The sequence below is a fragment of the Triticum dicoccoides genome, chromosome 4B (assembly GCF_002162155.2).
Source record: "Triticum dicoccoides isolate Atlit2015 ecotype Zavitan chromosome 4B, WEW_v2.0, whole genome shotgun sequence".
NCBI lineage: Eukaryota > Viridiplantae > Streptophyta > Magnoliopsida > Poales > Poaceae > Triticum > Triticum dicoccoides.
In genome coordinates, this window is record NC_041387.1 from 265,143,186 (window position 1) to 265,210,304 (window position 67,119).

At 47.4% G+C, this 67,119-nt stretch overlaps 1 non-coding gene and 1 pseudogene across 1 annotated transcript; both read right to left on the reverse strand.

The window, feature by feature from the left end:
• Positions 1-46,234: 46,234 nt before the first annotated feature.
• Positions 46,235-46,326, reverse strand: LOC119296485 (annotated as a pseudogene).
• Positions 46,327-46,596: 270 nt separating this feature from the next.
• On the reverse strand, positions 46,597-46,691 carry LOC119296484. Its single transcript, XR_005145249.1, has one exon. It is a non-coding gene; the product is annotated as a small nucleolar RNA Z103 (small nucleolar RNA).
• Positions 46,692-67,119: the final 20,428 nt, after the last annotated feature.

A 67,119-nucleotide genomic window follows, 5' to 3' on the forward strand; every position in this document is an offset into this window, starting at 1 on the left:
CGGACGTCCGTAGGCTGTCGGTCGTCCGTAGTTTTGGCTCGGGTGCTTGTCGCCTGGTTGTCCGGGTCGTCTCGGACTTCCATAGATTTGGTTCAGGTGGCCAGGTACCGGACGTCCGGAGGGCTCGGTCGTCCGTGTCCTGGGACTCGTTAGACGTCCGGACTTGGTCGGTCGTCCGACGCCTGTAGCTTCCGCGGCAGCTCTTCTTGTCCATCATGCTTGGGGTCCTCGACGTCTTGGCTCGTGTATGTAGCTATTCCGTGGCTCGCTTCCAGGCACCTGATCACACACAGAGTTTCTGAATGAGGTAGTAGCCATGTCTCGCGAGTAGGAAGAGGGAGTTCGGAGAGGAGTGAGTTCACCTTATCTTCAATAGCCTTAGCTCGGGCTCGTGTCATGGGTCCAAGTGGTGTTGAGGGAGATGTAGGCACGTCCATTGGGATGAGCGAGGGATGCTCCGCATCAGAAACCCATGTTTATTAAATTAACAAAAGTACGATGGGATTTGTTAAAATTCACAACAAAGATGACACTTACGCGGTGGAAGTAGGAGCAATGCGGACTGTGTCCTCGGATGCCCGCTTAATTGTTAGATCAAGACCATCCCTCGGCATGACCTTTGAGGGGCCGAGGAGGTTTTCTAAAGCTTCCATCGCCAATCCTTGTTGGATGGAATTAAAGTGCGCGAAGCAATGGCATCGATTGATCATTTGTGTGAAGAAGCAGGAGGGGCGCTTACCATGGAGGAAGGCAGAAGGCCTAGTCTATCAAGAAGAAGCTCCACCTCGGAACCGTTGTAATGACCCGAGACCGATACTTCAGATGCCTTCTAGTTATTATGTTTTTGTCGTGTGCATTATTTGTTTGTTGCATTCATCATGTCATCATTTGCATTGCATCGGCACTCCGTTGTCGTCATGTTTTTAAAACTTGCATCGGCTCGTACTTGCCGCTTCTTCATTATGTATGTTGACCTCCCCTTGGATCAACCAGACCGCTCTTTTCTCTCTCCTCTCCGAGCCCATCAAACCCCCTCGTCTCTGTGGCCCTTTGTCAAACCCCGCGCACGCGTCCGAAAACTGTCCCAAACCCAACCCGGGCAGTCGTGACCAATGGGTCCGGATCATCTCCAAACATCCCTAAAATATCTTCGGTTTCTTGTTTGGACTCCCTAGCCTATTTTTGTAGAGCACCCAATTACGAACGGAGGGACGAGATAGCCCCTAACCTAATCCCACTACCCTACATAATCGGAGCAACCCTAGAATCGAGGACGTCTGTCCCATCCACCCCAAGCCGCCGTAGCCACTCTTCCTATCTCTTCTTCCTCGGGATCCATCCCGCATCCACCTCGCTTCTGCCGCCCATCAACCACGCCGCGCCCCGATCCAAAAATCTTCTCGGCCTCCATCCGCTCACTACTTCCACCAACGAAAACTAGCACCAAAGCTTCCCCTCGATACTGCCACCACATGGTCGCCTTGCGGCCGCACTTGAGTGCCTCCACCCACGAGCCCCCTCTCTGCATCCCGTCCCCGGCGCCACCGCGACCAAGCATCTCCTTCTCGAGCTCCTCACGGGCGACCCCGCCGCTGGCAAGCACGGCTGGGACCGGCCTTGTTCCGCTCCTCTCCTCCCCGTGATTTTCTCCATTTCTCACATCTCTCTCTATTTCTATCGGTCTCTCTATCATAGGAGCTCCAGCGCCATGGCGACAGCAGGAAGCCACGTCGCCGTGGTCATCTGCGACCTCAGGTCGCCTCTGCTTCGTCCTCGTCGCCCGCTTGTGCTCTGGTGAGCCCTACAGTTGCTTCCCTTCCCTTGCTGTTTTCTCTCTCTCTCTCTCTCTCTCTCTCTCTCTCTCGCCTCTTCTCTCAATTTTCCGTGCCTTGGTCTTGTAGCTCCGTTCGTCGATGTCTCCGCCAGATCCGGCGAGGTCTGCATCCAAGCCTCATCCCAGTCGTCGCCTTCTTCTTCAGCTCCGCCGCCGAACCCCGCCATGTCCATCACTCCATGGCTTCCCTGCCAAGAGCAGAGCCACCTCCTCTGCTCGAGCACCGCATGACCCCGCTGCTATGTCTTGAGCTTGCATTGGTTTTCCTTGAAGAGGAAAGGGTGATGCAGCAAAGTAGCATAAGTATTTCCTTCAGACTTTTAGAACCAAGGTATCAATCCAGTAGGAGGCTCCTCAGAAGTCCCACGCACCTACACAAACAAACAAGAACCTCGCAACCAACGCAATAAAGGGGTTGTCAATCCCTTCACGGCCACTTGGGGAAGTGAGATCTGACAGAGATAATATGATAAGATAAATATTTTTGGTATTTTTATGATATAGATTGGAAAAGTAAAGATGCAAATAAAAGTAGATTGAAAGCTTATATGATAAAATATAGACCCGGGGGCCATAGGTTTCACTAGTGGCTTCTCTCAAGATAGCATAAGCATTACGGTGGGTCAACAAATTACTGTCGGGCAAGTGATAGAAAAGTGAATAATTATGAGATTATCTAGGCATGATCATGTATATAGGCATCACGTCTGTGACAAGTAGACCGACTCCTGCCTGCATCTACAACTATTACTCCACACATTGACCGGTATCTAGCATGCATCTAGAGTATTAAGTTCATAAAGAACAGAGTAACGCATTAAGAAAGATGACATGATGTAGAGGGATAAACTCATGCAATATGATATAAACCCCATATTTTTATCCTTGATGGCAACAATACAATACGTGCCTTGCTACCCCTGCTGTCACTGGGAAAGGACACTGCAAGATTGAACCCACAGCTAAGCACTTCACCCATTGCAAGAAAGATCAATCTAATAGGCCAAACCAAACTGATAATTCAAAGAGACTTGCAAAGATAACTTTATCACACATAAAATAATTCAGAGGAGATTAAAATATATCTCATAGATAAACTTGATCATAAACCCACAATTCATCGGATCTCGACATACACACCGCAAAAAGAGTTACATCGAATGGATCTCCAAGAAGATCAAGGAGACCTTTGTATTGAGATTCAAATAGAGAGAAGAAGCCATCTAGCTAATAACTACGGACCCGAAGGTATGTGGTAAACTACTCACAACTCATCGTAAGGGCCTTGGAGATGATGTAGAGGCCCTCCGTGGTCGAACCCCCCCTCCGGCGGAGCACCGGCGAAGGCTCCAAGATGGGATCTCACGGATACAGAAGGTTACGACGATGGAAATAGTTTTTCGTGGTGCTCCTCGATGGTTTCAGGGTACCTGGGTATATATAGGAGGAAGAAGTAGGTCGGTGGACGCTCGAGGGGCCCACAAGGGTGGGGGGCGCGCCCACCTGTAGGGGGCGCGTCAGGCACCCTCGTGGCTGCCTTCTCTGTTGCTTGATGTCCACTCCAAGTCCCCTGGATCAGGTTTGTTCCAAAAAGATGGCTCCAAAAGGTTTCATTCTGTTTGGACTCCGTTTGATATTCCTTTTCTTCGAAACACTAAAATAGGCAAAAAAACAGCAACTCGGGCTAGGCCTCCGGTTAGTAGGTTAGTCCCAAAAATGATATAAAAGTGTAAAGTAAAGCCCATAAACATCCAAAATGGGTAATATAATAGCATGGAACAATAAAAAATTATAGATATGTTGGATACGTATCAAGCATCCCAAGCTTAATTCATGCTCGTCCTCGAGTAGTTAAATGATAAAAACAGAAATTTTGATGTGGAATGCTACCTAACAAAATTCTCAATGTAATTTTCTTTATTGTGGCATGAATGTTCAGATCCAAATGATTCAAAATAAAAGTTCATATTGACATAAGAAATAGTAATACTTCAAGCATACTAACTAAGCAATCATGTCTTCTCAAAATAACATGGCTAAAGAAAGTTATCTCTACAAAATCATATAGTCTGGCTGTTACTCTATCTTCATCACACAAAGTATTTAATGATGCACAACCCCGATGACAAGCCAAGCAATTGTTTCATACTTTAATAATCTCAAACTTTTTCAACTTTCACGCAATACATGAGCGTGAGCCATGGACATAGCACTATATGTGGAATAGAATGGTGGTTGTGTTGAAGACAAAAAGGAGAAGATAGTCTCACATCAACTAGGCATATCAACGGGATGTGGAAATGCCCATTAATAGATATCAATGTGAGTGAGTAGGGATTGCCATGCAACGGATGCACTAGAGCTATGAATGTATGAAAGCTCAATAAAAGAAACTAAGTGGGTGTGCATCCAACTCGCATGCTCACGAAGACCTAGGGCATTTTGAGGAAGCCCATCATTGGAATATACAAGCCAAGTTCTATAATGAAAAATTCCCACTAGTATATGAAAGTGACAACATAGGAGACTCTCTATCATGAAGAGCATGGTGCTACTTTGAAGCACAAGTGTGGTAAAAAGGATAGTAGCATTGTCCCTTCTCTCTTTTTCTCTCATTTTTTTTTCATTTAGCCTTTCTCTTTTTTTTGGCCTCCTTTTTTTTGGTGGGCTCTTTGGCCTCTTTTTTTTTATAAAGTGTGAAGTCTCATCCCGACTTGTGGGGGAATCATAGTCTCGATCGTCCTTTCCTCACTTGGGACAATGCTCTAATGATGAAGATCATCACACTTTTATTTAATTACAACTCAAGATTACAACTCGATACTTAGAACAAGATATGACTCTATATGAATGCCTCCGGCGGTGTACCAGGATATGCAATGAATCAAGAGTGACATGTATGAAAAATTATAAAGGTGGCTTTGCCACAAATACGATGTCAACTACATGATCATGCAAAGAGCAATATGACAATAATGACGAGTGTCATATAAACGGAACGGTGGAAAGTTGCATGGCAATATATCTCGGAATGGCTATGGAAATGCCGTAATAGGTAGGTATGGTGGCTGTTTTGAGGAAGGTATATGGTGGGTGTATGGTACCGGCGAAAGTTGCACGACACAAGAGAGAGGCTAGCAATGGTGGATGGGTGAGAGTGCATATAATCCATGGACTCAACATTAGTCATGAAGAACTCATATACTTATTGCAAAAATCTACAAGCCATTGAAAACAAAGTACTACGTGCATGCTCCTAGGGGGATAGATTGGTAGGAAAAGACCATCGCTCGTCCCCGACCGCCACTCATAAGGAAGACTATCAATAAATAAAATCGTGCTCCAACTTCATCACAAAGCGGTTCACCATACGTGCATGCTACGGGAATCACAAACTTCAACTCAAGTATTCTTTAAATTCATAATCACCCAACTAGCATGACTCTAACATTACCACCTCTATATCTCAAAACAATTATCAAGTATCAAATTGATCATAGCATCCAATTCACTTTCTATGATAGTTTTTATTATACCCAACTTGGATGCCCATCATTCTAGGACCAAATTTATAACCATAGCAAATACCATGCTGTTCTAAGATACTCTCAAAATGATATATGTGAGTCATGAGGGATCAACAATTTCTACAAAATCAAGCTACCGCCGTGCTCTAAAAGATATAAGTGAAGCGCTAGAGCAAAACTATCTAGCTCAAAAGATATAAGTGAAGCACATAGAGTATTCTAATAAATTCTAATCAAGTGGGTTTCTCCCAAAAGGTGTGTACAGCAAGGATGGTTGTGGTAATCTAAAAAGCAAAGACTAATTCATACAATACGCTCCAAGCAAAACACATATCATGTGGTGAATAAAAATATAGCTCCAAGTAAAGTTACCAATAGACGAAGACGAAAGAGGGGATGCCTTCCGGGGCATCCCCAAGATTAGGCTTTTGGTCATCCTTTAATATCTTGGGGTTCCATGGGAATCCCCAAGCTTAGGCTCTTGCCACTTCTTATTCCATAGTCCATGAAATCTTTACCCAAAACTTGAAAACTTCACAACACAAAACTCAACAGGAAATCTCATAAGCTCCGTTAGTGCAAGAAATAAAAACCACCACATAAGGTACTGTAATGAACTCATTCTATATTTATATTGGTGTTAAACCTACTGTATTCCAACTTCTCTATGGTTCATACCCCTACAAACTATCCATAGATGCATCAAAATAAGCAAACAACACACGAAAAAACAGAATCTGTCAAAAACAGAACAGTCTGTTGCAATCTGTAACTCTCGAATACTTATGGAACTCTAAAAATCCTACCAAAATAGGAAGTACTAGGAAATTTGTCTATTGATCTACAGAAAAAATAGTCAATGTAAAATCAAGTTTCTGTGAATTACTACAATTATTTTTGTGCATGCAAAGTTTCTGTTTTTCAGCAGAATCAAATTAACTATTACCATAGGTTATCTTATAGGTTCTACTTGGCACAAACACTAATTAAGACATAAAAACACATCTAAACAGAAGGTAGATGAAAAATTTATTACTAAACAGAAGCAAAAATTATGAAACAAAAATAAAATTGGGTTGCCTCCCAACTAGCGCCATTGTTTAACGCCTTTTTAGCTAGGCATTGAGATTTCAATGATGCTCACATGAAAGACAAGAATTGAAGTGCAAAGAGAGCATCATGAAACACGTTACAAACACATCTAAGTCTAAAATACTTCCTATGCATAGGCATCTTGTAAGCAAACAAATTACCAAGGCAAGCAAAAACTAGCATATGCAAGGAAGAACAAAGAGATGATAGCAATCTCAACATGAAGAGAGGTAATTTAGTAACATGAAAATTTCTACTACCTTATTTTCCTCTCTCATAATAATTACATGTAGGATCATAAGCAAATTCAATGAAATAGCTATCACATAAAATATTTTCAACATGATCCACATGCATGCGAAGTTGACACTCTTCCAAAATAGTGGGATTAACATTAACTAAAGTCATGACCTCTCCAAGCCCACTTTTATCAAAAATTTCATAAGATTGATCAAAATCCAAATATGTGGGATCTAAAGTTGAGACTCTTCCAAACCCACTTTCAATGATATTGCAAACACTATTATCAATCTCGTATTCATCATGGGGGTTAAATAAATTTTCAAGATCAAAAGAAGAATCACCCCAATCATGATCATTGCAACAAGTAGTAGACATAGCAAAACTAGCATCCCCAAGCTTAGGGTTTTGCAAATTATTAGGACAATTGACATCATGAGAATTATAGTAACATCATTGCAATCATGCTTTTCATTGAACGAACTACCAAGTATGGGTGCAATAGCAATGATCTTATGTTTAACATAGGGAACTATAGCAAATTCATCTTCATAAATATTGGCATCATGGCCACAAGAATAGCAAGCATCATGTTCATCAAGGGATGTTTCAATCAAATCATCGGAATCATTATCTATAGATTCATGCATATCATTATTTTCTTCCAAAGCAACAGCCATTCTCTCAATAAATTCTTTGACATAGACATTATGAGCATAGTTTTCATAGCAATATTTAAGTATGTCAAAATTTTCAGATTTGTAGAGAGTAATATCATACTTTTCAATCAATGAAGCAACTTCATAAGCGCCCCTAAAAGAAACAAATTCTTCAACTTGTCTGATATCATAGTAATTATAAACACCCCTTGCATAAGAAGATAAGATTTCATTTTCATTAAACTCACATAGGTAGGGAAGGTGTTTTTTAGGGTTCTTAGAGCAACAAGTAAAATCATTAATTTCACAAAGATTTCAAGCATAACACAACAATCTATTTATTTGATCCCATAAGTGTCTCCCTTGTTCAGACAAACGGTGACGCACAAAATGAGCATGATCATCTAAAGATTTCCCATCAACTAGGCTAGTTGGGGTTTCAGCATGAGCGCATAAGGATCGAAGATGATCCAAGTAGAACACCTTAAGTGGATCCATATCAATAGAATTTTAGCAAGCAAAGATGCAAGCAAATAGAAGGCACATGGAAACACAAACAAAAAGGCATACATGAAAGATAGGGAGAATAAAACGGCAAGGGTGAAGTGGGGGTGAGGAAAACGAGAGGCAAATGGCAAATAATGTAATGCGAGGGACATGATTTTGTGATGGATACTTGGTATGTCTTGACTTGAGCGAAGACCTCCCTGGCAACGGTGCCAGAAATCCTTCTTGCTACGTCTTGAGCTCGTGTTGGTTTTCCTTGAAGAGGAAAGGGTGATGTAGCAAAGTAGCGTAAGTATTTCCCTCAGTTTTTGAGAACCAAGGTATCAATCCAGTAGGAGGCTCCTCAAAAGTCCCACGCACCTACACAAACAAACAAGAACCTCGCAACCAACGCAATAAAGGGGTTGTCAATCCCTTCACGACCACTTGCAAAAGTGAGATCTGATAGAGATAATATGATAAGATAAATATTTTTGGTATTTTTATGATATAGATTGGAAAAGTAAAGATGCAAATAAAAATAGATTGAAAGCTTATATGATAAAAGATAGACCCGGGGGGCATAGGTTTCACTAGTGGCTTCTCCCAAGATAGCTAAGCATTACGGTAGGTGAACAAATTACTGTCGAGCAATTGATAGAAAAGAGAATAATTATGAGATTGTCTAGGCATGATCATGTATATAGGCATCACGTCCGTGACAAGTAGACCGACTCCTGCGTGCATCTACTACTATTACTCCACACATCAACCGCTATCCAGCATGCATCTAGAGTATTAAGTTCATAAATAACAGAGTAACACATTAAGAAATATGACATGATGTAGAGGGATAAACTCATGCAATATAATATAAACCCCATCTTTTTATCCTCGATGGCAACAATACAAGACGTGCCTTGCTGCCCCTGCTGTCACTGGGAAAGGACACTGGAAGATTGAACCCAAAGCTAAGCACTTCACCCATTGCAAGAAAGATCAATCTAATAGCCCAAACCAAACTGATAATTCGAAGAGACTTGCAAATATAACTTTATCACACATAAAATAATTCATATGAGATTCAAATATTTCTCATAGATAAACTTGATCATAAACCCACAATTCATCGGATCTCGACAAACACACCGCAAAAAGAGTTACATTGAATAGATCTCCAAGAAGATCGAGGAGAACTTTCTATTGAGATTCAAAGAGAGAGAAGAAGCCATCTAGCTAATAACTACGGACCCGAAAGTCTGTGGTAAACTACTCACAACTCATCGGAAGGGCCTTGGAGATGATGTAGAGGCCCTCCGTGGTCGAACCCCCCCTCCGGCGGAGCACCGGCGAAGGCTCCAAGATGGGATCTCGCGGATACAGAAGGTTACGACAATGGAAATAGTTTTTTGTGGTGCTCCTCGATGGTTTCAGGGTACGTGGGTATATATAGGAGGAAGAAGTAGGTCGGTGGACACTCGAGGGGCCCACGAGGGTGGGGGCGCGCCCACTTGTAGGGGGCGCATCAGGCACCCTCATTGACACCTCCTCTGTTCCTTGACGTCCACTCCAAGTCCCTTGGATCAGGTTTGTTCCAAAAAGATCGCTCCCGAAGGTCTCATTCCATTTGGACTCCGTTTGATATTCCTTCTCTTCGAAACAGTGAAATAGGTAAAAAAACAGCAACTCGGGCTGGGCCTCCGGTTAGTAGGTTAGTCCCAAAAATGATATAAAAGTGTAAAGTAAAGCCCATAAACATCCAAAATGGGTAATATAATAGCATGGAACAATAAAAAATTATAGATACGTTGGAGACGTATCAAGCATCCCAAGCTTAATTCCTGCTCATCCTCGTGTAGTTAAATGATAAAAACAGAATTTTTGATGTGGAATGCTACTAGCATAATTCTCAATGTAATTTTCTTTATTGTGGCATGAATGTTCAGATCCAAATGATTCAAAATAAAAGTTCATATTGACATAAGAAATAGTAATACTTCAAGCATACTAACTAAGCAATCATGTCTCCTCAAAATAACATGGCTAAAGAAAGTTATCTCTACAATATCATATAGTCTGGCAGTTACTCTATCTTCATCACACAAAGTATTTAATCATGCACAACCCCGATGACAAGCCAAGCAATTGTTTCATACTTTAATAATCTCAAACTTTTTCAACTTTCATGCAATACATGAGTGTGAGCCATGGACATAACACTATATGTGGAATAGAATGGTGGTTGTGTTGAAGACAAAAAGGAGAAGATAGTCTCACATCAACTAGGCGTATCAACGGGCTGTGGAAATGCCCATTAATAGATATCAATGTGAGTGAGTAGGGATTGCCATGCAACGGATGCACTAGAGCTATGAATGTATGAAAGCTCAATAAAAGAAACTAAGTGGGTGTGCATCCAACTCGCTTGCTCACGAAGACCTAGGGCATTTTGAGGAAGCCCATCATTGAAATATACAAGCCAAGTTCTATAATGAAAAATTCCCACTAGTATATGAAAGTGACAACATAGGAGACTCTCTATCATGAAGAGCATGGTGCTACTTTGAAGCACAAGTGTGGTAAAAAGGATAGTAGCATTGTCCCTTCTCTCTTTTTCTCTAATTTTTTTCATTTGGCCTTTCTCTTTTTTTATTTGGCCTCCTTTTTTTTGGTGGGCTCTTTGGCCTCTTTTTTTTATAAAGTCTGAAGTCTCATCCCGGCTTGTGGGGGGATCATAGTCTCTATCATCCTATCCTCACTTGGGACAATGCTTTAATAATGAAGATCATCACACTTTTATTTAATTACAACTCAAGATTTCAACTCGATACTTAGAACAAGATCTGACTCTATATGACCTCCGGCGGTGTACCGGGATATGCAATGAATCAAGAGTGACATGTATGAAAAATTATGAAGGTGGCTTTGCCACAAATACGATGTCAACTACATGATCATGCAAAGAGCAATATGACAATGATGATGCGTGTCATATTAACGGAACGGTGGAAAGTTGCATGGCAATATATCTCGGAATGGCTATGGAAATGCCGTAATAGGTAGGTATGGTGGCTGTTTTGAGGAAGGTATATGGTGGGTGTATGGTACCGGCGAAAGTTGAGCTACACAAGAGAGAGGCTAGCAAAGGTGGAAGGGTGAGAGTGTGTATAATCCATGGACTCAACATTAGTCATGAAGAACTCATATACTGATTGCAAAAATCTACAAGCCATTGAAAACAAAGTACTACGTGCATGCTCCTAGGGGGATAGATTGGTAGGAAAATACCATCGCTCGTCCCCGACCGCCACTCATAAGGAACATAATCAATAAATAAAATTTTTCTCCAACTTCATCACAAAGCGGTTCACCATACGTGCATGCTACGGGAATCACAAACTTCAACTCAAGTATTCTTTAAATTCATAATCACCCAACTAGCATGACTCTAACATTACCACATCTATATCTCAAAACAATTATCAAGTATCAATTTGATCATAGCATCCAATTCACTTTCTATGATAGTTTTTATTATACCCAACTTGGATGCCCATCATTCTAGGACCAAATTTATAACCATAGCAAATACCATGCTGTTCTAAGATACTCTCAAAATGATATAAGTGAGGCATGAGAGATCAACAATTTCTACAAAATCTAGTCACCGTCGTGCTCTAAAAGATATAAGTGAAGCGCTAGAGAAAATTATCTAGCTCAAAAGATATAAGTGAAGCACATAGAGTATTCTAATAAATTCTAATAAAGTGGGTTTCTCCCAAAAGGTGTGTACAACAAGGATGATTGTGGTAATCTAAAAAGCAAAGACTAATATCATACAAGACGCTCCAAGCAAAACACATATCATGTAGCGAATAAAAATATAGCTCCTCAAAAGTCCCATGCACCTACAGAAACAAACAAGAACCTCGCAAGCAACGCAATAAAGGGGTTGTCAATCCCTGCATGGCCACTTGCAAAAGTGAGATCTGATAGAGATAATATGATAAGATAAATATTTTTGGTATTTTTATGATATAGATTGGAAAAGTAAAGATGCAAATAAAAGTAGATTGAAAGCTTATATGATAAAAGATAGACCCGGGGGCCATAGGTTTCACTAGTGGCTTCTCCCAAGATAGCGAAGCATTACGGTGGGTGAACAAATTACTGTCGAGAAATTAATAGAAAAGCGAATAATTATGAGATTGTATAGGCATGATCATGTATATAGGAATCACGTCCGTGACAAGTAGACTGACTCCTGCGTGCATCTACTACTATTATGTCACGACCGGCTTTTCAATAAAAATATTTATTGATAAAACCGATCTTTTAAACCCTGTATAGGAAAGGTCATCCTTTCTAGTAGACAAAAGCTTGATAAACAGAGAACCAGTAGCATCAAATATATTACAGGGTTGAGCTGAGGCTGCTCAACAATTTATTACAAACTCGCCAATATCTTACATATGGGCGGTTATGACACAGGGGTGTGGTGGCATGCTACTAGCTCGAAGAAACGTGGTGGCGGATAACTTGACTTCTACTGGCAGCTCATCGAGCGTCGAGGTGAGGCTCGATGAATTTATTTCGGGGTTGCAGAAGCGGATAATACAATGGCCAAGACAAGATCGCACGGGACTGACTGGGACTCCTCTAGGCGTCGGACTCGCTATCAAACTCTTCATCCATGAGATCGCCTTGATCAACATCTGGCCAAATCAACAAGCCAGGTGAGTACTTGAAAGTACTCGCAAGACAGTTTGGACAAAATATATAATCAATGAATGCATGAATGCGTCATGAATAAAGGATGATGCTCATATAACAACGGTAAGATTTGCAGGACTTGATAAATAAAATAAATAGCTGAAAACCGATCGAGTGTCTGGAGCGACGCGTCGAAAGGTAAATAAATAAAATGCATGCCGCAGTCGGGCGTCTAAGCGACACCACATAAAGGGCTTAAAAGAAATGCCACAGTCGGACATCTGGGCGACATCACATAAAGGGCTTTAAAAGAAATGCCACAGTCGGACGTCTGGGCGACATCACATAAAGGGCTTTAAAGGAAATGCCACATTCGGACGTCTGGGCGACATCACATAAAGGGCTTTAAAAGAAATGCCACAGTCGGACGTTTGGGAGACATCACAAAAAGGGCTTTAAAAGAAATACCACAGTCGGACGTTTGGGCGACATCACATAAAGGGCTTTAAAGGAAATGCCACAGTCGGACGTCTGGGCGACATCACATAAAGGGCTTTAAAAGAAATGCCACAGTTGGACGTTTGGGCGACATCACAAAAAGGGCTTTAAAATAAATACCACAGTCGGACGTCTGAGCGACATCACAGACAGGGCCTATAACAAAAGTAAATAACAGGTCTACGACAGTCGGACGTCTGAGCGACATCGCAGACATGGATTGTAATAAATGTAAATAACCAGATTAGTCCATCCACGAGAATAATCTTTTAGCCGGATTTATCACACATAAATCCCACCAGAGTTTTGTCACTGAGGCTAATATCTGACAAGATAAGATGAATATAGTACTTGAACAAAGTACAAGATAATTGAAAGATTTAGGACTCTGCAGAGTTTGGATGATCTGACCACAGCCAACGGATTTCCGTAGTCACGAAGGACTAGTTCCGTTTACGGTATTTCAGTAGAAGCACATTTAACTAGTACACACCCATTTCACCTCACGATGCCAGGAATCACCCTGGACAACGTCCAAGAAAAACTTTGAGACGGGGAGGCCACAACCTCGAATAGCATGGGATCAAATTTCTATACGCACGCTCTAAGGGGTTCCCCCTCTCGGTCCCAACCGGAAACACCCATGCCCCCTGACCGGATGACGGGCTTTAATCCAGGGCCATGGAACCCTCACCCCGGCCTCTCTATTTGGTGTGTACCAGGAAAACGATTTGCAACTTACTATGCCATATTCCTTTCGGAAAACATGTGACAGTAGGAAGGAATGAATGGAAATGTGATTTGTTTCACGATGACACGGAAGTCAAATAATCTGGCATAAGACTGGCATGTCACAACACTTCCATCTTACCCATCCTCATGCCAACACATGGCTATGCAAATATGTATCCAACAACATAATGCTTTCCGAAACTTACTTTCCGATTATGTGCATGAAACATAACATTTAAAGTGATGTTCCTAAACATGCCATGACCATACTACAATGCAAACATGCAACAACACTCATCATATCAAGAGTTCAAACATGCTTGCCTGGTTCTGAGAAGTCGGAGTCTAACTGTGCGAAGTTTGCAGCTCTGTCACGTCCTCCGGTATCTACGGTATAAGAAAAATATGTACGCAACGTAAATACCGTGAGTGTACAGAAAAGTGTTCCAAATATTTTTCAAATAAATATGGTAAAAAACTAGACAAAAATTTGAAGAGTACAGAAAAAGAATTAATCAAAAATGCTTTTCTGATTAAAAGTTATAAGAGTTTTGGTCCAAGGACCCATCTGTAATGAAACAGAAAACTTCTAGGGGGCTTTGCAGAAAAATCCAGAAAAACGGTTCAAAGTGGAAGCGTATTTGCCAGAGTACGCTTTTAGTAAATGATTCAAAAAAAACAAAGGAGAGGCTGACGGGCGGGTCCCACCCGTCAGGTTTGAAATTTCAAACGAGGGAGTCGGGGCACGTCGGCGCCCGAGAGCCGCGGTGGTCGCCGGCAGCGATCCACGGCGAGGCAGGGAGATCGGAGAGTACCTCTGTGTTCAGGGCGCCATTCCACGTCTGTGGGAGGTGGTGGTGGTCGCCGGCGAGTACCACGTCGGCGGCGACGCTTGCTCCGGCGGGCGGCGATTCGGGTGGTCGTGGATCTCGCCGGAGAGAGCTGCGGGATCAAAATTGAGGTGGGGGTTATCTTACTAGAGGTGGTACGAGGCTACGGGCGAAAGTCGGGCGGCGGAGGAGTTCTCACCGGAGAGAACGATGCCGGAGCCCGAGGCGGACGGAGGTGGCCGGAGTCGAGGAGGAAAGGCCCCTCGAGGCTCGTTCAGTGGCTGGGCGGGGTCTGGTGAGGTGGTGCAGTCGTGTGGGGGCGAGAGCAAGCTCGGGGTGCTATATATAGCCGCCCCGAGGCGGTTGCCGAGAACGGGGTTCTCCGGCGAGGTAATTACGGCGGCGCTGTGGTTGCACAAGAGGTTTCAGAGGTTGAGCGTCGTCGCGGGTGTCCCCTGGTTCCGTTTAGGTGCTAACCGCGTCGGGATTTGGTTGCTTAGGGGGAGCTCGACGGAACGGGGCGGCGCGGGACCGTCGACGGCAGGGAGCATGCTCTGTGCGTGCCGCGCCACGGCGACGGTGCTGCATGCGTGTGCTGGCGAGGAAATGGCCACGCGAAGCCACCAGGGGGTTTGGGTGGCGCCGAACGTCGTTATGCCGCCGTTCTGCTCCCTGTCGGCCGCTACGGTGATACGGCCGCCGCAAAGCATGCCGGCTCAGGCGGGCCAGGGCGCCACCGATGCCAGGAAGGCGCCAAGCGCGCGTGTGAGGCTCCGGACAAGCAAGATAGGTCGTGAGCAACGTGCCAAGTGTACTGTGAGCATGTGACTGAATTTCTGACGAAAATCGACACTGAAGCTCTGAACTTATCTGAAGATGAACAGGAACAGTGCATGCAAGGTGTTCGACAGAATGATCTAGGCATGTAGGGATTTTTCCCTGAGCTGGTTTTTGGTGGAGGGGCCTCTCATTGCATCTAGAGGTTGCATGAATATTTGTGGAATTTTTGGTGAGGTGTAGATATGAATTTCACCAAATTTGGCAAATCTGGTCCAAACTTGCAGTGAGTGAAATTTGAAATATTTGAACAGGAGAAGAGTGGATCAAGATGGTTCTGGGTTGTGGGTACAAAGGACTATCCAGGAGTGTTGAGTTGAGGTCAAAAATCAAAAGCATTAGGGTACTTGCTTTGCAATCCACCTAGGCTCAAAAGAAAAGACAGAATTATTTTGGTAGGAGAAATAATTGGAATAAAATCCAAAAATTGATTTTATTTGTTTGGACAGAATGTTTGGGTTGTACCAAAGTGGGAGGAGAGGTTTTGGGAAAATTTCACCATAGGAGGCATGGTAAAATTTAGAAGGGATCAAAACCAAATAAAAGCCCAAAAACTAAAAAGGGTTTTTCATTTTTTTAAAGAAACTAAAACCAAGGAAAGGATTTTTGAGAGGGCAAACTTAGAAGATGGTTTTTAGGAAGGGTTTAAATGACCTACTTTCAAACCAAGCAAGGCTCTTTCTGAATACAAAATCACAAAATTTTTGGAGTGTCACATATTACTCCACACATCAACCGCTATCCAGCATGCATCTAGAGTATTAAGTTCATAAAGAACGGAGTAACACATTAAGAAAGATGACATGATGTAGAGGGATAAACTCATGCAATATGATATAAACCCCATCTTTTTATCCTCGATGGCAACAATATAATACGTGCCTTGCTGCCCCTGCTGTCACTGGGAAAGGACACCGCAAGATTGAACCGAAAGCTAAGCACTTCTCCCATTGCAAGAAAGATAAATCTAGTAGGCCAAACCAAACTGATAATTCAAAGAGACTTGCAAAGATAACTTAATCACACATAAATGAATTCAGAGGAGATTCAAATATTTCTCATAGATAAACTTGATCATAAACCCATAATTCATTGGATCTCGACAAACACACCGCAAAAAGAGTTACATCGAATAGATCTCCAAGAAGATCGAGGAGAACTTTGTATTGAGATTCAAAGAGAGAGAAGAAGCCATCTAGCTAATAACTATGGACCCGAAGGTCTGTGGTAAACTACTCACAACTCATCAGAAGGGCCTTGGAGATGATGAGAGGCCCTCCGTGGTTGATCCCCCCTCCGGCGGAGCGGCGGTGAAGGTTCCAAGATGGGATCTCGCGGATACAGAAGGTTATGGCGGTGGAAATAGTTTTTCGTGGTGCTCCTCGATGGTTTCAGGGTACGTGGGTATATATAGGAGGAAGAAGTAGGTCGGTGGACGCTCGAGGGGCCCACGAGGGTGGGGGCGTGCCGGGCACCCTCGTGGCCGCCTCCTCTGTTGCTTGACGGCCACTCCAAGTCCCTTGGATCACATTTGTTCCAAAAAGATCGCTCCCGAAGGTTTCATTCCATTTGGACTCCGTTCGATATTACTTTTCTTCGAAGCACTGAAATAGGCAAAAAACAGCAATGCGGGGCGGGCCTCCGGTTAGTAGGTTAGTCCCAAAAATGATATAAAAGTGTAAAGTAAATCCCATAAACATCCAAAATGGGTAATATAATAGCATGGAACAATCAAAAATTATAGATACGTTGGAGACGTATCACCTGCGCGTCGACCGTGCCCCTGCATCAGCCGCTGCCCTGCAGCGCTCCAAGCCCAGCGCGCCACATCTCGCCGACCTTCCTCTCTGCCTCCGCAAGTTGCACCCTCGCCCACCGGAGTTCCTGCCGCCACAATCGTCGTTCGAGGCTAGTGCCTCGCCTCTGCTTTGAACCAGGGGGTAGACGCCTCCAGCGTCCGCGTTGACTGTTTCCTTTGTCACATCCCCCAGCCAGATCCGGCCTCCAAGAACCAGTCACCCGCTTCGCCAGCCCAGCTGATGTAGGGTGAAACCTTAGGTGGACGATCTTTCACGTTTGGAGTGGATCCTACGGGGAATCATGAAGAACACGCAGAAGCACAAAGGGGGAACAAGGGGAAAACGAGAGAGATTCACTAAACCGACAAGGAATCAATCACACAAGTGCTAGATCACCCAAAACAAAGAGTAACTCATGATCCACAATCAACAAATGTAAGGATACAAAGGAACCGTTCTTCTCCGCGAGGAGGTCTTGACGGTCTTCCCTAGAAAGGGGTCTTGAATCCGCTTGGGGGATCTTCTCCGAAGAGGTCGTGAACTACAAGGAGAAGTATCCAAGTGGATGAGCAGGGCTCTCACACAAATATGAGCTAGACCAATGCTAACCCTAGAACGTACGGGATGAGGGAGTATATATAGTCAAAGGGCGAAGGGGTACATGGGTCACGGCCCAAAGGAGCTGCGCGCACGCAGAGGGCGCCGGATGTTCGGGCGATGGGCCGGATGTCTGGGCGCTCACGAGGTGCCGGATGTCCGGACTGGAGGGGCCGGATGTCCGGGCCAGTGGAGTTGACTCTTCTGTGCACTTGAGCGGCGATGATGGATGTCCGCTCGGAGGGGCCGGATGTCCGCTCGGAGGGGCCGGATGTCCGCGGCTTCGGGAGGCGCCGGATGTCCGGGGCGAACGCCGGTTGTCCGGGCTGTCGGGGCAAGCTTCGGTTCTCCCTGGACACCAATGTCGGATGTCCGGGATTTAGGCCGGATTTCCCGTGGGGGCCGGATGTCCGGGCTGCACGCTGGATGTCCGGTCCCTGTAGCTTCTTCTGCAGATGCCTGGCCTTGTGGATCTCCAGGGGCCGGATGTCCGGGGTCCTGGCCGGATGTCCGGTGCCTGGAGGCTGTCCTTGCCTTCTTCCATGGGTTCTCTTCTTCCACGGACTTGGGTCTTGACCATATTCATGTGCATCCTCGGGAGGGTCCTCTTGGTACCTAATCATGCACAACATTCCAGATTGAGGTAGTAGCCATGTCTCGAGAGGATCATATGAGATATCATTATAGAGAGAAGTCACCTCGGTCTCGAGAGCTCTAGCACGTGCTTTAGTCATGGGTCCTCTTGAGGCTTGGTGAGGCGATGGATGGTCCATGGGGATGACCGAAGGATGCTCCGCATCATCTCCCCCCCCTTGGGAAAGATCCGACCTCGGATCGAAATCCTCATCACCATGGTATGGGGAGAGATCGAAGACGTTGAAGATGTCGCTCACGTTGTACTTGTCGCGTGGAAGATCGATCTTGTAAGCGTTGTTGTTGTAGCGTGCTAGTACCTTGAAGGGTATGTCGGCTCGAGGGAGAAGCTTGGATTTGCGTTCATTTGGGAAGCGGTCCTTTGTGAAGGTGTAGCCACACAAGGTCTCCAATGTTGAATATCATGGGATGCTTGTTGACGTTGAGCTTGGTCGCGAGTCGTTGTACTCGGTGCTCGATGGTGTGTCTTGTATCTTCATGCATCTTCTTGATGTAGCTTGCACGGGCACTTGCGTCGAGGTTGGTGCGCTCTTTTAGAGGAAGAGGTCCAATGGGGACAACTGGTTGAAGTCGTAGACGACCTCTAAGGGGGACTTGCCGGTCATCGAATGTCTTGCACGGTTGTAGGCGTACTCGGCGATGGGTAGACACTCCTCCCACTCCTTGATGTTCTTCTTGATCAACACGCGGAGTAGAGTGGATAGTGCACGGTTCGTCACCTCCGTTTGGCCGTCGGTTTGAGGGTGGTATGCGGATGATAACAAGAGCTTGATTCCGAGCTTGGCGCATAGGGTCTTCCAAAAGTAACTCAAGAACTTGACGTCGTGGTCGGAGACAATTTTCTTTGGTACTCCATGGAGACGCAAGATTTCCCTACAAAAGAGATTTGCAACGTGTGAAGCATCGTCTATCTTGTTGCAAGGGATGAATTGTGCCATCTTAGAAAATCGGTCCACAACAACAAACACGGAATCCTTGCCATTTTGAGTTCTAGGCAAACCAAGTACAAAATCCATGCTAATGTCTTCCCAAGGTTGATAAGGAATAGGGAGAGGCATGTAAAGACCATGGGATTGAGCTTTAGACTTAGCTTTGCGACATGTAGAGCATCGGGTGGTGAAGCGTGAGACATCATGGAACATCTTGGGCCAAAAGTAGTTCTTGGAGAGCGTGGCGAATGTCTTGTCGCGTCCGAAATGTCCCATGAGTCCGCCTCCATGAGCCTCTTGCAAAAGGAGCAAACGAAGAGAAGACTCGGGAATGCAAAGTTTGTTAGCTCTCATAAGATAACCGTCCTTGATCTAATATTGTTCCCAAGATGTATGCATCAAACATTTAGCATAAGGAGTTCCAAAAGATGGATCATTAGCATACAAGTCTTTTATGTGCTCAAAGCCAATAACATTCAACTCAAGTTTAGTGACAATATGCATATGCATGAAAGTGCATCGGCAACTACATTTTCCTTACCCTTAATGTACTTGATCACATAGGTAAAAGATTCAATAAATTCACTCCATTTGGCATGACGCTTGTTCAACTTAGTTTGGCCTTTTAAGTACTTAAGCGTTTCATGATCGGTCTAAGATAATGTTCCCAAACATGTAGCACACGCACTAAAGCATACAATTCTTTGTCATAGATGGGATAGTTAAGTTAAGCACCGGAGAGTTTTTCACTAAAATATGCAATGGCTCATTTTTCTTGCATCAAAACTCCGCCAATTCCGGTACCACTTGCATCTCAATGAACCTCAAAAGTTTTGTCAAAATTGGGCAAAGCAAGAATCGGAGCATGAGTAAGCAAAGACTTGAGCTCATCAAAAGCGGTGGATTGCAAAGATCCCCAAACAAAAGGAGCATTCTTCTTACTCAAGGCATGCAAAGGAGCGGCAATTGTGCTAAAATCTTTCACAAAGCAACGATAAAAACCCGCAAGACCAAGAAAACTACGCACTTGTTGCAAATTGGTGGGTTGGGGCCAAAGTTTTAATTGCTTCAATTCTAGTTTCATCAACATGGACATCCTTGGAAGATACAACGAAACCCAAGAAAACCACTTTGTCAACAACGAATGTGCATTTTTTCATGTTGGCATAAAGACTTTCCTTGCGAAGTGTTATTAAACAGCCCTAACATGATCAAGATGTTCTTTCATGGTTTTGCTAAACACAAGAATATCATCGAAGTAAACCACAACAAAGACTCCAATATAAGGGCGAAGCACGTAATGCATGAGACACACAAAAGTACCGGGAGCCTCCGATAAACCCATAGGCATAACTAATCACTCATATAGGCCAAATTTGGTTTTGAAAGCAGTTTTCCATTCATCACCCTCTTGAATGTGGATTTGGTAATAGCCACTTTTAAGATCAATTTTTGAGAAAAAGTTGGCTCCACTAAGTTCATCAAGCATATCATCTAAGCGAGGAATGGGATGCCTATAGCGAACGGTAATATAATTTATAGGTCTACAATCGGAACATAAGCGGAAACTTCCATCGGGCTTACGCACAAGTATAACCGGAATGGCACAAGGGCTTAAGCTTTCACGTACATGACCGTTGTCGATTAGTTGTTGTACTTGCCATTGAATCTCCTTGGTTTCTTCGGGATTGACACGGTATGGAGCTTTGTTTGGAAGTGGCGCTCCGGGGATGAGGTCGATTCGATGCTCAATGCCTCGTAGAGGAGGTAGACCCGGAGGTAGCTCATTGGGGAAAACATCTTGGAATTCCTGCAAAAGAGATTGAAACACTAGAGGTAGCTCGTGAGAGGTGTTAGTTTTGGTTCTCCATACTTGCACACAAGGACAAAGTGCATCACACTCGATGGGTTCTCACACACTTCTCTCATCTCACTTTTTGTTGCAAATAGTATAAGGTTTTTCTCTCTAGGCGAAGATGCGCTCATGTTTGGCTTGTGGCTCTCACTCACTTTTTGGTGGATCACTTTCTCACTCTTCTCTCCACGATGGGTGTCTTGCTTGTTGGCTATCACTTGACTAGGAGACATAGGTCGTAGCACATATTCCTCCCCTTTCATCTTGATGCTATAGTGGTTGGTACCCCCGTTGTGGATGACACCACGCTGGAATTGCCATGGTCGACCAAGAAGGAGGTGGCAAACGGTCATTGGGACCACATCACATTCCAAAGTGTCTTCATATGCACCAATTTTGAATGAGACTTGGACCGTATGGTCAACTCGGATAGTGCCGGAGTCACTTAGCCATTGAACCTTGTAAGGGTGCGGGTGCTTCCTCTTTACCAATTGAAGCTTGGAGCATAGTTCTTTGCTTGCCAAGTTGTGGCAACTACCTCCATTGATGATGACCTTGACGGATCGTCCATTGATGCCGGCCTTCGTGTGGAAGATGTTGCATCTTTGGTCTTCTTCTTGTTGATGTTGAAGAGTTAAGACCTTGGAGACAACAAGAGCGGGGCTCATATCTTCATCACAAAAGACTTGATCATCTTCATCCTTGTTCACACGCCGGTGTGTGGCAACTTGCTCAAGAGCTTCCATTTCATCTTCACTCATTGAGTCGTAGGTGCCATTGTCGTTGAGGATCATGGTGCGCTTGTTTGTGCATTCATAGGACTTGTTGCCTCGGCCGCCGCAAGTGAAACACTTGAAGGAGCATGTCTTGACGGTCTCATTGGTCGTAGTAGAAGACGAAGCACGCGGCTTGAAGTTGCTTGTAGTAGGAGGAAGATGACTTGAACTTGCCGAAGTTTTCTTGTAACCTGACTTGTCGTCGTTGCTTGGAGAAGGCTTGGTTGATGTCAAAGTTGGAGTAGTTGTTGAAGCTTGGTTATTGGAGAAGCCGTAGGTCTTGGATGAGTACTTGGCGTACTTTAAGTCATCTTGCACTTGACGTTCTGCCTTTGTAGCTTGGTGCACGAGCTCAGTGAGGTTGGAATAGGTTTGGAAGTCGGGGATCTTCTTGATGGGATGATTGAGTCCATTCAAGAATCGTGCCATTGTTTGCTCATCATCCTCCGTGACATTGGCTCGAATCATGGCAATCTCCATTTCCTTGTAGTATTCTTCAACACTCTTTGTTCCTTGTTTGAGGAGTTGTAGCTTCTTGAAGAGATCGCGGTTGTAGTATGTGGGCAAAAAACGAGCTTGCATGGCATCTTTCATTTGAGCCCAAGTGGTGATTGGAGGTTCACCTCTTGCTTGTCGGCGCTCAAGGACTTGTTCCCACCATATGAGCACATAGTCTTGGAACTCAAGTGATGCCATAATGATCTTCTTCTCTTCCTCATAGTTGTGCAAACGAAAGATTTTGTCGACCTTCAATGCCAATGAGAGGTATTCTTCAGGATCATTGCTTCCATTGAACTTGGGCATTGTGAATTTGAGCTTGCCATAGCGTTGCTCTTCATTGTGTTATTGGCGATGGTGATGATGATGCCCTCGATGTGGAGGGTACTCATCCTCATGTTGCTCTTGGCATAGAGGAAGTCCATGATCAACTTGCTCTTGTTGAACTTGAGGTTGAGGTGGAGCTTGACGAGCTTGTGAAGGAGGTTGTGGAGCTTGACGTTGCATACGCGGTTGGTAGTTCCTCTCTTGGATTTCTTCTCGAAGGGCTTCCTCTTGATTACGCCGTTCGCGATTGCGGTTGGCGATAGCTCGACTTGATTCTTGAAGGGCACGTTGCGCCTCAAGAGCTTGCGCTTCACATAGTTGTTGTTGAAGACGTTGAGCCTCGGCGTCTTGGTTCTCTTGCTGTAGACGCGCTCGTTCTTCCTCTTGGCACCGTAGTCGTTGTCGTTCTTGAGATTGAGCAAAAGCGACTTGGTTTGATTGAGGACGAGGGACTTGCTCATCGGCTTGCTCTTATGAATGCTTGACGTGTAGCGGGTTGCGAGATGCATGACGGTCTTGACGCGCGGCTCATCGAAGAGTGTTTGATGATGGTGTACTTGAGGTGGAGAAGGAGTCATCAGAGTGTCGACTTCAGTGGCTCCGTCTTGAGTATGACGATGTAGAAGGAGGCCGGTTGACCAACAAGGTGCGGATGTCGTCCATTCTTGCATCGTTCTCTTGCTTGTGCGCGTCGAGCTTGTTGTCGAAGTAATCTCTTGTACGTTGCTCGGAGAGTCACAAGTCGGTGGCGAGGTTGTCGATGCGGTCGTTCATTGCTTGTTGCTCTTGATGCAACGCTCGTTGTGCACCAAAGAGGTGGCTCTTGGTGACGTATGATGACATGTATTCGTCTTGCTCGATGAAGAGTGGGTTGGTAGAAGTACTTGGCCTCTCCATCATTTCAAGCAAAATGTGAGTGGTAGAAGGAGAAGAACTTATACCGCTGTACCTTTGACCGATGTTGAATCAAGTTCACTCAAATGTAGACAATGAAATAGCACTATTGGTACCAATTCTTGTCGGTTCTCACACCTACACAAGTAAAAGCTTATGGTGGAGCTTGGTTAGGATGGTGGCACAAAATTTGCTGCAATTGAAAGCGAGATTCAATAATGTTGGAAAATATTCACAAATTTGCAAATGCAACAAGTAGACCAAACAAGTAGGGGAACACGGAAACACACACGCAAATAGATAAATGGGATTGTGCAAACCAAAAGTGAGCCAAAATGTGGAATCCACGAAAATGCTCTTGTTGCACAATACTAGAGAGACGCTAGCACGATTGCACAATAGGATATGGAGCTTGTGCACAACCTACTAGGCAAAAATGCAACGATCTCTATCCCAAGTATGCTATATGTATGGTATTTCGGTGCTATGATCCAAGATGATCTTATATGACAATCTTGATGTAGTATGATGGTATGGTTCTTGCTTATAAGCTCTTTTCTTATCTTTCCTCTTTGCTTAAAAGCTTGGGTGGCTCTTTCACTTTTGAGCTCTTTTCTCATGCAAAACTTCACGAACCAAGATAGCAATTGTGTATGCTGTGACAACTTTGTGACACACAAGTTGATTCAAAGGTATGCACCACGGTGTTATGGTATGTATGCTATGGAGTATGATCACTAATGTGCACAAGTCTCGTTGCCGGCAATACTCAATGGCTAGTCTCGATGGGTAAGCTACGCAAAAGTAAGGCCATGTGGGGTATCAATGCAATTGCAAGTTATGACAAAGATGTCATCGAAGTTACCGTCCTTGGCGTTGTTGAGTAATCGATGGAGGTGAGCGGTGGTGATGGGGACGTGGAACCGTACCTATATAGCCGAAACACAATAGTGCACGAGAACCACAACTCAAAATCTCAAAGACCAAAACGTGTCAAAATTGACATACGAGGTAGCGGTGAGCGGTGGTAGTGTTTGTGGAAACGTTGGGAGTTTGCGGAAGTAAGTGTGGGAACCGGGGCAAAATTGGGGGAAAGTATGGGGAAATGGGCGTGGGGGATGGAGTTGCTGCTCCCAGGGGCCGGATGTCCGGGCCAGCTACCGGATGTCCGGGGTGCCGGATGTCCGGTGGACACGGGCCGGATGTCCGACACCTGGATCGTGGACGAACTCGAGGAACACCGCGAGCAAAAGGGTAACTCCGGGCAAAATTCAGACGAATTTGTGGATGGAAATTGTGGGAGAGATGGGGAAAAGCTAGATCAACTGGAAGCAAAGAAGATCCGTGGATCAAATCCAACAAAACTTCATCACACCAACAAATCACAAAAAAAAAATTGGGGCTATTTTTGGTGGGGATTTTTGGATTTAGGACGAAATCAACAAAATCAAACTAGAAAAAGAGGGGTAGGGGCTCCAAAAACGTGATCAACGTGGCTCATGATACCAAGATGAGGTAGGGCGAAACCCTAGGTGGACGATCTTTCACGTTTGGAGTGGATCCTACGGGGAATCACGAAGAACATGCTGAAGCACAAAGGGGAAACAAGGGGAAAACGAGAGAGATTCACTAAACCGACAAGGAATCAATCACACAAGTGCTAGATCACCGAAAACAAAGAGTAACTCATGATCCACAATCAACAATGGTAAGGATACAAAGGAACCGTTCTTCTCCGCGAGGAGGTCTTGATGGTCTTCCCTAGAAAGGGGTCTTGAATCCGCTTGGGGGATCTTCTCCGAAGAGGTCGTGAACCCCGAGGAGAAGTATCCAAGTGGATGAGCAAGGCTCTCACACAAATATGAGCTAAACCAATGCTAACCCTAGAACGTACGGGATGAGGGAGTATATATAGTCAAAGGGCGAAGGGGTACATGGGTCACGGCCCAAAGGAGCTGCGCGCAGGCAAAGGGCGCCGGATGTCCAGGCGATGAGCCGGATGTCCGGGCGCTCACGAGGTGCCGGATGTCCGGGCTGGAGGGGCCGGATGTCCGGGCCAGTGGAGTTGACTCTTCTGTGCACTTGAGGGGCGACGCCGGATGCCCGCTCGTAGGGGCCGGATGTCCACAGCTTCGGGAGGCGCTGGATGTCCGGGGCGAACGCCGGATGTCCGGGCTGTCGGGGCAAGCTTCTGTGCTCCCTGGACACCAGTGCCGGATGTCCGGGATTTAGGCCGGATTTCCCGTGGGGGCCGGATGTCCGAGCTGGACGCCGGATATCCGGTCCCTGTAGCTTCTTCTGCAGATGCCTGGCCTTTTGGATCTCCAGGGGCCGGATGTCCGGGGTCCTGGCCGGATGTCCGGTGCCTGGAGGTTGTCCTTGCCTTCTTCCATGGGTTCTGTTCTTCCACGGACTTGGGGTCTTGACCATCTTCACGTGCATCCTCGGGAGGGTCCTTTTGGTACCTAATCTTGCACAACATTCCGGATTGAGGTACTAGCCATGTCTCGGGAGGATCATATGAGATATCATTAAGGAGAGAAGTCACCTCGGTCTCGAGAGCTCTAGCACGTGCTCTAGTCATGGGTCCCCCTTGAGGCTTGGTGAGGCGATGGAAGGTCCATGGGGATGACCGAAGGATGCTCCACATCACCAGCTCCACCGCAGGCCAAATTTGGCCCATGGTGAGCGCCCCAACGTCCAGCGTTTTCAGCCTAGTGCATGTTTTTTTCCTGCCTGCCATTTTGTCCAATTATCCAAAGATTTATAGATTTGCAGAAAAGTCCCTCTAGATCATGCATATAATATCTCACAAACCATGCATCGGATTAAAACATGTCATACATGTTAAATTCTTAGAATATTGCGTAGATTATTGATTTCCAACTTTCATCCATGATAAAAATCTTTAATCTTGTTGTTTGATTAAATTTGCATTAATGACATGTTAAAATGGTTTATTTTATAACTAAATAACCGTAGCTCCAAATTTAATAAAATTGATATGTAAATGGGGTAGAAAAATGCATAGATTGACTTGTAGAACTTTATTTCCCTGTTTAGCGACATTAAAATTGTGTTTAGGCAGAACAGTACCAAATTCGAAATATGTTTATGAGGATTTTCCGGAATTGTTGTTCGTTATTTCCGGCCTCATTTAGCTTCTCTAAATAATTAGTTTTCTTATGCTTCACCTCTTGCCATGTTAACCAACATTTAATATTGTTGAGTACCTAAACGAGAGCTAACTAAATACTTGAATGTGGTGTTTCATCAATATGCAACTCGTTGCATATTGAGCTCCACTTAATTTGTAGTATTGTTTGTTGCACTTTGCCATGGCATGCTTCATTAAAATGGACATGCATCATACTTGATTGAGCATCATGCCATGGTCATGCTTGCGTGTTTACCATGTTGTTTGGTTCTTTCCGGTTGTACTTCTTCTCGATAGTTCCAGTTATGTTGTGATTCGTTCGACTGCGTTGGTTCGTCTACTTCATGGATTCGATCTTCTTCTGAGAGGGATTTCAGGCAATATGATTATTACCCTAGATACCACTACTATCTTTGCTTCTCTAGTTGTCTCAATGCTATCGCTATGTCGCGCTACCTACCACTTGTTTATCAAGACTCTAAAATTGCCATGAACAACCTCTAACATTTTCCACCATCCCCGCAAACTGTTGTTTGTCTATGTTACCGCTTTGCTCAGCCCCTCTCATAGCGTTGCTAGTTGCAGTTGTTCCATGTTATGACATGGATATCATGGGATATCACAATATCTCATATTTAATTAATGCATCTATATACTTGGTAAAGGATGGAAAGCTCGGCCTTTTGCTTGGTGTTTTGTTCCACTCTTGCCGCCCTAGTTTCCGTTGTACCGGTGTTATGTTCCTTGATTTTGCGTTCCTAACACGGTCGGGGTTTATGGGCCCCATTGATAGTTCACTTTAATAAAACTCTTCCAGCAAGGCCCAACATTGGTTTTACCATTTGCCTAATAACGACTAAAACTTGCATAGGGACTTTCCGGACCCCGATGACTTAATTAACAACCCGGGCCAGTGCTCCTCATGGGTGCTGGTCCAAACTAGAGCAGCTTGCGGCGCCACCCCTTGGCAACTTGGGGTATTTGGTCGATGTCGGCGTTCTAGATACAGGGATACCCAAACTTGCCTGCCTGCGGCCCGTGGCATGGCTCCATCGATAGCAGGTGCGGCCCACTTTCGATATCGACAACTCAAGACCCTCGTGAGGAGGACGACACAAAGACCTCCAAAGGGATCAGCCTCCTCAGACTGGCTCCCGAGGAGCAGAGATTTCTATGCAAGGCTCACCTCGCGAGGTTCGGGTGATGTGAGCCATGACGATCGAGGCCAGGTGGACGCCAGCAGGCGCAGTGTACCAGTTTGCTCTTTGGTGCAAAGGAGGCAAGCAGCAGGCGCGGAGTCCCAAGGAAGTAGCCAAAGGTTTCCATTCCCGTGCAACAAGACCAAGACCGCCAGGACGGCAGGACGGATGTCATCACCGAGCCCACCACAGCGTCACGACTAGAGGCTTCTGCAGGTGAAGATCACTTTAGTCAGGATAAGATGTACTAGTTATCTCCCTTCAAATTTGGCTGTTGTTGGATCCCTTCCTGCCTTTGTTTGGGAAGAGGACCAAGGACACTATAAATAGGACGTAGCCACCATGGGCAAGGAGGATGACAGATCAATTCCACCCTCACCAGCTCACTTGAGCTCAAGAACACACCTCCTGAGGTTGTTATCTACCGTACTAGATCATCCACAACCCCTCAAGGAAAATCCACCAGAAAGCAGGAGTAGGGTTTTACACTGCAAGGTGGCCCGAACCTGGGTAAACTGTAGTGTCCCCTTTCCTTCGACCTCAACATGCTAGGCTGTGAGATTGGCGATTAGGCAGACTGGGGAGAGTGAGATCTTTGCACGCACCCCAGAGTTCAAACCTCGCAAGGGTTTGTGGAACCCAAAATCCAACATTTGGTGCACCAGGTAGGGGTGCATCGAAGATCCGCCGCTCCATCCGCCACGCTCCACTGTCGGCTCTCATGGAAGGTGCTCCTCCGTTGATCGGACCGTCGCACACCTTTGGGGAAGCCATGGGCCTCCAAGATTTCACCCGCACCCTGCGACGGGTGCAATGGCCACCCAAGTTTAGGCCGAAGTTGCCGCCCCGCTACGACGGTGCGGCAGATCCGGCGGGCTTCCTCCAAGCGTACGAGGAGGCAGTTTGGGCAGTCGGCGGAGACGACAAGGTCATGGCCAACTGGCTCCCCATGGCCCTCGTGGCGTGCCACGCGCCTGGCTGCTCAACTTGCGAGAGTCTTCTGTGGCTTCCTGGAAGGAATTGCGCGGTCCCTTCATTGCGCACTTCGCGGCGCCGGCGCCCCACGTCGTCGCAGCCCTCCTCGATGGCTCGCAGGCGCCACCCTCGGACCGCCACGTCAAGTAGTTCTTTTGCCAAGTGGGTGCCACCCGCGTGCACCCGGGGGCTCCACCGGGCTGGGCGGCGCCCAAGGCCGACTTCACCTTTGATTCGGAGGATCACCCCGCAACCATGGCGGGCGCTGGCGCGCTCCCGATGCTCTGCACCCCCAGCATATGCAATGTGATGGTCAACAAGATGCTCATCGACATTGGAGCCAACCTCAATGTGCTCTCTTTGGAGGCATTCGGCTTGCTTCACGTGCCCTATGGCCGGCTCCACACCACCAAGCCCTTCCCTGGGGTTGGTGATTGCTCCACCAGCCCCCTGGGGCAAATCCGCCTCCTCATCACCTTCAGCACCCGCGACAACTACCGCACCAACCTTATCGACCTCGACATCGCCCGGATCGGCCTCTCGTTGTCACAACCCTAGCTTAGTCCTTTCCTGTCATTGCTTTAAGCTTCCATGCATCATGTTAAAATATCTGAAACTCAAAATGGTTACTGATAAACCCTGGTAGCAAATGAAATTCAACTAGCGTCAAAATTAAATGCGCAAGATAAGCATGAGTGCTATGGATGACATTCTCGTAGGGAGACGGAAGCGGATCCATAGTGGTGTATTGATATGGTGAATATGTGGACTCATGTGCGCCACCTCAAAAGAGTTACAAGCAGTCATAGTCCAGGATAGCCACCGAGTCAAAGCTGGCTTGTTGTAGTTAAAGTCGGCCACCCCTTTGTTGATATTGATGCATATGTAGCTAGTTCTGAAGTAAGTCTTGTTGGGTACATTCATACTCAAGTTTGCCTAATTTTTGTTTTGCAGAGAGACTTCAGTCTCACTAGTAGTTCCGTGTGGACTTCGATGTTTAGCTTGTTACCTCAGCTACGATCTTGTACCCTTGGGAGGATCTTGTAGATAGTTAGGCTTCTCAGCCCTTTTCATTTGTAGTTTTCTCTACTCAGCCATGTTATGGTTATGTTGTTTGTATGCTCTGAATGTTGGGTCATGAGACCCATGTTTGTAATACTTGTCTCCTCGGAGCCTATTGAATAAATAATTTGAGTCGTAGGGTTTTGTTGTGATGCCATGTTGTATTTGCACATATAGAGCATATTGTGTGTTTGTTATTGAAATGCTTGGTATGTGTGGGATCCAACAACCTAGTAGTTAATTCTTAGTACCCTCTCTTATCAGGAAATGTCTCCTAGTGCTTCCACTAAGCCATGGTAGCTTGCTACTGCTTCGAAACACTTAGGTTGGCCGGCATGTGTCGTTCTTCATTCATGTGTCTGTCCCTTCGGTGAAATGTCATGTGTTGTTCCCTTAAGTCCTTATAGCTTGCTCCGACTTGGGTTCATACGTTGATGATCGAAACGTTCGTTGTTGGGTCATGTATGCCTGTCCCTGTAAGTAGCGCCTCCTCTGGTTTACGACTATTCATGTTAGCCTGGGTTCTTTGTCATATGGATGCTAGCGGCATTATCATATACATGATCCAAAAGGCGCAAACGGTCTCGGTCCAGGTAAGGTGGCACCCGTGGGAATACTGTGCGCGAGGACGCAAAGTGATATGATGTGTTACATGCTAGATCAGTGTGACCTAGGATCGAGGTCCCGACAGCTTTGGTATCAGAGCATGACTGCCTGTAGGATTGCCAAGCCAAACTGGTTGAAGTTGAGTCTAGAAACTCTTTCGTTATATAAAGGAATTGATTATGGATTGGAACGTAAGGCTCTTTTTACTAATTATACCTTATGCCCTTCTGATCCGATTCATCCTATCTTTCCTATGGGGTTAAGGAACTAGGCTTTCTCTTTTTTCTATCAGGATCACATGTTACTAATCCGTAGGCTTATAGGATTGATGGATTCAAGCCTCAGTTCAATCTCTACTACTTTCGTGTCTTCATAGTTGGTCTCGAAACCTTGATATTGTGATGATAAGTGGTTGTGCCACCATTTTGCAGGATGTATCAAGTCTTTTGAGCATTTACAGTCGTTATGCTATCCAAGTTATCCCAGGTTTCTAAACAGTCTGATGCATTGTAAATCCCTTCCTTCCGTTCCCAATGTTCCTTTGTGCCAGATCAACCACACTAACTAGTGTGTTGAGGTACTTCACTAGCTCGACATATATGCTGGAGCTATTCTTATGACCCTAGGTGTCTTAGTGAACCACCTAGTAATCCATCCTTGTTTTGTGTTCACAGTGTGATGATTCTGGCCATCATTCTCGAAAGCATCCTGTGATGCCACTAAGTAGTAGGTATTCTACTCCTAGATTTTGAACCCGAGATGCACCCTACTTACTTCATGTTGATAGTGTTTGCTCGTTCCTTTAGGATATTAGCAACCTTTGCGATAACCCTCGAGGTCCGTGGTATTACCATTCTTCCAATAGCATGAACCATCATGGCAGAAGTTCTTTTGAACCAAAAAGATCACAACCAGAGTGATCTAGATGAGTTCTCTATTATATTAGTGACTCTGTCAATCCTACCTTTCTGCATGGGTTATTCGGAAGAAATGTTGAGCTTTGTTCGACATACTAATCTATGCATCCACAACTCAGAAAATCATATGTTCCTTTGAGTTTTCCCTCTTTAGTTGTATCCTGACCTTCGTCTATGAAGTGATAGTCAGAATAATTGTGCCTTCATGTTCATCGATGCCCTTTACTCACTACAAGAAATATGCCAACTTGCGACCATCACTATTGGTCGCTGAAAGATCATTGTTTTTCATTTGCGACCTTTTTGTGACCAAAAAACACATGGTCAAAAGCTAGTGGTCATAAACTGAAATTAACGACCTTTTTTCTAAAATGGGAAAGGTCTTTGGTTCAACGACCAATTTTTTGGTCATTAGTTGTCTGCCTAGGCCACATCGGATCCAACATGGCAAGCTGACATGGCAAAATTGCGACCAATTGAATTGGTCGTTGATAAGAATCAGCTCAGTCCAATTCGATGTCTATATGGGCTAAGCCCATTAATTATTATTTTTCTAGCAATTTGTGTCAGCTACATGGGCCAAGACTAAGAATTCGGCCTTTTTTCGAGGACATGAACTTCTACAGTTCATTTCTATTTTGGGCCTCAAACTTTTTATAGTCCATTTCAATTTTGGGCCTCCATAACAAAATTGTTCCAGCGACAGTGAAACAGAGGGAATTCAAACAAGCATGTATCTTAAACAGCCACGGGTGACAATTTTATTTCTTTCAACACAAAACGATTCCTTAAACAACCATCGGTACAACAATAGGTACATTCAAGCATAAGAAGTACATAGGACTGTAGCTACCATTTCTACCAGCAGCAGCAACAGCCGCCTATAAGACAAAGATGTACTACCAAGGAGCTAAACTAACAAGAACCATCCATCATCAACCGGTGACACTAGCAATGAGCGACAGCGGCGACATTTCAGAGACACCCTCCCCTTGCTGTTGCTTGGAATGCCGCAACACAAGTCCCCCTACACATACAAAATTTAGATGTTCAAAATAGATCAACATGTTGAGCAGTTAGGGAATCATGGAGCAAATGTTAGTGTGGTGCAAGGCGACATATTACAGGATATATTAACAGAAGAAGAATCGTTGAACAAATCATGTGAAATGACATGGTGGATTTGGAAAATAACATTCAAGAAGCAGTTTGAATCGATGAGCAGACTATACAAATTCTAACAAGGCTAAAAGGCCACACAAATTTGAACACACGAGACCATAAATTTGAATAACCAAATTGAGAATAGGAAGTAGATCAACAATTGCATAGCGACTAAATTCTAAATATCACTGACCAACTAGGTCCAACAATACCCAAATGACGCGGTGCAGTGACACAGAAACATGGAAACCAACACAAAGTCCACCAAAATTTCATCGCATCACCAAGCAAACACTGAGATCAGGCGGAAGAGACCAACACCGAATAGAGCGGTAACAGAGAGGGGATGGTGGAGCGGGTAACTTACAACATCACAAAAGATACTTCCACTTCTCACCACCGACCTTGCAAACCTGCTATTTGAACACAAATCAGGACACGCAATTTGCAAGGAAAACTATCACAGCTGTCGTGGAATTGTCACGTCAGATGTCCTCGTGAAAGGACTTAGTTGTGGAGCCATCGCAACTAGGAAGCTTGAAGGGGTTAATCGGGACAAAGGACACGAGAGGTTTTATACTAGTTCGGCCCCTTAAAGTGAAGGTAAGGCCTACATCTAGTTGGCTTGGTATTGATGTTCCGATGACCAGGGAGCGAGATACGCTATGCCTGATTCTCGATGAGTTGTTTCTTGCCTTATGCCGCCAGCGGGTCGTCCCCTTATATACACGGGTCGACGCCCTGTGGCTTATAGAGTCCCGGCCGGCTTATAAACAATGTCCGGCTCAGTGACTAGTTAAGTCTACCTTATGATACAAGTAATATTATTACAACGGTTTACGACAACGGGCCTTAAGTCGCCCGTGGGCCTTAAGCTATCTATGAACCGCCATCTTCATGCATTGGTCTTGGGCTTCTCTCTGGTGAGTCCTCTTTGCGTTACCCGACCCCTCCTGGACGGCTTACACAAATAGTTATATCCCCAACATTAGGCCCCAGATTGATTTGAACCTGTTCATGTCAATCTTAAAATACCTTATGGACTGTCCTGCAGTCTTTTGCCTTGAACAAAGAATTTTAACACGCCGTGACATCATCATCTGGATCCGGGTTAAATCATCATGATGTCATCTTCAATAAAAATTAATTTTTACTCCGTCGTATCTTGAACGGATCTTTGTCTTTACTGACCATCCCGAGAATCGAGGCGCCAGAGCCGCTGGATAATAAATGTTATCTCCTTGTCTTTCGCGCCCTCTCGGTCAGTCTTCCCTTATAAATAGGGCGACCTAGGGCTTTCCCCAGTCATCTTCTTCCTCTTGCCTCTTCCCGAGCTCTGCCGCCGCCACTGTCGAACCCCTCGTCTTCACCGACTCCAACTATCAGGATACCTCTCCTTCTTCCGGCGAGTCCATGCAGTCAAATATGCCGACTTTCAAAACTGCTCCCGGGTAATATAAATTTATGCACTTTTTGCTTTACCTATGCTTGCATATTCATCCTTCTGCTTTTGTTAACAGTATGCAAGTGAAACCCAGTAAACGGGCAAAGAAGAATAAGCCGTCTGAAGAACCAGTCGTGGCTGAACCGGTGATCAATACATCTGCTCTAGACAATTCTACCCATCAGCTGCCGCCTGACCCAACTTCTGATATTGCAATGCCAACCTCTGATTCACCTGCTGAAGATACTCTCCAAACAAGTAACCCGGAGACTCCTAGCCCGGTCAAAACAAATGAGCCGGAAGTTGAATTTGTGAAGTCTCAGTTGGTTGAGCCAGGGCGGCCTACCGTCCTTGCCAAATGTACCTCCAAGGAAGAATTAGCCCAATGCCGAAAAGCCAAGCAGGACATCACTGATTACACTCACTTAAGCATTGGTGATATAGTCTCGGGTTATCTGAATCAGGTTCATAACAGCCATGACCTGGAAATTGATATGGTGAAACAAATACAACACAAATCTGAGGTATAACTTATACTTTTTACCTGAATCTTACATACTTTACCCACCCCCAAGTCTATTGCTTATGAACAAATATGTTGTAGACTTTAGAAATTTGCTTTACCTGTTAGTTTGTCCAGCTTAAAAAGAAGTTACTTAACCCGGTTATCACATAAAGTTTTTAAATTTGCAATACACATTAGCCCCCAAGTGTCAAGTATCATTACTTGTAAGGTGCTTGAGACTTAATATGTGATCCGGCAGGATAAAGTTAAAAAATTCTTCAGCATACATTAGCCCCCAAGTGCCAAGTATCTTTACTTGTAAGGTGCTTGGGACTTGAATGTTACCTTACTATGATCCTTACCATAACCTGGTGTCAATGCAGGCTGCCATAAATCAATTTGAATCAGAGCTCGCTGCCCTGAAGAGCCGTCTGGAAACTCAAGAACTTGAGACGCAGAAGGCTAATTCCAAATTTAAATTTAGTGTCTCTGAAAATGAGAAGCTAAAGAAGAAATTTGAATCGGAGAAGAAAACTTGGGCTGATGAGAAAACTTCCCTGATGACTCGGGCCGAGACAGCCGAAGCATCTCTTGCCGAAGCAATAACCGAACTATCCCACTTAAAACAGAAGATATCTCAAATGGTCTCAGCCATCTTTGGTAAGTTATTGTGAGCCAGCCTTAAACATTGTAACCTTACAATGTCTATTGCAATAATTACTTCCGGCTGACTATTATGCTTGCGCACATACATGCTCCAGGAGTACCAACCTGAAGCAGAACACACTGATCAAGCTTAAAGCAGTTTATACCTTAGTGGAACAGCTATACTCCGGGACACAACGCGCTTTGGCCGTTGTAGCCTTGTCAAATCCTCATCCCCGCCTTTTTCAAGATGTATTGAAGAGCCTTGCCTTTCTACCTCAGCGGATCCAAGACTTAAGGCGTTCATCCTCAAGAGCCAGGGCCGTAGACGCATTGAGCCGGGAAAAAGCATGGCTCCCAGAACTAGACCCGGCAGATTTGCTCTTGGATACCCGAGTCTAAAGGAAGACGACAATGCCTTTGATGATCATGACTTCACCGCCTGCGTCAAAGCCATATGTCCAGTGGCCACCCTTATTGGAAACGACACTGACCTTAGCAAGTATGCGTCGGCTTATGACAGTGACAACCGGAAAATCCCAAATGCTCCATATGATCAAATCAGCCCGATCCCTCCAATTCGTAAGCATAATTTTTCCCCTGAAGTGAACTCGGCCGGTTTAATAGATGCTGAAGCTGAATTTGAGGCTTTGAGCGGCATTGATTGGGCCTCATCAACTTTCCAGGACAAAACAACTGATGGAGAAGCGGAGAAGGATAACCCGGAGCCCTCAAGCCCGCCGAAGGAGTGAATCGCCAAGTGTTTGGCCAAAAACAATGCTTCATCAATTTCAGACTCGCGGAGTCTTGTAATAGGGTAGAAAAAACTTCCCCATGCCTGTCATGCCTTTGTGCATGCTTAATACTTTTCGTAAGCTGCCATGGCTATATATTTCTGGCTTTTGCTTCCTTGGCGTTTTAAACTTTACTTGCCTTATTCTGCAATCCTTGGATAATCTTCCCGGCTCATATAATGTTCACCCGGCACTTAACAACCTGGGGTGACGAATATTAAACCGGCAAGACAAAAAACATCTCAAAATGCTTTTCACAAGGTTTCAGGATAATCAAAATACTTTACAGGCTTCTGATTCGGATACGATCAGTAAACCGTTCCAAAGGGGTTAAGCTAAGATTCGGATACGATCATATAGCCCCCAGTGGCTTGGTGATGCCGATCAAGTGGGTATTGACAGCTATGTTCTCTTTGGTTCGAATATGACCTATTTTGAACAGGAAGCCCCCAAGTGACCATAGGATTTGTTTAATGACGCTGATTCGTATACGATCCACGTCAGACCTAAAGGGGTTAAGTTGTGATTCAAATATGATCAGGAAGCCCCCAAGTAGGCTTGGCAAGTATGCCGATCGAGTGGGTATCGACTGCTATGTTCTCTTTGGTTCGGATACGACCTTTGTTTGAACAGGAAGCCCCCAAATGACCATGGCTAGATTCAGATATGATCATAAGCCGGACCAAAGGTAAAGCCGGATTCAGATATGATCCGGTACCTATTGGTTGTTTCCACCACCTGTCAAAAAGACATATACACTTTTTTGAGGGTGAAAAAAGGATAGAGGTCCTGCTTTATTACTTTATATAATATGTACATTGTCTCAAAATATATAAATCTAAAGAGCCGGTGGCTTAAGTATAATAAGGCCGAAGATGGGCTATATTCCACGGCCGGCGGGTCTCCTCCTCCGATTTACCTGAGTCCTTGTGCTCTCGAATATCAATGCGGTAGTATGACCCGTTGTGCCGATTCTTGCTGACCACAAAGGGTCCTTCCCAAGGAGGGGATAGCTTGTGCATATTGGACTGATCCTGGATGAGCCGGAGCACTAAATCGCCTTCCTGAAATGTCCTGCTTCTGACCCGGTGGCTGTGATAGCGATGAAGGTCTTGCTGGTAAATCACCGAGCGGGCCATTGCCAAGTCTCGCTCCTCATCCAACAAGTCAAGAGCCTCCTGTCGAGCCTTCCCATTATCAGCCTCAACGTAAGCCGCCACACGGGGCGAATCGTGCCAGACATCACTTGGCAGAACTGCCTCTGCTCCATAAACCATGAAAAAAGGCGTGTAACCCGTTGATCTGTTAGGCGTAGTGTTGATGCTCCACAGCACAGAGGGCAACTCTTCCACCCAACAACCCGGAGTCCGCTGTAAAGGGACCAAAAACCGTGGTTTGATACACCTTAAGATCTCCTGATTAGCTCTTTCTGCTTGACCATTGGATTGAGGATGAGCAACAGCCGAAACATCAAGCCGGATATGTTCCCGTTGACAGAACTCCTCCATGGCACCCTTGGAGAGATTAGTGCCATTATCAGTTATGATGCTATGTGGAAAACCAAAACGAAAGATCACCTTTTTGATGAACTGAACTGCTGTGGTCGCATCACACTGGCTGTCCGCCTCTGCCTCAATCCACTTTGTAAATTTATCCACTGCCACCAGGAGGTGTGTCTTTTTATGCTTAGACCTTTTAAAAGGTCCCACCATGTCAAGCCCCCAGACTGCAAACAGCCAAGTAATTGGAATCATCCTCAATTCCTGAGCTGGCACATGAGCTCGTCGTGAGAATTTTTGACATCCGTCACATTTGCTGACAAGATCTTCTGCATCTGCATGAGCCATCAGCCAATAAAAACCATGACGGAAGGCCTTGGCCACCAGAGATTTTGAACCGGCATGATGACCACAATCTCCTTCATGGATTTCTCGAAGTATCTCTTGACCCTCTCCAGGCGACACACAACGCTGGAACGCCCCTGTGACACTGAGATGATGTAACTCGCCGTTAACAATTGTCATGGATTTGGACCGCTTGACAATTTGTCTCGCCAAGGTCTTATCCTCAGGCAGCTCTCCCCGGGTCATATAAGCCAAATATGGCAATGTCCAATCCGGGATGACGTGAAGTGCAGCCACCAACTGTGCCTCCGGGTCTGGCACTGCAAGCTCCTCCTCTGTAGGTACCTTGACAGAAGGATTATGTAAAATGTCCAGAAAGGTGTTAGGCGGCACAGGCTTGCGCTGTGAGCCCAACCGGCTTAAAGCATCAGCCGCCTCATTCTTCCTTCTGTCAATGTGCTCCACCTGATACCCTTTGAAGTACCCAGCTACGGCATCGACTTCACGGCGATAAGCCGCCATAAGGGGATCCTTAGAATCCCATGTGCCTGAGACCTATTGAGCCACGAGGTCTGAGTCGCCCAAGCACCTTACCCGGCTTAAATTCATCTCCTTAGCCATCCGGAGAACATGGAGCAAGGCCTCGTATTCAGCTACATTGTTAGTACAAGGAAACATGAGCCGGAGCACATAACGAAATTTATCACCTCGAGGGGAAGTTAAGACAACTCCAGCCCCTGATCCTTCTAACTGCCTGGACCCATCAAAGTGAATAGTCCAATACGTATTGTCCGGCTTCTCCTCAGGTGCCTGCAACTCTGTCCAATCATTGATAAAATCCACCAAGGCCTGAGATTTGATGGTAGTACGGGGCATATACTTTAAACCATAAGGCCCAAGCTCAATGGCCCACTTGGCGATTCGTCCTGTAGCTTCCCTATTCTGAATGATATCTCCCAAAGGAGCTGAGCTCACCACCGTTATAGGGTGACTTTGGAAGTACTGCTTCAGCTTCCGGTTTGCCATGAACACACCATAAACAAGCTTCTGCCAATGTGGATACCTTTGTTTAGACTCAATGAGCACCTCGCTGATGTAGTAAACCAGCCATTGAACCGGATGCTCCTTGCCTGCCTCCTTATGTTCCACCACGATGGCAACACTGACAGCCCATGAGTTAGAAGCCACATATAACAATAACGGCTCTTTATCAATGGGAGCTGCAAGAACCGGTGGCTCAGACAACTGTCTCTTTAAATCTTCAAAGGCAGTGTTAGCAACATTGCTCTAGACAAAAGTGTCTGTTTTCTTCATCATCTGATATAGAGGTAAGGCCTTCTCTCCTAACCGGCTTATGAACCGGCTTAAAGCAGCAACCCGTCCCGCCAGGCGCTGAACATCATTGATACATGCCGGCTTAGCCAAAGAGGTAATCGCCGTGATCTTCTCCAGATTAGCTTTAATGCCTCTATTTGACACCAGAAAACCCAAAAGCTTACCTGCAGGTACACCAAACACACACTTGGTCGGGTTAAGCATCATCTTGTAAACCCGGAGATTGTCAAAGGTCTCTCTCAAGTTGGATATTAAAGTTTCCTTTTCTCTGGACTTCACCATGATGTCATCCACATAAGCATGAACATTGGGCCCAATTTGATCGTGCAAACAGTTCTGCACGCATCGCTGATAAGTTGCCTGGGCACTCTTGAGCCCAAACGGCATAGATACATAATAGGAGGCCCCAAACGGAGTGATGAAAGCTGTCTTCTCCTGGTCCTTAACTGCCATCTTAATCTGATGATAGCCAGAGTAAGCATCCAAAAAGCTCAAATGTTCACAACCCGCCGTAGCATCAGTGATTTGATCAATACGGGGGAGAGCAAAGGGATCAGCCGGACAAGCCTTATTTAAGTCCGTGTAATCCACACACATCCGCCAAGTGTCGTTCTTCTTGAGCACTAGCACCGGGTTAGCCAACCACTCCGGATGAAAAACTTCAACAATAAACCCGGCCGCTAAGAGCCAGTCCACCTCTTCCCCAATGGTTGTCTGTCTCTCTTCATTGAATCGTCGGAGAAACTGCCTGACTGGCTTATACTTCGGATCAATATTGAGAGTGTGCTCAGCGAGTTCCCTCGGTACACCCGACATGTCAGAAGGTTTCCATGCAAAGATGTCCCGGTTCTCACGGATGAACTCGATGAGCGCGCTTTCCTATTTAGGATCCAAATTGGCACTGATATTGAACTATTTAGAGGCGTCTCCCGGGGTGAAGTCGACAAGCTTTGTCTCAGTGGCCGATTTAAACTTAAGCGCTGGGTCATGCTCAGTAGTTGGTTTCTTGAGGGAGGTCATATCCGCCGGGTCAACATTGTCTTGATATAATTTGAGCTCCTCCGCAGCATAGGCCGTCTCAGCGTAAGCCCCGTCGCCTTCTTCGCATTCCAAGGCCACCTTTCGACTCCCATGTACGGTGATGGTGCCCTTGTAACCCGACATCTTGAGTTGTAAGTAAACATAACACTGCCGTGCCATGAACTTAGCATAAGCCGGTCGCCCAAATAGAGCGTGATATGGGCTTTTGATCTTGACCACCTCAAACGTCAACTTCTCAGCCCTGGAATCATACTCATCTCCAAAAGCCACCTCTAATTCAATCTTACCAACTGGGTAAGCTGACTTGCCTGGAACCACCCTGTGGAAAACTGTGTTGGATGTCCTCAGATTCTTCTCAGTCAACCCCATACACTGGAAGGTCTCATAATAGAGGATATTGATGCTGCTACCTCCGTCCATGAGTACTTTAGTGAATTTATATCCACCAACCTGGGGTGCCACAACCAAGGCTAACTGACCCGGATTATCAACTCGTAGCTGGTGATCCTCTCTGCTCCAAATGATAGGTTGCTCTGACCATCTCAAATAACGAGGGACCACCGTCTCAACCGAATTTACAGCCCTATTATGAACCTTCTGGTCATGTTTGCATAAGCTAGTGGTGAACACATGGTATTGCCCACCGCTCAACTGTTTCGGCTGGCTCTGGTAACCCGACTGCTGCTGCTGTTGTCCTTCGTGACCAGCTTGCTGTTGATTATTTCCACCCAGTTGTCCCTAAAAACCGGAATTTGAACCGCCACCCGGGCCATGAAAGCCACTGGCCCCTGAACCACCACCAGGTCCATGACCACCATCAAAGATATTGGAGTTTTTAAATGTCTTCATGATCGCACAATCTTTCCACAGGTGCGTAGCGGCGTGCTCCCGGGTGTCGTGTTTCGGACAGGGCTCGTTGAGTAGCTGCTCAAGAGATGGACCTGACCCGCCGGTTCGAGGCCACTTACCCTTGCATCTCTGATTGTTACCCTGTGTACTCGTGTTAGCCACAAGCTCCGGGTTGCCGTCCGCCTTACGCTTATTGCCGCCTTGATTCCCCGGGTTGTGATGTTGACCCTTTCCATTATCGTTCCTTTTACCCTTCCCTGTCTTCTCATTGTCAGACGCAGGGTCCTTGGTATTATCAGAATTGGCATATTTGACTAAAGCCGCCATTAGTGTTCCCATATCGGTGCAGTCACGCTTAAGGCGTCCCAATTTCTGCCTCAGCGGCTCAAAGTTGTAATTTTTCTCCAACATGAGGACTGCAGAGCCGGCATCCAACTTATCAGATGAATGAATTATCTCCTTGACTCGGCGTACCCAATGGGTGGTGGATTCACTCTCCCCTTGCTTACAACTCGTCAAGTCCATAATTGACATGGATCGCTTACATGTGTCCTTGAAGTTCTGGATGAAATGGGCCTTTAAGTCCTCCCACGAACCAATGGAATTAGGTGGTAAACCTTTTAGCCAAGACCGGGCCGTTCCATCTAACATCATGGTGAATTACTTAGCCATTGCCGCGTCACTGACCTCCAACAGTTCCATGGCCATCTCATAACTCTCAATCCACGCTCCGGGCTGTAAGTCGGCCGTGTAATTCGGCACCTTTCAAGGTCCCTTGAAGTCCTTAGCCAGACGCACGTTGCACAAAGCCGGTATCAAACAAGGAACTCCACCGGTTCTGGTGGCTACTCCCAACTCAATAGAAGTCGCTGGATACTCTGGGATATCCTGATGAGCTACTAGCTGAGCCGCCTGCTCGTTCTCCTGACGTACTCGGTCTTGCACCGGGTTATAGCCACCATGCTGGTTACGGCGTTGGGCGTTGCTTGATAAAGCTTCGGACTCCATGTGCCTGCTGTAACTTGGGCTCCGGTTCTGACTAGGCGGTGCTAACCAAGGCGGAGGGGTTGAATGAATCCTATCCCGGCTGTAAGAATAGGTCTCCTGCTGAGCCAGGGCCGTTTGGACAAGTTCCCTGATCCTCCGGGTCTCCACTACTTTTGGATCATCACCGTCCACTGGAAGAGCCGCCAGGCACGCTGACGCCGCGATTAAATTCTCCATGGGGTTGGAAAAGTGACCCCCGGTACCGGCACATAACGTGGCGGCGCCATGCTCATATGAGGAGGTGGCATCTCCTGACGCTGAGCCAGTCCTCCCGCTCCGGATGTCATAAACTGATTAGCATCGGGCGGGTTACTTGGGTCGGCCCCGAGTGTAGAAAAAAGAACCCTCGGGTCATAATTCGGAGGCAACCGGGATTGGGTCTTCTGGTGTCTCCTCCTCATTACCTCATTGAACGCGTTTAAACTCATCGTGAGCTGGTAAGCCTTTGACTGCAACCGCTGTGCCCGGGTGTCAAGAGCCACCCGCTCCGTAGCTAGCCTAGTATCCTCAGCTGCTAAGGCCTCCTTGGCCTGAGCTATCTCCTCACGTACCCGTGCTACCTCCGCATCATGCTCATCTTTGTTTGTAGGGATAACCGTGGTGGTTAACAGGGTCGTAAGCTTGTCCATGAGGTCTAACAGTACTTGAGCTGGCGGGCGCACAGGGCCTCCTGCCCCGGCTGCTCCTAACCCGGAAGTAATTGCGGCCGCGGCTGTAGAGTTTTGTCTGGGTTGAGTCCCAGCCATAAAGACTCCTGCCCAATTTGGCGACTCACAGAGGTCCGGAATACTAAGGCCATCGGAACAACCCCCGAGTGCACCGTCTTGAACTTGATACAAAGAATCTGTTGAACCGGTGGACGAATCACTGTCAGAGTGGACGGCCGTCTCACCACCATCCTCAGGACCTTCAGAAAGTTCTTCTCCATGGACGCAGCCCACAAAGACACGCTTCACGCCGGTTTGAACTCGGGCGGGTTTCGCACGCTGAGCCGTGTCGATGAGGTAGGTGCAGTTGTCCGGCTCAGGCCTCGGCTCACCAATCCGGCCGATGAAGATGTGGATCCCTCCGAAGGGGACCCGGTACCCGTACTCAATTGAGCCGGCGTTGGAGCCCTAGCCTTCATCGTCGATGTAGATCTTGCCGCGACAACTTTTGGTCATCCGGCCCACTACGTATCCCTTGAGCCCTTCGAAGTTGCCCTTCAAGAACTCAAATCCACCGTGCGCTAGCCCCACGGTGGGCGCCAACTGTCGTGGAATTGTCACATCAGATGTCCTCGTGAAAGAACTTAGTTGTGGAGCCATCGCAACTAGGAAGCTTGAAGGGGTTAATCGGGACAAAGGACACGAGAGGTTTTATACTAGTTCGTCCCCTTACGGTGAAGGTAAGGCCTACGTCTAGTTGGGTTGGTATTGATGTTTCGATGACTAGGGAGCGAGATACGCTATGCCTGGCTCTCGATGAGTTGTTTCTTGCCTTAAGCCGCCAGCGGGTCGTCCCCTTATATACACGGGTCGACGCCCTGCGGCTTACAGAGTCCCGGCCGGCTTATAAACAATGTCCGGCTCGGTGACTAGTTAAGTCTACCTTATGATACAAGTAATATTATTACAACGGTTTACGACAACGGGCCTTAAGTCGCCCGTGGGCCTTAAGCTATCTATGAACTGCCATCTTCATGCATTGATCTTGGGCTTCTCTCTGGTGAGTCCTCTTTGCGTAACCCGGCCCCTCCTGGGTGGTTTACACAAATAGTTATATCCCCAACAACAACACCAGTTCATTTAAGAACAAGGGGATAGGGGCGGGAGTGAAGGGAACCGAGATGCTTACCATGGAGAGATGCTTGATGTTGGAGTCCTTCCTGAAGCTGTCCCTGCAAAAACAGAACCAAAATGGGCCCCAGTCAAGATGCATCACCACGGCACAGAAACAACGTGAATCGAACAACAACAACAACAAATCAAATTTGGGGCTCACATGAGGACTAAGACGGCGCTCAGGGGGCGCTCGTGCTTGTTGGATTCTTTCTTTGACCTTGCTCTTCTTCACCATAAGTCTGCATCACCACAGAAACAATAGCAGTAAAGCGAATCAGAACCCAACGCAAAACAACATCAGGAAAACCCAAGCAGAACCACCACGGGAAATGAATCAATCACCTAAAACCAAGAAGATGATAACATTGAGTAAGAAAGACTAATGGGAGGTGCTGGTTTACCTAAACCCATTTCCTTGATAACACTCATTTCCATCTAAGGTGAAATAAGCACATGCATGCCAAGGTGAAATAGTACAAAGAAAGCACTCATCAGGTAGCAGTGCATACAAAATCCCTGTTTATCTAGTAGCAAATACTCTGTGTGTTAGCAGTAGTAAAAACAATACAAAATCCCTGTTTTACTAGTAGCAAATACTCTATATTAGCAGTAGTAAAACTCATGCAGTGCCAAATTCAAAAAACAATTGTTGTAGCTAATAGAAGTATGGAACAACTATTAATAACTCGAGTCAGAAAAGGTAGAGTGTCTCTTAAGTGAGACACAACTGATACTGATCAAAGATAATAACATAGCACAAAAATAAACCCATCCATCAAAATCTTGTTTCTGAACATTGGCATCAAATCAACAACACTGAAGTAACATGCATTAAAGGGAAGAGCTAATACAGGGCAGGTATATGGATATCAAAACAAACAAGAAAGGAACGACAATCTATTTTAAGTACTTCAGGTTTGAGCCATTTTCGATACTAAAATCAATACATAACAGCCAACATTTCAATCCATGGAGGTCACTCTTTCCATCAAATCTAGAGCATGATAAAAACATAGCTCTACAACGATGTCAAATAGCAACACACAGGAAACTGCTGATCAGAGCAAAACCATGCTTGCTGGCAGCAGCGCAATGAAGAGCCAGGAACAAAACCTTTTGATCCAAAACCATAGTCCCATCAAACTTGATTGACTGATAAATGATGTACACAAGACCAAATCAAGTCCAGCAAGAACTACACTCTAGAACACCTCATACGACACATCAGACGAGACACTGAAAATGGCATACACAGGTTTACTGGCCCGCTGGTGTTGCGTTGATGATGTCAGAATCACCTGAAAATTCAACAAGGAACAGAGCATGATCAGAAACCCAGTTGTTGTATATCAAAGTATGAACCAGGTAACACAATGAGAAATGTGGTGCTAGATACCAGGGTCAATGATACTCAGGCAACAGACTTGGAAGTATTTACCACACGCAGTTCCCATATCAACATTGTCTGGAAATCAAACATTCGGCGCTGCTACTTTTGAACAACATATTATTGAGACAACAAAAAAGTTTGACATTATTATGACCGCTTTACCATCTTATTCACAATTTCAAACTATTTATTAGCTTTCTACTGCAATTACGACTAATACTTCCACAACAAAGTAATAGCAACAAGTAAGATACAGGAGTGTGAGCCAAGTAGGAAGGGTTTCGCAGTGTCATGGGCAGAAATGAACATCATCTTACATACTCACCACCACACAAAAACTGGATTAAATAGGAATGCAAACGTACTTCCATGGTAGTGGTGGACAATGACCTTCGCCAACATAGTGTATTACTCAATCTCAGACTTGCGGAGCGCAGGGCAGTTGTTAGCGAGGATCACAAGCTTTGTTGTAAATAGGATGTAACCACATTATTTGATATCAGACTGTCAACCATCGAATTACAAAATAAACAACATGAAATTGTTGTTATGGCCAAGCAGAAGAAATCTCCTACTAATAAACAGCGATATGTCAGGAGAATTTTAAAACATAGAATTATCCACAATGGCCATATGAATACATGCATGTGCAATGGCTAGGAGGATCAGAATACTGGCTTGGTTTCTCTGAAGAGAAATAGTGCTCAACATGTTCATTGCCAATCATCTAGGGAAAGGATCATCATATCCTCCAAATTGAATGGCATATTGAAAACAAATATAAGGTTGGAGAAATTGAGAATATTTAGTAAATCTAGCACAGAGAAACCTACATCTATTTGCAAAATTTGAGAATTACTATGACTCATACTCGATGGCCATATGAATAGATCCACTAGTAATCAGTTTTCACCGCATAATGGGCATATCAAAACATTAAAAAAGACATCCATGCTGCCGAAGAAAGATAACAAACCACAAAACAGTAGCAACCAATGAAGAACAAAAATTTGTACTACTGGGCAGATCAGAGTCCTGGCTTGGTTTCTCCTAAGAGAAATTATAGCACTCAGCATGTTCATTGTCGATCATCTGGGGAAAGGATCATTATGTCCGCCAAAGTAGTACGTGTCCGTCAAGAAATTTGTAGATCATAGCTTAGGCTGAGCTAGTTAATTGTTTATCATCTAGGTAAAGGATCATCCTTATCTAGTTCAAACCAAGATAGGTGCAACATATAAAATTTAAAGAAAAATAAAGGTAATATATATCAACACAATGGCACATCTTAAAAGCATGAGACAATTTTGGAGGTACTAATGAAATTTCAAGCACCTAATTGGAGTACAACACAAAACAGAACAGAATGCTAAGTACTAACACCACATGACAGAAAAGGTACTAAGGCACTCCTTGCTACTTAAAACCAAATCAAGGTACAGAGCACAGCCAGGCCAACAGTTCAGCAGCAGTGCGGTACGGTCTTGCTGTTGTTGTCTAGTGCCATGGGTAAATGTCAAGAAGAATGTTATTGTAGCCATTACATCTGACAAGGGTCTCTGTGATGGTATCAATTCTACATCTGTTAAAGTCAGCAAAGCACTCCAGAAGATGACTTCTGGTAATTTGGTTCATGGTTATATTTTGTTATTTATATGGCTTGTTCTCAGAACTATGGCTTATAATTCTAGTAATCAGGTCCAGAGAAAGAAAGCCAGTATGTCATCTTAGGAGAAAAGGGGAGAGTTCAACTCATCCGTGACTTCAACCTATCGATCAGAGCAAAGGCAGTCGGCCTAATATATCTCGTGATACAAATGGATGCGCAATGAACAAATCTCGCGATGCAGCGAGGGAAAGGGAGAGGTGGGAAGGAGTGGAGCTTAAAAAAGAGGATGAGGCCCCGGAAGCCGGCGAGGGGCGCAGGCAATGCGGTGGATGGAGAGGTCGAGGCGGGCGTTCCACTTGGCGTCCAAGTCATGGTGGGCGGGGACGTCCTAGGCACCGGCACTGGGACGGGAGCAGCGGGTGGCACGGGCGCGGGTGGAGCAGCACCGGAGTTGGTGCGGGCACGATGTAGCAGGTCGCGGGTGTGGCCCCGCGGAGTGAGACACTCCTGGCCGCGGCGGCACGGCCCCTCAGCATCGCGGAGGCGGCTGAGAAGGAGGGAAATGCCACCAAGGAGGCAGTGGCAAGGGTGGGGCGGCGGAGGCCTTGAGCGTGAACGCCCTGGGTGCGAGGGAGGGAAGGGCGGAAGGGGTCGACGGCGGCGGCAGCAGTGTGCGCGTAGGGTTGGATTGAATTGGGCCAAGGTGAGGTGTCACGCCCAATATGTGACCCTATCCAAAAGGAACTCGAAGGTCCCACCAAGGATAGACCCGCATATTGAAACGCTTTTGCAAGGTGGATATCATTACATCAACATTACATAATAGATAGGGATACATACAAGAGGCATACAATGCCACACGAATACAACATCAACTTACATCAGAGCATCATCCGACTACGGATGAAACACAAATAGAAACTCAAACGACATCCACCCTGCTAGCCCAAGCTGCCGACCTGGAACATATCCCCTGATCGAAGCAGAAGCAGAAGAAGAACTCCAATACAAGCAAACATCGCTCTCGCGTCATGATCATCGCAGAACCTGCACCTGCAACTGTTGTTGTAGTAATCTGTGAGCCACTAGGACTCAGCAATCCCATTACCATGGGTATCAAGACTAGCAAAGCTTAATGGGAAAGGAAGGGGTAAAGTGGTGAGGTTGCAGCAGCGACTAAGCAAGTATGGTGGCTAACATACGCAAATGAGGGCGAGAAGAGAAACAAAGGAACAGTCGTGAAGCTAGCAATGATCAAGAGGTGATCCTAAACACCTACTTACGTCAAACATAACCCAGAAGCCGTGTTCACTTCCTGGACTCCGCCGAAAAGAGACCATCACGGCTACGCACATGGTTGATGCATTTTAATTCAGATCTGGTGGCAAGTTATCTACAACCGGACATTAACAAATTCCCATGTGCCTATAACCGCAGGCACGACTTTCGAAAGATTATACCCTGCAGGGGTGTCCCAACTTAGCCCATGATAAGCTCTCGCGATCAACGGAGGATATACCTTCTCCCAGGAAGACCCGATCAGACTCGGAATCCCGGTTTACAAGACATTTCGACAATGGTAAAACAAGACCAGCAAGACCGCCCGATGCGCCGACAATCCCGATAGGAGCTGCACATATCTCGTTCTCAGGGCAACACCGGATGAACACTACGTACAACTAAAACCAACCCTCAAGTTTCCCCGAGGTGGCGCTGCAAGTGGCTCTGGTTCGGACCAACACTTAGACAAGCACTGGCCCCCGGGGGGGGGGGCTATAATAAAGATGACCCTCGAGAGAGCGACTCCCAAGGGAAAAGTAGGTGGTGGTGAGGCAAATGGTAAAACCAAGGTTGGGCCTTGCTGGAGGAGTTTTATTCAAAGCGAACTGTCAAGGGGGTCCCATAAATCACCCGACCGCGTAAGGAACGCAAAATTCGGGAACATAACACCGGTGTGACGGAAACTAGGGGCGGCAAGAGTGGAACAAAACACCAGGCATAAGGCCGAGCCTTCCACCCTTTACCAAGTATGTAGATGCATTAATAATAATATAAGAGATATTGTGATATCCCAACCAAAATCCTATCCACCATGGAGCAATCTTCAACTTCACCTGCAACTAGCAACGCTATAAGAGGGCTGAGCAAAGCGGTAACATTGCCAATCAATGGTTTGCTAGGAGGGGTGTCAAAGGTTAGAGGTTCATGGAAATTTCGGAGGCTTGATGAGCAAAAGATAGGTAACGCAGCATAGCGATAGAACAAAGCAACTAGCATACCAATGATAGTAGTGAGATCCAGGGTAGCGGTCATCTTGCCTGAAATCCCGCAAGGAAGAAGAATGAGTCCATGAAGAAGATGAAGCCACGAAGATGAACCAAGCGTAGACGAACGAATCCTCAGGATCGCAAGGAAACAGGAACTATCGAGAAGAAGCACAACCGGAAAGAAGCAAGCAACATGGTAAACAACCATCACATAAACAAGGCATGATGCACAATCAAGCATGATGCATGTCCGGTTTAAGTATGCATGGCATGGCAAAGTGCACAAACAAAACTACAAGTTAAGTGGAGCTCAACATGCAACGAGTTGCATATTGATGAAACTTCACAACGATTATTTAGTTCTCTCCTGTTTAAACTACTCAACAATATTAAATGTTGGTTAACATGGCAAGAGGTGAAGCATAATAAAACTACCTATCTAGGCAAGTTTAAATGAGGCCGGAACCACAAACAACAATTCCGGAAAATCCTCATGTCCATATTTCGAATTTGGTACTGTTCTGCCCTAAACCATATTTTAAAGTTGTTAAACAGGAAAATAAAGTGGACCATATTAAACTATGCATTTTTCGAGCCCACTTACATATAAAGAACATTTAAAACCGAGTTACGGTTATTTAGTTATGAAATAAACTTTTTAGCATGTCATTTATGCAAAATTAATGGAAACAACAATTTTAATCATCTTCAACATGAATGAAAGTTGGACATTGTGAAACTTCATGAAAATCTGAGCAAGATGCATATATGACATGTTTCAAACTGATGCACAATTATTTAAATATGAGCAAAGCAAATAAATGGCATTTTCTGCAATTATGCAATAACTGGGAAAATAACTAAATGCACAGGCAGAAAGATAAAAAAACATGCGTGGGATGCTCCATGAGATTCGATTCCCAAGACCTCCTGCTATTTGTGCACTGAGATGACCAGTGGGCTACTGACTGGATTGTGCTGAAGAATGGACTTGACAATAGGTGAAACATGAGCAGAGATTGATCTGGGTGCAGCAAAAATTGGTGAAAACAAAACGCGCGGCCGTGGGGATTTGATCCCTAGTCGCCTGGGTGGAAGTGCAGCGCAACGACCAGCTAGGCTGAGATGTTTTCGTGCACTGGAGGGTTCGGCTCTAGATGACACATCCTCTCGAACTGAACTGAACTGAAGAAACACGAACAGGTAGCAAAAAGGAATAACAATGGGGGCACACGGGATTTGAACCCCTAGACTTGCTGGACAGAGAAGAGATATGATGGCCAGTAGGACTGATCGGTGCTGGTGATGATTGTGAGGATAGGACCAAGATGAACCAAGAGGGTGTGTGTGTGAAATAACAGAAACAACAAAAATGTGGAGCTCTCTGGGTTTGAACTAAGATCTCCTGAATGAGACCGTGAGTGGCTAACCAGCCAGGTCGCTCTTGGGTTTGTGTTTAACAGAGGGGAACAACTCTACTTAACAGGAGGTAAATGCAGCGCCTTAGAATCACCATGGACGCACGGTGATTGCCGGAGATGGCAGCGAGCAAGCACGGCAGCGCTAGCAGCAGCAGGGTAGTGGCGGGCGTGCGGAATCCCTGAGAGAGAGTTAACTGAAGAAGGATGTGCGCGTTCGTGCAAAGAAACCTAGGAGGCAGAGCCACCTCACCGGACTTGCCTTCCGACGTGCTCGGGAAGCAAGGGCCGGCCATGTCAAGGGGCGACACGGAGCTGTTGCCCCCTGGATAGATCATACAAGGTGATGGGTTGTGATGCGTGTGTGTGGAGGTGTGCAGCGAAGGTGCAGCAAAGCAACGAAGCCAACGGCATGTGTGGGAGCAGGAGCTTGCGGCTATGCCGGCGATGCATGGCGGGGCAGGAGCTACAACAGCGAGCAAGCGGCAAGCAGGTAGTGGCACGACGAGGCGGTGTGTGCGAGAGAGAATCCAGAGCGGGGTCGAAGCGCGAGGAACCACGGCGACTACTGCAGCTACACAACAAAATTCAGAACTCGTCGGAGCACCGAGAACACGAACATGGCATGGACCTAGCAACGACTCCGGTGATCGAATCGCGATAGAAAAGAGCAGAGATGGAGTTGGGTATACCTAGTATACCTGTGACATGAGGATGAGGTCGGGGACGTAAATTATCGACGGAGAGGAGGCGAGGAACTCCGATGGACTTTCTGTCCGTGAAGAAGAAGAAGCAGAGGACGAAGAGGACGTCGGGGAAGGCGTCCTCGGGCTCGGATCGGCGTCAGAACGGACTCGGGGAGGCGCTGCGGTGCTTGGGGTCGTCGGAGGGGAGGCCGGCGATGCTCCTACTCCGGTTCTGGGCTCTTGCTTCGGCCGGCCATGGTGGCTGCAGGGAGGAGATGGAGCGGGGAGGAGCTGCCCTCCTGGGTGGCGGCGGCGAGGAAATCGAGAGGGAGAAGGGGGAAACCCTAGGGCGTGGCTGCTGGCTTAAAAGGAGGGGAGAAGACGGTGCGACCTCGGCGTCCGTGAAGCTCATGGCGCGAGCGCGAGCGCTCTGTCTCTGGAACAGAGACGGCGACGCAACGGGGCAGGTGTCCGTGAACAGAGTTGGGCTAGGTGGGCTGCATGGGAGGTGAGCTGGGCTGCATCTGTTGGGTTGCTGCTGCTCCTACTGCTTCTGCCTTCTTTTATTTCTTCAACCAGAATAAAAGAGCAAAAAGCACAGAGGAAAACGAGAGGTATGAGGAAGAAATGAATATACCCCTAGAGTCCATGAATTATGTAGTATTTGATAAAATTGAGTTGGGCATTTTTAGAGGTAGAAAAATAATCCAAGTTTGAATTAAATTCAAATTTGAGCCATTTTTGAACCCAACCAAAACAACTCCAAAATAGATGACGTTTGTCAGAGAGGTTAAGGATGAGGTGCACTAGCATTAGGAAAAGAGTGAACAATTATGGAGGAGGGGAAAAGGTCACTTGCAAAAACATGAAAGAGAGAAGAAGGAGGTGATGATGCATGGGCATGGTTTGAGAGATAGATGGCAAGGAATGATGCACACACCCATCACAACAAGATGACCAGCACAATGAACATGATGAGCATGGGGAGTGCAATATGACAAGAAGCACAATGCAACAATTATGACCATGATGCAACAACATAGGATGGCAAAGTACAATATGACAATGATGGGCATGGCATGCAACAAACAAGGATGGCATAATGCAATACAATAAAAGATGAACATGCTGCAAGAAGCAAAATAAGACAAGGCACTCAACATGGAGGAATGAAATATGCAAAATAATTATGATAATGCAACAAACAAAATAAACACACGACAACAACGAAAAATAAATGGAAGGCAACTAGAGCATTGGTCTCGGGGCGTTACAACTCTCCTCCACTAACAAGAGATCTCGTCCCGAGATCTTAGGAATGAGTCGGAAGAGAAAGAGGAAGAGGTGAAGTAAGAACACAAGAGAGAAGATGAACAAAGACGAGAGCACTCGGGTAGAAATAGAAAAGGTGAATATGACGAGAAATAGACTCTGAAACCACTCCGGTTAGAACAAGATAGAAAAGGAATAAGAATGATTGAATTTAGGCAGCACTCGGACTGAAAATGGAAGGAATAGAACATGATCTTGAGAGGATGGAATGATACTTGATGAAGACATGACACGAAACCTCCGTAATGAGTTGAAAGAGTTGAATTAAAAGAACGGAGAAGAAAATGATAACTTGTGCCACGAATGAAATAGAAAGCGACCTTAGGAGAAAGGATTGAACAGAGTTGTTGAGAGACTCAACAACGAAAAGAATTAGCTTGTCGTGGACTTATGGATAACATATCAAAATCATAAGGTGATAACCGGTCACAAACAGAAATGATTGGATAGCTGAGAAGAACGAAGAAATGCAACATCCACTTCAAAAGAATATGGAGAAATTATTTGCACTTCGTGACGCAAGAAGAAATGATACTTGAATTCCTCCAACAAAATCTTTATGGACTCTTGAAGAGTGAATTAAATCATGAAGAACCACCATGAAGAACTCCGGTGACAAAAGGATGATGAGATAGAATGAAGGAAGAAAGAATAAGATCAGCCTTGTGGTGATTTAGATGGAGGTTCCGACGAAATGACTGAGAAAAATTGAACTCCGGAAAAGAAAAGATGAAAGCACTTGGAATTAGAATTTATTCATCAAGAACAAACTCTGAAGGAAGGGATTACTCACTTGGATGAAATAAGAATAAGATTTATTGTATGCTTATCCTTCATCAAATTAAATTGATGACAAGCAATGGATTTTGCATACTACTTTATTCTTCTTGAAAAGGTTTAAGGGGGGCTTATAGCACAAAACTTGAGAAGGTATTGATGGAACCACCGGTAGGCTTGAAAGAACGAATGGATTAAAATGATAATCAAGGAAAAAGAATCTTGACCGAACCACCATAAGAAATGACAATGAACGAAGAAAAGAGAAAGAATTGCCGGGAAGAATTAGAGCAATCATGAAGATACTTGAGGGAATTTAGAGAAAAGAGAACGAAGAGATCACGAGCTGATTGAAGAATACTTGAATGAAGCACCGGGATAATTGGATAACGGTAACTAAAATGTGAGGACGAAGAATTCTTCTGGAACGATGCCCTTCGGTGAAAAGAAATGGAAAAACAACTCCTGACATACTCCGGATGGGTGAGAAAAGGAATATCTGACAAAGGGAATAATTCGAGAGGGTAACATGAAGCTAGAACCACGAATCTCCAGGGGAACAGACAAGATTTAGAGGAAAAACTCTTCTTCGGTCTTCAAATGACGACGAGAAACACCACCAAAATTATTGAGATACTCCGGGAGAATGAAAACGAAGAGGTTGAGCCAACAATGAAAAGAGTTTGAAAACAATCTTGGAGAAGGCATGTGACTGATGGAATCCATTCTTATGTCACACTTTGAAAAGAATTAGGAATGGCTCCGGAATAATTAGAAGAGTCAGGTAAGATCCTGGGAAAAGACCTGTGGGTTAGGGCCCACTGAAAACAAACACCGTTGGAAAGGATTGTTGAACAGATAGATGATGCACCGGAACAATTGAAATATTTGAATGAGGTGACAACCTCGAATTAATTGGAACACAGACGAATCTCCTGAGTTGTCTTCCGAACTCCGGAACGATTGAATGGTGAGAGGCAAACGAGCAAGGGAAACACTTGATCCAAGGAAAAGAATAAGATCAACCCGAAAAACTTGAATTGAGTGCACCGGAAAAAAGAAAGGGATGAAGAATGACGAACGAGACGAGAATTCACCGGTTGAGATAATTTAGGAAAGACTGAAGAGGCTCCGCTCGAATGAAATTGATGCTCGAAAGAGACTCAGGCTCTGGGAAGAAGAGGGTGGGAGGGCAGGAAAACAAAGGCAACTTGGAAAGGGAAACCGACAAATATCATGAAGAGAAAACACCGGTTGAAATCATTGAGGAAAGAAAGCAAAGACTTCGCAGTAGGATGGATACTCGATTACGGACTCCGGCTCCGAGAAGAAAAAAGGTGGGTGGGTGGGAAAAAGAAAGCAACTAAGGATTGAACTTGGCAAAGATGAAGAGGCTCGAGTCAACTTGACGAGAAATGCACCGGATAAAAAAGAGCTGAGAACCAACGATCGGAAAACTAACTACGTGAACCTAAAGAAAAATTTGAAGGGGAAGAGGAGTAATTCAAAACACCTACGTCAAGATTCCTCACCAGAGCAACGAAGGGGATGAGGAGTAAAAAGAATTCCTACTCTCCGATATAACTAGACTCCGAAAACAGTTTTTCTTCTAGACTCAACAACGGCCAAACTACACGATCAATCAAGGGGGCTCCTAGGGTCGGTCGAGGCTCTGATACCAACTTGTCACGCCCAATATGTGTCGGTGTACTAGAGTAGGGGTACCCTAGTATCCCGAACTTGTGCACGGGCAGTTGCAGCACCCCGCGGCAAGGCTTGCCGGGTGACCGCCAAGGTCCTTCGTGGTTCCTTTGGAACCATTCAAGAACAAAGTATTCAAGCCAAGGAGACAAGGCCCCGGCAAGAGGAGCATGCCGGGAAGGCCAACCAAGGCATCGCAAGGAACTTGCCGCGACGCGCCACGCGTCCCGGCAAGGCCCGGTGAGCGACAAGATTCCGGGCGCGACAAGACAATATCCGCGGCAAGGCGCTTGCCGCGACAAGCTACCACTCAGTACCCGCGCTCCAGCACATCCACCAATGTGTCGCCCTGAGGCCTTTCCAAACGCGCGTGGCAAGAGGCTGTGCAGCCAGCGGTGCGCGGTGGCAAGCGACGCTGACAAGACTGCCATCATGGCGAACGGTGGCGTCCCTGACGGTCCTTTTTGCACTATTTGGGCGACGCAGACTGGCATTTAATGCCTTTGTCCCCTGCCGTCAGGGTTAGGTAGGATACATTGTACAAGTAGTTGTACCAACCGCAATTCCTTTTCCATTTTTGCCCTTGTCTACGTTCCCACCTGTCGGAGACCCCTTGAGCATATAAAAGGAGGCCCATGCACAACGTAGGGCGGGGGGTTTCGAAGCCAGAAAAACACTCATGCTCGGTCTCATTAGCAGCTGGTGCGTACTGTAGCACTCAGCGCTCCTGAGCAAGAACTCAATACAATCAGACAAGCAGCAGTAGGAGTATTATCTCTCCGGAGAGCTCCGAAGCTGGGTAAAACTGCTCGTGTGCTTCGCCTCGATCCGCTCTTCGTGTGACCTCCGCCCCCCGCCGAACCGAAAAGGGCTTGGTCCGCCGGTCCCATAGGTGTTCGTGGATCAGCTTCCCCGACATCTTTGGCGCGCCAGGTAGGGGGCGTCAAGGTTGTGTGAACCTGATCCGGCGTTCACACGAGCTTGATCGTCATCTTCTTCATCGACATGCCACCGAAGAAGAAGACTTCGACGGCAGCTGTTCCGTCCACGTCGATCCCACCACCACCGGAGCAAACGAGTGGTGGGGTAGACGCCGGCGGAAGAACGGGCGTCGACGAGGGAGCTCACGGTGCTGCCAGGTCCAAGGACAAGGCTGCGCAGACCTCGGCGTCCGTACATGCACCGCACCCGTCTCAGGAGGCGCAGGATCGACATCGTCATGGTATTCGCAGTGCCATACATTTGTTGGACCAAGATCGAGCTGGTGGATCTCGGGGTGCTCAAGACCAGCATGCATGCCAACGTGCTGGCACGAGCGAGACACGGTCGCCTGCACGGGATACTACTCCTTCTAACATAGTTAGAAGTCCGAGCATATCCCGCTCCTCGCACCGTTCGCCACTGCCACCCACCACTCCAGCAGAAGCTTTGGCGCGAGCTCAACTGCTCCTGGATTACCCTCCAACGGAATACAAGATCGATCAATGGAGGGCCACAATTCAGAGTCTCATCGGCTTTGCCAACGGTGACACTCCGCGGCAGCCAAGTGCGTCGCTGCCGCGGCAGGACTTCCAGGCACGAGCCGGTGGCGACAAAACGGGTGGGGGTGCAACCACCATGCACTCTCCACCCCGAAGGCCAAGATCGCCGACTCGCCGGATCCACCTCGACAGCGACTCCACAGCATCATCAGATCCACGAGCTCGTCGCGATCAGCACCAAGTTCTTCATGAACGACAGCAAGAAGACGCTCGTACTCGCATCGAGCGCCGAAGAGAAGCACGGCGTCAATCGGACCAGCGCGTTGGGCCCTCTGTCGACATGCATGCACCAGGGGAACCAGGCGACTTGCCGTACGCGGTAGGTTGCCCTGCGTTCACTCGTGAGCTGCGGCAAGTCCAGTGGCTAAGCACGAAGAATTTCAAGCCAGATGTACCAGAGAAGTACGACGGCAAGTCGCATCCGTCTGAGTTCCTCAGCATCTACACCATCGCGGTGCACGCTGCCGGGGGGCGGGACGACAAGATCCTGGCCAACTACTTCCCGCTGGTGCTCAAGCCCAATGTCAGATCCTGGCTCATGCACTTGCCAGACAACTCCATATCCTCTTGGGCAGACCTATGCCATCAGTTTGTTGGCGCCTTTACAGGCGGCCACAAGCCTGATGGCCAAGAGAGCGACCTTCATCTGCTCGCCAAGAAGGAAGGAGAGCCCCTGCGCAAGTACATTCAGAGATTCAGCCGCGTACAGCACAACATCCCAGATGTCCACCCTGCCGCGGTAATCAGCGCGTTCCACCAGAACGTGCGAAACCGCGGGATGCGGGAGGAGATGGCTATGTGCAAGATCAGAGACGTCAGTGAGCTATATGCCCTGGCCGACAAGTGTGCATGTGCTGAGGAAGGGAGGAAACTCCCCGGAGAGAATATAGGAGCAGGAGGATCTGATAGTGAGGAGACTGCCCCGGCAAAGAAAAACCGGCGGCGGAACAACAGGAAGAAGAAAGGCAAAGATGTGCTAGTCGTTGAGCAGTCCGACAACGGAGGTGGCGCCAAGAAAGCCAAAGCTGGTAGCTCCGGAGATGAGGCTGTGGCGGTCGCCGACAAGCAGGACGGCACCAACAAGCAGTACTGCAAGATCCACCGTACCAAGGGCCATGACCTCCAGAGCTGCAAGAAGGTCGAGCAGCTTGTCGAGCAGCAAAAGGCTAAATACGAGCGACGCGACAAGGAGAAGTCCCAGGAAGGTGCTGGAGGAGCCGGCAAGAAACGCCCCGGCCGAGGAGGGCGCCGCGGCAAGGCCAAGCAGCGGCAAGGAGACAGACCTCCCCGCGGCCGTGACAAGGATGAAGATGATGACGACGACGAAGATATGGATGATGACGAGACCGATGAGCAGGAGTTCCAGAAAGCCACAGAGGTCCTATGCGTTGACGGAGGTGCTTCTCTGCATACTTCAATCCGCCAGCTCAAGCAGTGGGTGCGGGAAGTTAATGCGGCAGAACCACCCGTCGAGTCACGCAGGCCTCTGAAATGGTCCAACACGCCTATCATCTTTGATATTGAGGACCACCCTGATCGCATAACTGCGGTCGGGTGCTTGCCGATGTTGGTTTCACCAACTATCCGCAACCTCAAGGTCGCTAAGATGCTAGTTGACGGCGGGGCCGGCTTGAACCTGATCTCCTCCGCGGTACTCCAAAAACTCCAGATCCCTGATGGCGAGATCGAACCGGCACGTTCCAAGGAATCAATCCGGGAAGGAGCAAGCCGAAGGGAAAGATCACGTTGCCGGTGACATTTGGCAGCAAGTTGAATTTCAGGACTGAGAGGGTCACTTTTGACGTTGCTGACTTTCCATTGCCTTACAATGGGATACTCGGCCGTCCGGCACTCGCCAAATTCATGGCAGCCTCTCACTATGCATACAACATACTGAAGATGCCAGGCCCGATAAGTGTCATCTCTGTCCCTGGCAACAAGAAGGATGCTCTTATCTTCGCCGACAAGATCTACCGGGAAGCAGTAGCCGCAACAGATCACGATTCACTTGCTGTTGAAGCTCCCGGGGCGAAGAAGAAAACCAAGTCCGGCAAGAGTTCTGATGCCCACTCCGACAAGCGCACCTCTTCGGAGTGCTGCGCTACCGTCGAGGACGCACCATCGAGCTCCACCGGCAAGTGTAAGAAAACAATTGTAGCTCCACCTGAGACCAAGAAGGTGTCCGCCAAGGAGGATGGCACTGGTGGTACCTTCACCATCAGTGCCACTCTCGACCCTAAATAGGAAAGCGCGCTCGTTGCTTTCCTGCGGGCAAACATCGACGTATTTGCGTGGCAACCGTTTAACATCCCCGGTGTTCCCAGGAAAGTAATCGAGCACCATCTTGCCGTCTGTCCTCCTGCGCAGCCCGTCAAGCAGAAAGTCAGGAAACAGGTAGTGGAGCGCGAAGAATTCATCGCAGAAGAAATCAAGAAATTGGAAGCAGTAGGCCTCGTCAGAGGAGTGCTCCATCCTACGTGGTTGGCCAACCCTGTAGTCGTGCGCAAGGCAAACGGGAAATGGAGGCTTTGTATCGACTTTACCGATGTCAATAAAGCTTGTCCCAAAGACTCATTTCCCTTGCCGCGCATCGACCAGATTTTTGACTCCACGGCCGGATGTGACTTGCTTTCATTTCTTGATGCATACTCAGGATACCATCAGATCTTCATGGCAGAAGAGGATGAGGAGAAGACCGCATTCATCACCCCATGTGGCACTTACTGTTTCGTACGGATGCCTTTCGGTTTAAAGAATGCTGGTTCAACATTTGCAAGGGTAGTCCATGACGCTTTTGAGCCGCAAATACACAAAAATGTGGAAGCCTACATGGATGACATGGTGGTCAAGAGCAAGGACAAGGCGACTCTGATCGAAGATTTAGACGAAACCTTTGCAAATCTGCGCAAGATCAACCTCAAGCTTAACCCCGAGAAGTGCGTGTTTGGAGTCCCCTCCGGCAAGCTTCTCGGGTTCTTCGTGTCTCAGCGGGAAATTGAAGCCAATCCCGACAAGATTAAGGCCATTGAGCAGATTGAAGCTCCAAAGCGCGTCAAGGATGTACGAAGACTTGCCGGTTGCATAGCTGCTCTCAGCAGGTTTATCTCTAGGTCTGCTGAGCGCGCCCTGCCATTTTTCAAAATATTGAAAAAGGCAGGTCCAATGAAATGGACTCCGGAAGCGGAGGCTGCGCTGCAGGACTTAAAGAGATACCTTTCCTCCACTCCAACACTTGTCGCACCTAAGCCACAAGAGAAGTTGCTGCTATATATAGCAGCAACCAATCAAGTGGTTAGTGCTGCGTTAGTAGCGGAGAGGGAGGCGGATGATGAGCCAGCAACCACGGCAGATGCATCCAGCGACAAGCAGGAGACTTCACCGGCAAGCTCTGATCCCAACAAAGATGGATCTGCGCAGGCGCATGAGAAGATGCAGAAAAGAATGGTGCAGCGCCCAGTTTACTTTGTCAGTTCCCTTCTGCAGGGGGCTAGGTCAAGGTATTCTGGTGTGCAGAAATTGCTTTTTGGCCTTCTCATGGCCTCGAGAAAGTTGCGCCATTACTTCCAAGCACATGAGATCACAGTCGTAACTCGTTTTCCGCTGAAGAGGATACTGCAAAATCCAGAAGCAACAGGCAGGATTGTCGAGTGGGCACTGGAACTGTCAAGCTTTGGCCTCAAGTTTGAGAGCACTTCAACTATCCAAAGCAGAGCATTGGCAGAGTTCATAGCAGAGTGGACGCCAACACAAGATGAAGAAGTTCCAGAAACGAGCATCCCCGTCAAGGAAGCAAGCAAAGAGTGGCTGATGTACTTTGATGGTGCTTTCTCGCTGCAAGGCGCCGGTGCGGGCGTGCTACTTGTTGCACCCACCGGAGAGCACCTCAAGTACATAGTCCAGACGCACTTTCCCAAGGAGCAAGCAACAAACAATACTGCAGAGTATGAAGGTTTGCTTGCCGGTCTCAGGATCGCAGCAGACCTTGGAATCAAGAAGCTCATTGTCAGGGGTGACTCACAGCTTGTCGTCCGCCAAGTGAACAAGAATTATCAGAGTCCGTTGATGGAAGCCTACGTTGATGAAGTGAGAAAGCTAGAAGAGCACTTTGACGGCCTACAGATGGAACATGTTCCAAGAGCTCAGAACGACATTGCCGATGGCCTGTCAAAGTGCGCCGCACTTAAGTTACCTGTGGAACCAGGGATCTTTGTGCTCAAGCTGACTCAACCGTCCGTAACGCCATCAACTGGACAGAGCAAGAAGAGGAAGTTGATTTCTGGTGACTATTTTCCAGCGGAGCTCCCCGAAGCCGCCGCCAAGAAGGTCCTCAAGATCAACACCAAAGGTGATGAGGAGCAGTTTGCTCCGGGAAGCCTTAGGGTTTGTTCCGTTGAAGCAGACGCTCCCGACAAGTTTTGCTCCGGCAAGCTTGCCGGGGAACATCAAGCTCCGGCTGAGCCGCAGGTTCTCGCCGTAGAAGCGGATGTTCCCACAGCAGCAGATGTGCCTTTAGTCTTTGTTGTCGAGCCGCAAGCTCCAGCATGGGCACAGCAGATTGTCCGTTTCCTTCAGACAGGAGAACTTCCCGAAGAGCAAGAAGAAGCGGAAAGAGTAGCCCGGTAGTCAAGTATGTACCAGTTTGTCAATGACACACTGTATACAAGAAGACTCAATGGCGTGAAATTGAAGTGTATTCACCGGGAGGACGGACAAAAGCTGTTGGCAGAGATACATGGAGGCATATGTGGTCACCACATTGGCGCGAGAGCACTTGCCGGCAAAGCGTTCCGACAAGGTTTCTTTTGGACGACAGCCCTCCAGGATGCAACTGCACAAGTAACCAAGTGTGAAGCGTGTCAGTTCCATTCCAAGCAGATACACCAGCTAGCTCAAGCTCTCCAGACGATCCCTTTATCCTGGCCATTTTCGGCCTGCTCGATATCCTCGACCATTTTCCCCGAGCTGTCGGGGGCTTTGCGTACTTGTACGTTGCAATTGACAAGTTCACAAAGTGGCCGGAAGTGGAACCAGTGAGGAAGGTGACAGCACAGTCAGCAGTCAAGTTCTTCAGGTCGATTGTTTGCCGTTTCGGGATCCCTAACAGGATCATCACCAACAACGGCACACAATTCATGAGCCGCACCTTCATGCAGTATGTCCAAGATCTTGGTGCCAAGGTCTGCTTCGCTTCTGTTGCTCATCCGAGAAGCAACGGTCAAGCGGAGAGGGCAAATGCTGAAGTGCTGCGCGGGCTCAAGACCAGGACTTTCGACAGGCTGCGCAAGTGCGGAAGAAACTGGATTGAGGAGCTGCCGGTGGTTCTTTGCTCGATCAGGACGACGCCAAATCGAGCCACTGGCCAAACACCTTTCGCTCTAGTCTATGGAGCAGAGGCAGTTCTCCCCAAGGAACTCGTATACGGATCACCTTGAGTGCTCGCTTATGATGAGCTTGAGCAAGAGCAGCTGCGACAAGATGACGCGCTGCTCCTTGAGGAGGACCGTCTTCAGGCTGCTGTACGAGCTGCTCGATACCAGCAAGCTTTGCGCCGCTACCATAGCCGCAAAGTTAATGCCAGAAGTTTCGAGGAAGGCGACCTTGTTCTTCGGTGCATTCAGTCCGCCAAGAATTCCAACAAGTTGACGCCGAAGTGGGAAGGCCCTTACCGGGTGAAATGAGTCACTAGGCCTGGCGCTGTCCGCCTGGAGACCGAAGATGGCATTCCGGTGAGCAACTCCTGGAACATTGAGCATCTTCATAGGTTTTACCCGTAGGGCGCGGTTGCCGGAATATTTTCCGGCAACCACCTTTTGTACAAGTCTTGCCGATGTTGCATGTAATCCTTTGTACAAAGCCGGGCGCAGACCCCGTGCATAAGTAAAGCTCATGTGCTCCGCACATCTTGTCAATATCATGTTGTCTACTTTATTTTTGCATGCGTTATCTGACACTTTGTGCAGCGCCTACCCCCGGTAAGCAATAACGAGCCGTAAGGCTCCATATCTTTATTTTCTCTTCTTTATTTTTCTCAAAAAGGAAAGGAAGGTTCCCTCGCACACAAGTTTGCCGGGGGGGAAAGGAGAAGATAATGGTGTGGACTAGGCATCGTTCAAGGAAGTTTCGCCTTACCGGAAAGCAAATGACAAAAAAGCTAAGTTGCCAAAGTTTGAGCAATCAGTTTAAATTTTTAAGTTATCTTCCTCGAACGACCGTACTTTGTATGGAAAACCTATGCGCGCAGGAACCAACTCGTAGCTAGTTGCGCCCTTACTTTGTTTCGAGTCCGCTCAACAACTTAAGTGAGCTGCGACTAGTTGCGACAAGGTTTCTTGTCGGTAGCGGCACCGCCAGTAGGCTGCTGATGTCCCGCACTCAGCGCTCGCGGCTAAGGTGCCTGCGCCAACAAGTTCCCTAAAAGCGTAGGGCAAAAACATACAAAGGAAGGAATCAAGTAAAGGAAATAACACAGCAATCTCTACCCAAAATAGAGTTATATTACAAGATAGCTTGTCGCAGCTCTAACAGATTGTTCTCATGACATGACCGACAGCGACAAAGAAAAAGAGAAAACGGGCGGCCTAATCTACGCGATCGCCCTCAACCCTCTTGATCTCGCTCACCTTGTCCACAATGGGTGCGACAAGGGCCTTGAGCGCTTCCAGATCAGCATCCGGCGGCAGGGACCTGAGGACGTTGGTGAGGTTGAGGCCTGGGTTGCAGAAGGCCACCTTCACCAGCACCTTTTGAAGAACTGCCGCGCAGATCTTGCGCGACTCGTCGGCCAGCTGCTTTGGGATCTTCTCCCGGAGTCGCTGGAGGGCCGTCGCCACGCCTTTGAAGAACAAGCTGAGCTTGGCGCTGGGTTGGAGGTGCTCGTCGGAAGAATACCCGAGGTCCTCCATCCCCAGCTGCGCCAGCTCCCCGTCGATGGCGGCGGCAACATTCACGAGACCCTCGGTCCGGTGCTCCACAGTCTCCCTAAAAGCATTCTGGGCGGCAGCAGCACTCGCCAGCAGCGCCTCGTCGGCCTTGATCTTCTCCTTCAAGGCCACTTCCTGCTCCCTGGCGCCGTCCAGCGTCTTGGTCAAAGTGGCCAGCTTCAACTCAAGATCTGCGTTGGAGTCCTTGGCGGCGCTAAGCTCTTTGCTCCTCTCAGCGAGACGACCCTGCAGCTCGCCATGAGCGGCGGCGTCCTTCTCGCGCTCACGCTTGAGCGCGGCAAGCTCCTCGCCGCTCGCCTTGAGATCGTCCTCCAGCTGCGCCATCTTCGTCTCCAGCTCCTTCTTGGCGGCCTCGGCAGCTGCGGTAGCATCCTTTGCTTCCTTGAGAGCCCCGCCAATTGCTTGCTCGCGCGCGGCAAGATCCTCCTCGTGGCTGTCAAGGTTGACCTTGCGCTGCGCCAATTCGCCTTCCTGCGCAGATAGCTTCTCGGCAGCGAGCCGCTGTTGCTCTTCAACCTCAGCCTTCTCGAGGAGGAAGGCTTTCCGCTCCTCGGCGACTTGCTCCCGCTCCTCTGCCAGGGATCGGAGAGCTTCCTGCCTGAGACCGAGGAGCTCCTCCGCGCGCTTCTCGATGTCCACTCCCACCTTCACGACAAGTGCTTCTCGGGATTCCAGCTTGGCCTGTCGCGCGGTAAAGCGACAACAGCTTCCGCAGGAGCCGCTCCTCCTCAGGCTCGTCACTGCTGCTGCGTGGCGCGTCGACCAGCGTCAGCCCAGCGGAGGCGAGCACCTCTCCATCCAAGGTTTCTCCTTCGACCGGCGCCCTGGAGCTTGACGCCCAGGGGAGCTTGATGAAGATGCCATCGCCGGCCTTCAAATAGGTGCCGGGCTGGGGCTCTTCGGAGCCTGGCACTGCAGCAGCAGTGGAGGGATCGGCGGTCGGCGTAGGGCCTGACGCTCCTGCGGCCTCGGGGCTGTCAGTGCGATCGCCGGATCCCTCGCCAGCTTCTGCAGCGACAGCTTTGGCGGCCTCTTCGCCGGCGGGATCATCAGCGCCGGCTTCTCCTTCGGTGGCAACGGCGTCGTCGGTATTGCTGTGCGCGCCATCCTCGCCGGCGACCTCGGTTTCCATCGGCTCCGTGGCAGATGGATCTGACGAACGGAAAAAAGAGAAAAGTCAAGCAAATATCCAAAAAGAAAATCAGAAGAAGAAGAACCCAAGGGAAGTTTTCAAGCAAGAGGATTACCTGTACTAGGATCTACAGTCGTGGTCTCAACCACCGGAGGATCACTGGTGTTGTCCCTTGCCGGAGAACTGTCCCTTGCCGGAGAACGCTCCCTTGCCGGAGAACGCTCCCTTTCCGGGGAATTCTCCCTTGGCGGTGTAGTCGAAGCAGATGGCACTTCGGGAACGGCTTCCGGGCTCTCCTGGTGAGGTTGCTCTGCTCCTGCACAAACCAACAGTCAGATATCAGCAAAGAAAGATCACCCATGCGCGCCTGACAGCAGGAAGTAAACTATATACTTACGCTGGGGGCTGCGATGGGTGCTGCTTTGGGGAAAAGTTGCCGGGTCCGGCAAGGTGGTCTCGGGCACGCCCCCTGCTGTCGCGGTGGGTTCGTCCTCGATGACAATCACCGGGACCTTGGGTCTCTTCGCCGCTCTCTGGGCCAGAGTCCTGAAAAGGGATGTGTTCGGAGTAAAGCAAATCAGATACAAGGCAAAACAGCAAGAATTGAAGAACTACAAGTACATCAAAGAATCTTACTCTTCTTCTTCCTCGTCGGAGCTGAGCGCGGAGAGATCGAAGTCCGGCTCGCCTCCAGTGCGACGAGGCGGAGGAGTAGGCTCCCTTGTCCGCTTGGCAGGAGCAGTAGCGGTGGACCGGGAAGACCCCGCTCTAGTTGCCGCAGCAGCGTGAGGTGCTCCCGCGGCAACAGTGCTTGCCGCGGTACAGCGTGTCGCGCGGCACAGCGGCTATTGATTCGCCTGCCACCCTGCTACGTCCCCGGCCTTGCGGAGAAGCCTTCTTAGTGGAGCTGGGGGCTCCGCTTGCAGCGAGCTGTCTGAAGGTGGGAAGGAGGAGGAGCCGATCTTCAACGAGTCGCTCGCGCCCTCGGCGGGCTCGCTCGACTCAGCTTCAGGCCCGACAAGCTCTTCCTCGCCAGCAAACTCCTCTCGCTCGACAAGGCTTGCCGCCTCTGCTGCCTCTGCCTCCTCCACGGTGAATCCAAACTCACCCGCGGCAGCGGCTGCTGCCGCCTCTTCCAGCCTAGTGGCGATGCGCCGCATCTCCGCATTGGTGGTGTCGCGGGTGAGGCTCTTCTATTTGTCGGAGCGGACCGGCACTTCTACCAAGCCATCAAAGAAATCCCGCACGACGTCATCCGCAGGCTCTTGCCAGGTTGGGACGATTCCATGTGAATCGCACAGCGGCATCATTGCACGGATGCGGTCGAGCGAGGAGTTGTTGCACAATGGAACGACACCCCTCGGCAACATGAACGCTTCGGGATGCTGAGGATCGCGCTTGAACAGCTCCAGGATCATCGCATCCAGTTCCAGGACGGTGAAGTTGAAGTTGAGGCCCGGGCGCAGCCTCATGATATCCACCGAGTTTTGGAACTCCCAGGCGGGTCTCCTCCTCTCCTGCAGGGGGGCGATGCGGCGGCGAAGGAAATCTGCGCCAACGGCGCCTACGGTGAGCCCGGCAAGCCTGAGGCGTAAGATTCGGATGACAACAATCTTTAGCCTATCGTCTTCCGGGGCCATGTTGCTCCAATCGTTGCCCCGCGCTATCGGGACTTGGCGCTGGGTGGTGAATGGCTGCTGGTTCTCCTCGACAATCCAGCACCATTCTGCTCTCCATTCCTCCCACTTGCTGTGGAGCTCTCCCTCCAGATAAGCTTCCTTCTTGCCAGCTCTTGAGATCCAGGCGATTCCGCCGGATAAAGGTTCTCCTCTCTCGACTTGGGGCATAAAGAAGTGGCGAAAAAGAGTGACATTTGGATGGACTCCGACAAAGTTTTCGCAGAGATGTGCAAAAACTGCCATGGTCAGAACGGCATTGGGGGTGAAGTCAAGGAGGCGGAACCCTTAGGTGTTCATGATATCGCAAAAAAATTCAGAGAAAGGCGGGCAGAGCCCGCAGTAGAAGAACAGTGCGAAGAAAGGGTATCCATTCGGAGCCAGTTCTGAAGCGGCAGCTGGGAGTTCCTTCGTGCGCGGATGCGCTCGCGTCTCCATCGACCAGAAGAGGTAGTAGTACTCCCT